This window comes from Nelumbo lutea, chromosome 3 (assembly GCF_056320005.1).
Source record: "Nelumbo lutea isolate HS-2025 chromosome 3, American lotus-T2T, whole genome shotgun sequence".
NCBI lineage: Eukaryota > Viridiplantae > Streptophyta > Magnoliopsida > Proteales > Nelumbonaceae > Nelumbo > Nelumbo lutea.
In genome coordinates, this window is record NC_142686.1 from 96,703,694 (window position 1) to 96,775,446 (window position 71,753).

General features: G+C 40.2%; 3 protein-coding genes, 1 non-coding gene and 1 pseudogene across 22 annotated transcripts in view; 1 reads left to right on the forward strand and 4 right to left on the reverse strand.

Moving 5' to 3' along the window:
- The window catches only part of LOC148867036 (protein SRG1-like), a 2,697-nt gene extending 2,257 nt beyond the window's left edge, over positions 1-440 (reverse strand). Inside the window, exons 1-3 of one of the 2 annotated variants that reach the window (XM_088974898.1) lie at positions 425-440; positions 239-296; positions 1-137 (exon numbers count right to left, since the gene is read on the reverse strand). The exon at positions 1-137 is cut by the window's left edge and continues 114 nt beyond it. In XM_088974898.1, the coding sequence (XP_088831024.1) occupies positions 1-135 (135 nt within the window). In that variant the 5' untranslated portion in view covers positions 136-137; positions 239-296; positions 425-440. The other variant, XM_088974897.1, reaches the window with a different exon arrangement.
- Positions 441-17,529: 17,089 nt separating this feature from the next.
- Positions 17,530-22,785, reverse strand: LOC148867037 (protein SRG1-like). The gene is made up of 4 exons (XM_088976584.1): positions 22,537-22,785; positions 19,948-20,195; positions 19,542-19,866; positions 17,530-18,007 (listed from the first exon to the last, which is right to left on the reverse strand). Exons 1-4 carry the CDS (start codon positions 22,783-22,785, stop codon positions 17,741-17,743), a joined length of 1,089 nt encoding a protein of 362 aa, XP_088832710.1. The 3' UTR covers positions 17,530-17,740.
- LOC148867038 (uncharacterized) lies at positions 22,698-38,244 on the forward strand. 17 transcript variants are annotated; one of them, XM_088976600.1, is made up of 9 exons: positions 22,698-22,836; positions 23,028-23,238; positions 23,320-23,392; positions 33,622-34,029; positions 34,097-34,200; positions 34,425-34,691; positions 34,841-34,981; positions 35,524-35,936; positions 37,627-38,244. In XM_088976600.1, exons 2-5 carry the CDS (start codon positions 23,207-23,209, stop codon positions 34,136-34,138), a joined length of 555 nt encoding a protein of 184 aa, XP_088832726.1. In that variant the 5' UTR covers positions 22,698-22,836; positions 23,028-23,206; the 3' UTR covers positions 34,139-34,200; positions 34,425-34,691; positions 34,841-34,981; positions 35,524-35,936; positions 37,627-38,244. The 17 variants fall into 17 exon arrangements, with proteins under 17 accessions (XP_088832726.1, XP_088832720.1, XP_088832722.1 ...); XM_088976594.1 differs by having other exon boundaries at positions 23,028-23,392; positions 33,509-34,029; XM_088976596.1 differs by having other exon boundaries at positions 23,028-23,392; positions 33,509-34,029; positions 34,097-34,191.
- On the reverse strand, positions 33,730-33,836 carry LOC148867039 (small nucleolar RNA R71). Its single transcript, XR_016112126.1, has one exon. It is a non-coding gene; the product is annotated as a small nucleolar RNA R71 (small nucleolar RNA).
- A 20,999-nt stretch (positions 38,245-59,243) lies between the features above and the next one.
- Positions 59,244-61,398, reverse strand: LOC148867040 (oxoglutarate-dependent flavonoid 7-O-demethylase 1-like; annotated as a pseudogene). The gene is made up of 4 exons (XR_016110575.1): positions 61,153-61,398; positions 60,450-60,697; positions 60,040-60,360; positions 59,244-59,658 (listed from the first exon to the last, which is right to left on the reverse strand). The product of XR_016110575.1 is annotated as an oxoglutarate-dependent flavonoid 7-O-demethylase 1-like (transcript).
- Positions 61,399-71,753: the final 10,355 nt, after the last annotated feature.

Genomic DNA, 71,753 nt, shown 5'->3' on the forward strand with positions numbered 1-71,753 from the left:
TGCGTTGGTGATGACAGGAGGGTCCTGATCGGGTCGCAGGTATCGAGGTGGGACTGTGACCATGGGCTCTTTGGCCAACTCTTGGACGTTAGGTACTGGGATGGAACTTCCCAGTCTCAGCAGCTCTGATGCCATGGCTGTGATTCAGCAAGGCAGTGTTGATCAGTTGATGGAACCTTTGTTTATAATGAACTCTGAGCCTTGGTTATATGTAAGGGTTTGGTAACGATGTCGTTACCTGAGATTCAGCAAGGCAGTGATTCAGCAAGGCAGCACCTCGATGCCATGGGCTTTACCTATTATTCAATGCCACATCGTAGTCATGTCATGTTAATTACTGATGTATTCAACATTTTCTCACACCACACTTTTCCAATTTTTAAATTACGATTATTTAAAAAAAAAATTAAAACCAAACATCTACCATTTTTCTCCACCAATGACATAACATCGCCATAACCAGTGAGATTATCTTGTATTCAACTAGCAGCGAGGCTATTTGGGTTGAACACAAATTGAGTCAGACTCTCTCTCTCTCTTTTTTTTTTCTTTTTTTTGGTAAAAGAATCAAACTACTCTACATAGATAAATAGTAGTTTCTTTTTTTTTGTACCATTGTTTATCCTTTGTTTTTACACAAAATGTCAAATTTGATGATTAACTCAGTGACCTCACATTGTCACTTCTCAATCACATTTGGGAAGTGATATTGACATGAAGCAACCAGTCAAAGTAGCTTTTGGAATTCAATATCAAATATTGTTTGTTTGGAAAAAAGCTGAAATTAAGATTGTTATGATTTGCGGCATCCATCTTAATCTTAATCTTGTTTCAATATAATTTTATTTTGGGTAAATTATAAAGATTCTTGTTAATACTTTTTTTTTTTTTTGTGACAAACACCTTTTGAACTTTGGCCGTGAGATAAGGATCTCCTCCCCATTAACTCGGTTAATGGAAGGTGATGCTAGACGATCTGAGCATTCCTAGCTGGCTGTGACCTGGCTTCTGGCTAGTACGAACGACACCTGAGAGGAAGGAGGAAGTGAAGGGTTCCTAGGGAAATATCTCGGTGGGAACACTCAGATGGCTAAGTTAGAACTGGAGAAGAATCTCAAAGAGAGAGTAGAGAGTAAGAGTGCTGAAAGTGCTTAAGCTTCAATACCTTTGCTTCGCGAGGGTGGTGGTCCTTTTATACCGGAGGTTGGTCACATCAGGTGTAACCGTCATTGCCCTAGCCGTTACTGCCAGGATTGAGGTGGCAAGTGCAGGCCGCCACTGCGGGCTACTGCTACAGGGTACAGACTCATCAAGCATGCTATGCTTTTCAGGGATAGCAGGCACGACACCGCTTGGCAAGAGATGTAGGCACTACCACCAGATCTGACAGGTACGGATGTCAGGCGGATCTCCCCTACAGGTTGCCGAACTACTTTGATCCGGCAGGTACGGATTCTGCAGGTGCTATCCTGAGGTACTTCTCCCAGGACACTTAGCCAAAAAGATAAGATGCCCCCTCCTCAAGAGAGGAGAGCTTGGGGCTCCCTAGGAGAGGAGAGCTCGGGGTTCCCTAGGAGAGGAGAGCTCAGGGTTCCCTAGGAGAGGAGAGCTCGGGGCTCAAGGGGAGCTCGGGTTTCCCTAGGAGAGGAGAGCTCGGGGCTCAAGGGGAGCTCGAGGCTCCCTAGGAGAGGAGAGCTTGGGGCTCAAGGGGAGCTCGGGCTCCTTCGCGGGGAGCCTAGGTCCCTTAGGGTAGCGGGAGCTCGGGGCACTTAGGCCTTGCGCTTGGGGCAAGCTGAGCCTTGCCTCCTAGCGAGTTGTTACTCCCGCTGAGTCGCTTGGTCGAGCTTCGTCGAGCTTGTTACGCCAGGTTGTGGCCAGGCTGTCATGCTGAGTTGTTGTTCATGCTAGGTCATGTCCACGTGTCTCCGTGCTACGAGGTCGTGCCAAATCACCCTACATCAATTGCCCCCCACTCCCCGTGCTAGGGGTGCTGACCCAGTGTGGGGAGTCCGAAGTCTGCCGGGTTGATTTGGCTCAAGGTTTAAGCCTTCTTGTCCGTTAGCTCATAGGTTGGACCCGTGCCCTGCTCGGTTTTGCCAGGCGCAGCTCAGGTTGTGTACAGTCTACGTGCGGACGTCACACGATTTATAGACTCCACGGACACCAAAAAATGTGCTAAATTGATTTTGTCTCGAAGGTCGTGCAACCGATTTTCTTGAGGGCCATCAGATTGCTTTATCTCAACCATTGATGTCCGTGGATAGTGGCTATAAATAGTGGGGGTCCTGGTCATTTTCCTTTGCCACAAATCTTCAGCTATAGTCTTGAGCTTGTGTCCAAAGCCTCCAGTGCAGGTCAGTTCCTTTCAATCCGGTCTTACTTCTTTTTGGTGAGTCACCCTAGCGCTTCCTTAGTTTCAATAATGTCTTCCTTTGATAGCCTTTTGGACGAGCCCGAGGTGGGTACCTCAGCTCAGGGTAACCCTCCCGAGGCACGGGAGGCCTCGGATCACCAGGCATCCACCTCTCATCGAGTTCGGATGCCAGATAGGTTTGGACCCTCCACCATGACCTTGGAGAGGCTCCGCGAGCTCATTCGACAATATAACTTACCAAGGGAGTATACCTATAGTTTACCTGCGGGGAACTTCCCATGGGAGCACGACCCTGATGAGGTCATGATCTTCCGAGAGCAGCTCATAGTCGGGTTGCGTCTTCCCTTCCATCCACTCTTAGTGGAGGTCTTGAAACACTTCAATGTTACAATAGACCAATTTCACCCGAACTCGGTCCGTAACGTGGTCGGGACCATCTCTCTTTGTTATGAGTATGTCATGCCCCTTGACTTGGACATACTCTGCTCCATCTTGACCATCAAGAAGAGCGCTTCATGTGTTCTTCCTGAGCACAGGAGGGCTTACTACTTGTCCCCCTGCCCGGGCTTTAAGCTAATGCACAAGCTTCTGAGCAAGATCCCGACCTGGAAGCAGGACTACTTCGTAGTTCGGAATTCCATAAGGTGGCCCTTTCCTACTCACTGGAGGGTGGCTATCCAAGACCCTGGCATCATACTCGACAAGAAGACCAAGGAGGCATTCCAATCATGGGCTAAGGTCGGCTGTGATTTCAGAGATTATATCAAAGAGGGTATGCTCTTCCAGGCCGGCTTGAGCCCGGGTAGGTAGTTAGTACCTTAGTTGTTTGGCCTACTCTTCTTTTCCTTCTTTTACTCATACTAACGCCGAACTCTTTTGTAGGTCCTATGAAGGCAGACAAACTCAAGGGAGACTGGCTCTTTAAGCATATGAAGGGGAGGAAGAAGCAGGCTGCCAAGAGAGCTCGTATCGAGTCGCCACCTGCCCTCACTCCCAAGCCCCAGCTTCCACAGGCTCTAATCTTTGAGCCCGAGCTCCCTAGGGCTCCTCCAATCATTGACTTGGAGGAGTCCCTACCAGTTAGGGAGCCTGGGGCCTCGGTTGAGGCGGTATTGAGGTTGGCAGTCGAGGCCAAGGTTGCCACCGGCGCTGCTAACATTGCAACCGAAGTCTCTGCTGAGCCCATTCACACAACTGAGACGGCTGTCTCCAGCTCGGGGAGCCCAAATGGGGGCCGAAGCATCTTGCTCCCCCAATGCGGTCTTCGGAAGAGCAAGGGGGCCACTTACTCTGAGGAGATTTCGGTTTGGGCTGACATGCTCAACCCTTCTCAGCTCGGAGCCCGGGCTGCCACCCACACTATGGTGGTAAGTTTTCTTCTCTCTTTTCTTTTTTGTATCTGTGCTTCTCCAGTACTAACTAGCTCCTTTGTCAGGCAAACTCTGTCGTTCACACCCTTACTCTTCAGACCGAGAGGTACCTGAAGCGGGCTTTGACTGCCAAGGAGTATTCCCGCGCTGTCCATACCGAATTGAGGATGGCTCGTGAGCAGATCCACCGGTTGGAGAGCGGTGCCATGGCCCAGAGGGGCATCATCACGGCGCTGACGGAGGAGAAGGATGGGCTAGCTCATGAGAACAATGAGCTGAGGGGCAAAATGAAGGCCCTTAGAGCAGAGCTGACACGCGAGAAAGGCATGTTGAAGGGCGAGCTGGACGCCCTTAAAACAGAGGCGGAAGGCCTTAAGGAAAAGGAGAAGGTTCTTCTGCACGAGGTGGAGTACCTCAAGGTGGACATCACAGAGAAGATCGAGATCTTTACCCGGGCGATAGAGGAGATGAAGGTCAAGGCCGTCTCTGAGTATATTCAGCCCGATAAGTTCAATGTTGTTCTAGGGGAGGCCTACCGCAAGGGGTTCAAGCTCAGTAGGTGGTTGATAAGGCATACGTACCTTGATGATAGTAGAATTTATCACATTTTTATTCCCAAATATTTTGTATTTCATACCTAATTAGTACTTAATTGAACTCATATCACTTGTATTTTGGTTCAGGGCATGAAAGAAGGCATTAGGGGCAAGAAAGGCAAATCAGATGATTTTTCATAGTTTCGACAGCATTCAACAGTTTGGGCCTAACTCACGTATCCGAACTCTGATTAGGATAATTCAAGACCCACTGGAAAGATAAGAGAAGAAGCCACAACTTTCATGTTTTGGGCTTTCGCAGATTCGGCCTGAATTGAAGACAAATCTGGGCCAGAATTTGGGGCAAATTCGTAAGAAGGCCCAATTCGCAGCTGAAGCCCAACTTGCAGAAAAGCCCGACTGAAGCCCAATTCACAAAGGAGGTCTAATATGAATCCAAGAACAAGAAACTGAGAAGAGTCCTTTCAGATCTAAATTCTTGATGTAATCTTAGAAAGATAAAGGAATTGAGTTCAATAAATAAAGAGATAAGAGTAGGATTAGAATAGGAATTTCTATTCTTGTAAGATAAACTTCAAGAGGAAGTAGGAGACCACCACCTCCCCTTTAAGCTATATAAAGGAGGGGGCAGACCAGCCTTGGATCACGAATTGCATTGATCTAAAAGTCGAGAGAGGAGAAAAGAAGTCAAGAAACAAAGGAAGGAGATTAAGAATTCAAGAAATCTCAAGAAGAAGGTGGCGGCAAGAAGAGGAGATCTCAGCACCAAGGGCGAATTCAAGAGTTCATTCTTTCCCTTTGTTTGCTTTAATTTTCTTATCATGAACTGATTTGTTTTTGCTAGGGCTGTGGAAAGCCTAACCATGTTAATGAATATATTTCTACCTTCATGATTTATCCAAGATTGTGATTTCCATATAGTTTATGAATTATTGTGCTTAATGCAATTAAGAGCTTGGCCACCTCTTAATTGATTTGTGTTATGTGAATGAATTGAGGGAGGAATTCACATAATCGATTGAATAATTCATAGTGTGAATTGGATGGTATATAGAGATATATATACACGATTCATCTGAATTTAATGGGTTTTCTTGGACTTACTGCATTTCCATCTTGAGAGCTCTACTCGAGAGATCGAAGGGTTACTTGATGGACATAGTTTTAATATATCTCAAAAGAGAATATTAAATAAATTTGGAAAGACCTCAGATTATGGGAATGGCAAATAATCTTGGTAAGTCGAATCCATTAATATTCATTACATTGGTTAGGTGGACCTAAAAGTCCTAGCGATTTCATCCATTGCATATTCGATTAGTGATCCTTGCTTCTATTTTCTTTTTCTAGTTTTTAATTTCAGTAGTTCTTGCTCAAATCTGAATTTCGTTTGTCCAGATAATTAGGGAAGACTGTGGTTTTAATACTTATTTTGTTAAATCCCTGTGGGAACGATATTATATACTACTTGATAACTAGTGCACTTGCTAGAGTTATATTCATAGCTATCATACCCTGAGCTCGACACAAGCGCCATCACCACCTCACGAATCATGGGTGAGATAGCTCGTCAAGCCGCGGAGGATCCGGACTCAAAGGAGGAGGGTGGTGACGAAGAAGCTGATACCCCTGACCAGCCCGAAGCTCTTGGGGGTGGAGAGCCCCCAAAGTAATTGCCCTTGTATTCCAAGCTTGAGAGCTCAGTCCTTGTATTTTGTTTTTTCTTTTTGTTGAGCTCGTTGTATAAAATTTTACATGTTAATGAAATTGACCTTTTTCTAAGTTATCTTTCTTTTCTAAGTATTGCCTTATCCGAGCTTGTCAAGGTTGTGTGCGGAGTGGTTTGTTGAAGTAGGGCATAGTAGGGTGCATGCCCGAACTGCCTTGTGGCGTACACCGAGGTGATTGACATAGTAAGGCATAGTAAGGCATGTGCCTGAACTGCCTCATGGCGTACACCGAGGTGGGCTTACCACTGTAGGGTCTGCTTGTGCCCTTGACGCAGTGTGCTATGGTGTCGAGCTCTTTGGTCAGCTCAGTGTTTTGCCCCTTTGAGCTCATTTGCGTCATAGGGGTGGCTAAGTTATCGTGCTAGAGTCCGTTAGTTCGGTCCTTTTGGCCCTTAAGCCCTGAGAGAGACTCATGATCTACTCGGTTACTCATAGGTAATACTGTCTTAGGTGGACGATATTCCACGCTCGAGGTACTTGTTTCCCTTCTAGGGTTTCGAGCTCGTATGTTCCTTCCCTGAGTTTTCGCTTTACTAGGTAGGGTCCTTCCCAGTTTGGGCCGAGCTTGCCAACGCCAGGCTCAGGCACCATAACCTTACGGAGAACCATGTCGCCAATGTGGAGAGTTCGCTTTTTGACCCTGGTGTTATAGTACCGAGCTACCCTTTAGTGGTAGGCTGCGGTCCTAATGTATGCGAGGTCCCGTACTTCATCAAGCAGGTCGAGGTTGGTATGTAGCTCGTCTTCATTTGCCCTGTCATCATATTCTTCTAATCTTAGTGAAGGAACATCAATCTTGGCTGGAATGACTGCTTCAATGCTGTATGTGAGGTTAAAGGGGGTTTCTCCTATGGCAATCTTTTTCGTGGTACGGTAGGCCCACAACACACTGGGCAGCTCGTCCATCCATAGTTCCTTAGCTCGGTCTAGGCGCGCTTTTAGCCCTCGAAGGATTGCCTTGTTTGTGACTTTCGTTTGTCCATTTTCCTGAGGGTGCGCCACTGAGGTGAAGTTCTGCTGAATCCCAATGTCTCAACACCAGTTTTGGAATTTGATGTCTTTGAACTGCTTACCATTGTCGGAGATCAGTACCCGAGGTAATCTGAAATGACACACTATGTTCTTCCAAAAGAAGTTATGCACATTCCGGGCCATGATTGTTGCGAGAGGTTCAGTTTCGACCCACTTTGTGAAATAGTCAACTACCACTATTAGGAACCTCCTTTGTCCTGTTGCCAGTGGGAATGGCCCGAGTAGGTCAATCCCCCATTACGCAAATGGCCATGGGCTAGTGAGGTATTTTAGGTCGGTAGTAGGCCAGTGGTGGATGTTGGCGTGCTTCTAACACTTGTCGCATTTTTTGACAAGTTCGGTCGCATCTGCCTTCATCGTTGACCAGTAATACCCCTGTCATAGTGCTTTCTGAGCGAGGGTGCGCCATTGAGGTGAAGTTCTGCTAAATCCCAATGTCTCAACACCAGTTTTGGAATTTGATGTCTTTGAACTGCTTACCATTGTCGGAGATCAGTACCCGAGGTAATCCGAAACGACACACTATGTTCTTCCAAAAGAAGTTCTGCACATTCCGGGCCATGATTGTTGCGAGAGGTTCAGCTTCGACCCACATTGTGAAATAGTCAACTACCACTACTAGGAACCTCCTTTGTCCTATTACTAGTGGGAATGGCCCGAGTAGGTCAATCCCCCATTGCGCAAATGGCCATGGGCTAGTGAGGTATTTTAGGTCGGCAGTAGGCCGGTGGTGGATGTTGGCGTGCTTCTGACACTTGTCGCATTTTTTGAAGAGTTCGGTCGCATCTGCCTTCATCGTTGGCCAGTAATACCCCTGTCATAGTGCTTTCTGAGCGAGGGCCCTACCCCCCAAGTGTCCACCGCATAGGCCCTCATGAGTATTGTAGAGGATGAGCTCGGCTTCAGAGGGTCGCAGGCAGTGCAGGTAGGGAAGCGTGTAGGATCTTCAGTACAGCCGTCCATCAATCATGACGTATTTGGCTACCTGACGCTCTACCTCCTAGCGGCATTACGATCTACAGGGAGGGTTCCATATAGCAGTAAGCTTGTGAGCGGATCAATCCAGCTCAGCTCTGCTTGAACGATGGGAGCGACCTCCTCTGCCCCCTGAGAATGCTAGGCTGAGGCAAGTTCTCTATATACACGGTTCTCATGGTGTTATCGCCAGTGCTAGCTAGACGGGATAGGGCATCGGCCTCGGCATTCTCTGATCTCGGGATTTGCTGGATGAAGTATGACCGGAAGTTGAGCAGAGCCCCTCTTTCTTTGGCTAAGTATGCTACCATGGTTGGCTTGCAGGCTTTGTGTTCACCCATAACCTGATTTACCATGAGCTGGGAATCACTACAGACGACGACATGCTTGGCTTTCACTTCCTTTGCTAGATCTAGCCCGGCTAGCAGCACCTCGTACTTTGCTTCATTGTCGGATGCCGCAAAATCAAAGCATAGTGTGTACTCCAGTTTCACACCGCTTGGTCCATACAAAACGATCCCAGCTCCGTTGCCCTACCGATTTACTAAGCCATCTATGTGAAGGATCCAGGGTTCTTCATCCCAGTTCGGGCTTGGCCTAACTAGGAGAAATACCGCACTGGTTGCTACTTCACAGGGCTCGAGTTCAACCGGCCTGGGAACTCCGGGCTCACCCGCATTGGGGGCCTTGTGTTCCACCGACCTAGAGACTTCAGAACTGAAGGTACACTCTCCGACGAAATCTGCTAAGGCTTGGGCCTTGATAGCAGTTCGTGGCTTATACTGGAGTTTGTATTCGCTGAGCTTGATGGTCCACTTCGTTAGCCTTCCTGAGACCTCTAGCTTATACGAGCGGAGCTTTCGGGCTGCCACAACCAGTGCATAAGCTAACTTCTCTATCTTGGGGTACCTCGTCTCTGCTTCCTACAATATTTTACTAACATAGTAGACGGGTCATTGGACCCGATCTACTTCTCTTATCAGTACCGAGCTGACCACCTCGTCACTCGCCGAGAGGTACAACTCTAAAACATCACCCTCTTCGGGTCGGGTTAAGACAGGGACGCTGGCTAGGTGCCTTTTGAGCTCGTCGAACGCGAGTTGGCACTCTTTAGTCCATTCAAAACCTTAGTTTTTTATAGCCTTAAAGAAGGGCAAGCAGCGATCTGCTGACTTGGACATGAAGCGGCTCAGGGCGGCTAGCCGGCTGTTCAACTTTTGAACCTCCTTTAATTTTCAGGGTGGTCTCATCTCTAGGATGGCTTTTATTTTGTCTGGGTTGGCCTCAATGCCTCTCCGGTTAACGATGTACCCTAGGAATTTTCCCGAGGTGACACCGAAGACGCACTTGTTTGGATTTAGCTTCATGTTAAATCTATGCAAATTTTAAAAAAATTGAATGTAAATCTTGCAATAGTTCATGTGAAAATTGGGTTTTGACGACCATGTCATCTACATAACACTCTACTTTTTTTCCAACTAGTGGCTCAAACAGTTTGTTTACAAATCTTTGAAAAGTGGCCCCAGCGTTTTTCAACCCGAAGGGCATGACCTTGTAACAGTACAGGCTGAACTCGGTTATGAAGACTGTTTTCTCTTCATCACTTGGGTCCATCTTGATTTGATTGTAGCCCGAATAGGCATCCAGGAAGCTCAGCAACTCGTGCCCCGAAATCGCGTCCACTAGACAGTCGATCCTGGGAAGTGGGAAGTAGTCGTTTGGGCAAGCTCGGTTCAGTTCAGTGTAGTTGACGCACATGCGCCACTTACCGTTAGCCTTTTTCACCAGAACGAGGTTGGCCACCCAGCTTGGGTAATGGACTTCCCTAATAAAATCGGTTGCAAGGAGTTTCCCGACCTCCTCGCTCCGGAACTAAGTTGCATTTCTTCTGTCTAATGGACCTAACTATAGGATCAGTGTTGAGTCTATAAGTGATTATGTTGGGGTCTATGCCAGGCATTTCTGTCGCTGACCATGCAAAAACATCTAATTTTTCAAGTAAGAAGCTTACTAGTTGAGACCACAGGGGATCCTTAACAGAAGCGCCGATCTGGAGTACCCGAGCTGGGTCTTCTGTCAAAGCCGGGATGGGAATGGTCTCCTTGGTAGGTGCGGCTCGCTCCGCGAACTACTCCACAGGACGTTCTAGCTCGAGGTCGTCAGCTACCTTAGCCTTTCCTTTGAGGGCGGCTACGTAGCACTTGCAGGACTCGAGCTATTCACCTCGTGTCACTCCGACTCCAAAGTCTGTAGGGAACTTCATCGCCAGGTGGTAGGTGGAAACTACCGCGCACAAGGTGTGGGTGATGGGCCGTCCTACTATTGCTTTGTACGGGGAGGGGGTTGTGACCACCAGGAACTCGTGAGTGAGCCTCACTACACTGGGCCAGGTACCAACCTCTACCGGTACAGTGACTCTCCCTAAAGGCTTGACCTCCTCGCCATTGAATCCTACCAGTGGAGTGCTTGCGGGCTTTAGGTCACTTTCTGGGAGCTGAAGCTGGTCGAAGGCTGCCTTGAAGAGGATGTCTACCGAGCTGCCCAAATCGACTAGGATGCACTTGACCTCGAAGTCGTTGATCTTGATCTTTATGACGAGCACATCATCATGGGGATAATGAACCCCTCGCGCATCGTCTTTAGTGAAGAAGATCGGTTCCTCCATCCTTGGCTGTTTTGGGGGGTTAAGCTCTTCTCTAGTGGCCTCGCGGGCTGATGATCAAGCTACTGCCAAAGTGCAGTCCGCAATAACCGATCCTCTGACGATTACATGGATGGTCCCCCTGACTAGTCTCTCGTCGGGAGGCTGCCTCTATGGCTGCTCCGCCTGTTTGCTGGACTCGGGAGCTTCTTTACTATGTTCCCTTTGCCGACTTGCTTTATTGTTATTGCCAAGATGTACAAAATTTCTCTATGGAAACTACAGTACAAGTTCTTGTTCCTAACATTAGGGTCGGCCTTGAGTAGAGGTGGCCACTTTACATATAGGGCATCCTTGATCGCCAAGAGGATCTCGGCCCGCTTCATGTTGAGGGGTGTAAACACCCTTTCTGCTGCTGGAGCTCGGAAAGGCTGAATCGGGTTTGTCCCCCGAGCTTGATCCTTCTTCTTCTTGTAGTCGTTAGGAGCCGGGGGTTTTTGGTTCCCTTCTTTTTTCGGGGGCGTGCTTGCCCTTCTGGTTGATCTCCTCCTCTATCCCTATGAACCGATCTGCCAGTTCGAGGAACTTGATCACGGTCTTGGGTTGGTTGACGACCACATGCCATCTAAACTCCTTGTGGGTGATGCCCCGCTTGGCCGCAGTGAGCCGAACTGCAGAGTCCAGGTCGGGTATCTGCAGGCAAGCGTCATTAAACTATTTGATATGTTCCGGATGGACTCCCCATCTCTCTGGACTACGCTGAGGAGGTTTTCCTGGGTCCTTGGGTATCTCTTGCTAGTGACGAAGTGGGAGGTGAAGACCTTCACGAACTGTGCCAAGCTCCTTATCGAGCCCGGTGAGAGGTTAAGGTACCAAGTGTAGGCCACTCCTTTGAATGTGGTAGATATGGTCACGCACATGCAAGATTCACTCGCCCTGGCCAGATGCATCTGGGACTAGAAAGTGTCGACGTGGTCGTTGGGGTCCAAGGACCCATCGTATTTGTCCAACGGGGGGAGCTTGAAATCCTTGGACATGGGGACCACGAGGAGTTCCGGGGACAGAGGAGAGGGGACCGAGAGAAGTGGTGTAGCTCTTACCTCTCCCAAGCTTATTTCTATTTTGCCCTTGAGCTCGGGTAGGTTGTGGATTGTGGTAGTTCGGCGAGACCGGCGACGTCTTCACTGCTTCTTGACCGGCTTGACGTTGGTGCTGCTGGCTTCTGTATTGTTGAGCTCGACGGGCCCAGGGGGAGGCAGGGATGGTTGCCGGTAGCTGCGGACAGAAGGACCTTGTTCTAGGTCACCGGCTAGCATCTCGAACCTGTAGGGGGGGAGTGAAGGGAGTTCACTGCGGCGCTGAGGCTTAGCTGGCTGCGCTGTAGGATGTCGGGGGGGAATGAAGGGAACTGTTGTTGATATTGGTACTGGGAAATTTGGTGCAACACTTGCTGCTGATGGGACTGGAGTTGCTGGAACTGTTGCATCTGAGCCTGCATGGCTTCCATGCACTGCATCAGATCCTCGAGCTGACCTTGGTTGGCCACCGGAGGGAAGATGGTGGGTTCAACGAAGGTTGTTCCGACTGTAGAGGGCAGTGGAACAGTAATGGGTGCCACCAGAGAGAGGATGGTCAGACTAGGGACCCCGTCTACAGAGAGAGGGACGGTGAAGGGGCCGATGTAGACGATGAGTAATTGGATTTGTTCCTTAGGGGTGTTCTGGCATTCGGTGTTGTTGGAGGAAGCCATAGGTGTTGATGATACTAAATAGTTCTTTGAAGAGAATTGTACAGAAGTTACAGGATGGCCTTTTGAAGCGATACCACAGACGGCGCCAAATGATGTTGCACGATTTGAGCACTCCTAGCTGGCTGTGACCTGGCTTCCGACTGGTACGAATGACACCTAAGAGGAAGGAGGAAGTGAAGGGTTCCCGAGGAGATATCCTGATGGGAACACTCTGACGGCTAAGTTAGAACTGGAGAAGAATCTCAAAGAGAGAGTAGAGAGTAAGAGTGCTGAAAGTGCTTAAGCTTCAACACCTTTGCTTCGCGAGGGTGGTGGTCCTTTTATACCGGAGGTCGGTCACATTAGGTGTAACCATCACTGCCCTAGCCGTTACTGCCAGGACTGAGGTGAAAGGTGCAGGCTGCCACTACGGGCTGTTGCTGCAGGGTACAGACTCGTCAGGCGTGCTATGCTTTTCAGGGACAGTAGACACGATGCCGCCTGGCAAGAGATGTGGGCACTGCCACCAGATCCGACTGGTACGGATGTCAGGCGGATCTCCCCTACATGCTTCCGAACTACTTTGATCTGGTAGGTACGGATTCTGCGGTTGCAGTTCCGAGGTACTTCTCCCTTGGGACACTTAGCCAAAAAGCTGATATACCCCCTCGTCAAGAGAGGAGAGCTCGGGGCTCAAGGGGAGCTCAGGGTTCCCTAGGAGAGGAGAGGTCGGATTTCCCTAGGAGAGAGAGCTCGGGGTTCAAGGGGAGCTCAGGGTTCCCTAGGAGAGGAGAGCTCGGGCTCCTTCGCGGGGTCCCCGGGTCCCTTAGGGCTGCGGGAGCTCGGGGCACTTATGCCTTACGCTTGGGGCAAGCTGAGCCTTGCCTCCTAGCGAGCTGTTACTCCCGCCAAGTCGCTTGGTTGAGCTTCGTCGAGCTTGTTACGCTAGGTTGTGGCCAAGCTGTCATATTGAGTTATTATTCATGTCAGGTCATGTTCACGTATCCCCGTGCTACGAGGTCGTGCCAAATCACCCTACATCATAATGTGTTATTTTACCAAAAATAAGTTGCACATAAGCAACGAGGCATTGTAAATTAAAAAAAGAAAGAAAGAAAGAAAGAAAAGATAATAAAAAGAGAGAGACGTCAAAGTCTTGATTCAATAAGTGACTACATATTTGGCCCATCATGGTGGGACCTAACCTAGTGTAGGGGCCATTAATTCTTCAGCCCAAGAAAGAGGTACTCCACCGGCCAATCAACAAGCGAATGGTATTCCTCACCACATGCTGAGCCCCCCATTAAATTGGACATTTTTCTCCCCTTCAGCTCCCCTTTAGCCACCCAATTCCTCTACTTCAGTTGCTTTTGACAAACAAGAAGTAGAGACGGATTGCACCAATATCAAGGGAAGAGAATCAGAATTTCGGCTCCTCAACAATTGAAGATCTGAAACCGTTATAGCTCTATGCAATGTAGGCTAAAGGATTCCGGCCTTTGAGTTGTTACAGTAAAAAATTTCCTCAAATTATTACAACAAAAAAAAGAAAGAAAGTTCTCATATCTTCTGCGCATACAATTGATCATTGCAAGTTCTTTCTACAACTACTAGTTATCAAGCTTTTCGGATCGTGTCTGTGACAAGCTACAAGTACAAATTTGGGTTGTGTTCATGACAAGAGAATCAGAGGTCTTTCTTTGCAAAAAAAAAAAAAAAGAAACAAAAGAGTTTGTATCCCACTTACATTTCTGCAAAAAAAAAAAAAAATTGAATTTGTTTGCAATTTTTGTGCTCTAAATTTACGCATGAAATTTTTGTTGACAATTTTCTAGTATGCCCAGTGGGACTTCTCTTTCCTCTCATCTCTCAAGTCTGCACTTCAAGTTTGTTTTTGAAAACAATTTGGATAGATGACTCCAAAGAAAATCGTTTCAAATGTCATTGAAACAAGAAAAATGCCACATATATAGCTCAAGCTCGTCCAGATCAAGTGTATTTTTAGCCTCCAACTACGAGAAGCCAACCACCCGCCTTATGACAAGGTTCGTTGATTCACAACTGGTTGCACCTCTCACCTTCTATGGAACTCAAGGGGTCCCTTCCAAAGTCTAAAATTCCAAAAAGAGACCTTCAAGGTTGTCAATAGAAAAGAACGCTAATACGGAGCGGGTAGCCCTAACGAAATAGTTTGTCATAACAAATCCACTTGAGCATCGAAGTGGGAGAATGCCCATGTCAGACGCAGAATCGAGTATCGGCTCAAGGTCTGGCTTCCATCCCAACTCTCCTAAGACTGGAGGGTCTAATTACATGCAGACTCGCTCCTACACTTTAGTAGCACCCGTCATGATGGCGGGAGCTACTACGATGGAAGAACAACTTGCTGAGATGGCTGCGGCCATCGCTAAATTAAAAAAGACATTGGAAGAGAAGGACCTTCAAATTACTTCTCTCAGGAATCGGATGGAACAAATGCAAACAACGGCATCCCGCCAGGGGCCTTCACACCCACTAGGGTTCACCCCACAAGTAGACCCTCCTCGAGAAGAGTTTCTAGAACGTACTAACATATGGGACACCCAACAGGCTTCGGTCACCTTACAATAACTCCAAAACATGATAGCTTACGCAATACATGCTCAATATGGGGGTGTTCCATTGTCATGCTAAGTGTATACTAAGCCATACACTAAGCACATTGATCATATGCCTATGTCGTTAGGGTACCAACCCCCGAAGTTTCAAGAATTTGATAGGAAAGGTAATCCTAGACAACACATTGCACACTTTGTGGAGACACGCAATAATGTTGGGACCTATGACGATCTGATGGTAAAATTGTTTGTGTGATCCTTATGAGGGAACACGTTCGATTGGTACACCGACTTGACTTCTAGGTCAATTGATAGGTGGAGAAATTTTTATCTTAACTATCGAGATATGCTCATTGAGGTGTCAGCCATAGATACTTATATTCAGGGTATGCATTGGGGGTTACATTACATCCTAATGGGAATAAAACCCCAGATGTTTGAAGAACTAGCCACCCGTGCCCATGATGTGGAGCTTAGCTTAGCCACCTTTGGAGAACAATGGCCACAAGGCTTTCAATAGGTAGAAAAGAAGAAAGACGAAAAAAGGGAGGTAAAGGCATCTAAACCAAAGGAAGTTTTGCTAACTTCAACGGCCCTTCTTAGGGTTTCTAGGAGCAAAAGGGGAAAGGAAGAGATGAAGTCAATCACTCGCTAAGAAATGGAAAGACCGAAGATCACTCTTAAGGAGTTGGAAGTAAAGGTGTACTCGTTCCTAGACTCTGATGTGCCAAGGATGCTAGATGCTCTTCTAGCCTAGAAATTAATAGAGTTACCTGACTGCAAGCGCCCAGAAGAAGAGGGGCAAACTGACCACCCTAAGTATTGCCATTACTATCGGGTAACCAATCACTTAGTCAAATGTGTTTTGTTCTCAAAGACAAAATAATGCCTTTGGATAAATTAGGGGTGATTGAGTTGGATGTAAAAGGGGATAAGTGACTACCAACAAGACAACTGTCATGTTTCAGTCCCCTAATAATAAGTCCTCCCTATCCAACTACTTTACATAGATAAATAGTAGACGCTTGGATTAGCATTAGATGTAGCTGATTAAGGGTTGCTTTTGGTACCATTGTTATCTTTTTGTTTTTTTACTCAAATTGTCAAATTTGATGATTCAACTATGTCGACGATCACTGTCACATATCAATCACATTCGAGAAGTGATATTGACATGAAGCAGCCAGTCAAAGTAGCTTTTGGAATTCAATACAAAATGATAATTAAGTATGCTTCTTTTGAAAAATCTGGTGTGTTGGTCAGGTTTGGCCAAGAAACTAAAACATGTTTTGTCCATACAAGTAACTTGATTAATTATTTATTAAATCACGAATTCTGGTTTGCCTTTGAAATTTGTATGGTAGAGTAGTTGTCAAATGTTTACGCAAATTATTGTCGCATGGGCCCAGTTTAGAAAGAGTACAGATACAAATATATACAGCGTAGAGAACTGTTTTGACGACATACCTATCATGGGCCGGGCTTAGACTTAACTTATACCGAAATTTAAATGTCCAAAGAAATGTAATGTATTCATGGGCCAAGCCCAAAACCTAGCCTTCGAACAGGTCTGATGACTGGTTTACGGGCTGAATGGTTTAATCATTGTAGTTGCAAGTAGGCATTTCTGTTAATGTCCTCTAACAAGAGGCATGGAAATGTCTCAAATATATATATATATCCATGCAGTTATTTTTGACAAAAATGTTTATTTTTTTTTTAATTTTTACTGCAGACCATTCTAATCTCTTTTCTGAAATTGATTTATTTTTCAAATTTACCCTTCCTATAATTTCTCTAAGGTAAAACTGCAACTTTAAATGGTTTTTTTTTTTGTTCTTTATAAGGTTGTAGTGTTTTTTCTATAAAAACCAGCCTTAATATTAACTGCATGGGTATTTTGGATATTTTTGTGCTTCTTGTTAGAATATTCTTACATAGGGAGTCTCCTTGTAGTTGTATCAGAAAATTCGGGGGGAAGTGATTGCAATTGTCAAACTTTAGGGAGATTTCAGCTAGGATTTTTCAGCTTTTTTAACATATTTTGTGTTATATCAAAGTTTTTGTCAAGCCAGTTATGTACAATAGAGATAACATGTTCTCCTGAATCTGAGAACCACGAATTACCTAGTGACCTAGTCCTTAGATGGGGCAACAATGAGTGCTATTCATGGGTCAGGTTTCCGGTTTGCCTTTACACTGTTTTGGGCTCAAACTTGAGGCTGGGTTCATTCAATATTTGGCAATATTTTCGAACTACCATTGACCCTGACAATTGAACCGTTTGGCTCGGGAACTGTCCAGGAAACTGGTTCTGTTTTACCCCAAATCCGGTTCCTGACCAAAAAACATGAATCTGGTTAATGACCCATTGACCCGGGCAGTCTAACCATTGACCCATTTGATCCATTCAATGGTTTTGGCCATTTTTTATTTTAATTATTGTTTTTTAATTTTTAAAATTTTTTGTTAAAATGAGCCATCCGTTCGAACTGGATGGTTGAATTGTTGACCCAAGAACAAATGGTCAGAATGGTTCTGATTCTTAATTGTTTTTAAAGATACAGAGAAGGGGAAATCATGCATATATGTTGTTTGAGAAAATTACTGACAGAAATTCTTTTAAACTGCACTAGTGACCAACAGTAGAGGACCAGATCCCTTCATTGAGGGTATCTATCTTATTTTCATTTATTCATCTAAATCCCTAGATTTATAGGCAAAACTTAACTCAGCTATATATTGTCGTCTGCCCCATTTTGAATCCTCATGACATCAATGTATGACTTACCATCGAGCTTTCGAGCAAGAAAGCCTTGGACGTACTCCTCAGCCGTGACTCTTCTGAACAATGCTGGATTTTCTGGGCTGATCAGGCTTGGTGCTGGCCCTACTTCTCCATCAACGTTCTGACTGTAGAATGTGGCGATTGAGAGCCTCTCTTTCACCGGATTAACGGTTGCCCGATGTTCAATGCTACGGTATGCCCCATTTGTAAAAATCTGTCACAAGAGCCCAAATAACAATGTTCAAAGAAACTCAGAGCAATGGAAAAGACATTGTGGAACAAGCAGTTATAGGGGGAAGTTATTCAGACCCATGAAAAGATGGTTTTCTCGATTAAATTTAGGCCCTGTTTGGCAATGTCCCCACTATTCATCGTCTTTTAGAAATTTCTGTTCCAGAACAGGAACTTTATTTCTTGTTCTTCAGGAATAATAAACATATTTGGTATAAGAAATCCCACCCATTTGGCATAATATATAACAAATGCAAATAAAATAATATAAGAAAAACGATTTCAGATCGCATCGGTTAGAGATTGTTTAAAACTCATCTTTGCAATGGGAGCAAAAACTATTTCAGATGAATCTGGTCGGAGAAAAGGTGAATTTAAAACAAAGCACATAATAAAAACCAGGAACGGTGACAAGACAACTTACCTTTTGACGTCCTCCTAGCCGAAAATGTCACCGGTGCTTTCTAATATTCGCTCATTGTCCAGTTGGAGCCAATGGAGTCTTTCCTTCCTCTAAGGTTTGCAGTGGCAAGTTGGAGAAGTCCATTGTCGAATGAAAATGTTTGGTAGGGCTTCTTTCTATCATTTAGTGCAAAATACCCAAAATATCCCTTCTCTTATTTGGGAGTCATTTAACACGTGTTCATCAATAGGGGTTAACATCGTGGGAACTGCATGTTCCTTGGGAACACGATCTTTGGCAGCGCCGATTTTTCACTCCCAAAGAATGTGTTTGGGTGTTGTAACACGTTTTTTTTTTTTTTTTTTTTTTGTACCAAACGCATTTATGCTCCATGAGAACACCAGGAATGCGCAAAACATTAGTTTCTCGCGGAACGTTGCCAAATAGGGCCTTAGGCTCCGCTTAATTTGTAGTCGAAATTGGAATCAAAGTCAGAATCGTAACTTTTTGGAATTGGAATTCGAATGACCTATTTTCATAGTCTGGTTTGTTCAAATAGGAATCAGAATGGGAATTAGAATCAACTGGAATGATATTAAATTCCCAAAGAAAGGGGAAGGAATGGCCATTCCCTCAAATGGGGGAATGCCATTCCATCAAGAATGAGAATGAGATTCTGATTCCACCTAACCAGGCCCATTCCAATTCCGATTCCAGACCTTTATTCCCACGAACCAAGTGGGCTCTTAGGTCTTGTTTAGTATCATTGCCATTTTCTCAATAAAAAATCATACCTTGAAAATTGATAAAGTACTCTGAATTTGTGCATATTTTATAATATTATTTGATGCCAATTAAGCAGCATGTAGGCAAAAAAGGGAATGTTTTCTCCATTGCAAGGAATGTCAAAATGACGTTTTTTTCTCCAAAAGGTACTATCATGAAAGCCAGGGTATGAGTGTTGTTTGAAATGGTTTCAAAATAACTCAGCAAAACAAGAAAAAGCAAAAGAGAGGATAAAATGCTTAGATGGCATGGAGAAATGGCAATGATATCAAAGACATACTTAATTGCCCTATCACTAATTTTCACAAGATAAACATATAGGTATTACCTCCAAAACGTCACCGATGTTGATTATGAAAGCATTTGGAAGGGGTTTAACTGGAACCCACATCCCATCTTTCCTTACTTGGAGGCCTTCCATTTCATTAACTTGAAGCAGAATGGTTAGGCCCGAGGCATCTGAGTGAGGTGTAAGACCAATGGTTTTTTCTGGTTCTGGACATGGAGGGTAGTAATTCATCCTCATTGATTGCATCCCATCTTCAAACAATTCTCTCATCTCTCCGGCCTCCACCTTTAGAGCTTTTGCCATTAGCTCTAGAATATTCATGGCCAGCCTTTTCATTTCTTGTGAGTAAGAATCCAATGTGTCTCTGTGCAAAAAAGTATTTTGATTGTTGAAGATATTCTAGATGGATGAAGTACAACAGATAAAAATTGAGAGAGAGAGAGACCTGAGAGGGAGGGGGAGTTTGGGAAATAAGTGTGGCTTCCTCCGATGGGTTGGAAGAGTCGACATGAAAAAAATGTCTGCCCAATCAAGTTTCTGGTCCTCTGATACGACGAAGGCCTGCCCAAATCCTTCTACTTCACCAGGGAATTGCCAAAATTTCTTTTTCTCTTCCATTGGGAGGTTGAACAACTCTTGAATCTCCAACTTGATTTTCTCCACCAGCGAAGGGTTTACTCCATGGTTTACCGACTGCAATACATTTAATCAGTTCAAGATAATCACAATATAATTAATACATGCATAGTTTAATTTCAATAGTTAGAGGCCATGTTCTCTATTGTAATCTTTTTTCTGTGGGTGTGATCAGTCATTGTTGGAAATGAACTTTCACAACGAAGTGTAGAAACTGTTTGTCATTGTGGTCTTTGATTTCAAACTTGGAAATTTAGAAACAAATTGCTATCTTAGAGGTGTTTGTCAATATGTATGATTTCGATTTTCAAAACAAACAGTTTCTACCGGTTCTAGAAACTGTTTGTCACAATTTTGCTTTGCATTCTACATCTATGTATTTGCACTCCTTCCAAACTGAGCCTAAATAAACCCTAAAATGAGAATGAGAGAGGGAGACCAGACCAGAACCGACCCAGAGAGAGAGAGAGAGAGAGAGAAGGAAATTAAAGGAGAGGTCAGGTCGAGACCAGACTTGGAGCTAGAAAAGGTAGGGAATGACACTAGATGAAGCAGAAGAAGCCTTTAATATGTTGGGGGGAGGGGGGGCTACTTAGGAGCCAAAAACTGAGAAGGCTTTCGGAATTTTACGGCGGTTGAGGTGGACAAAGAAATTAGAGGCAAGAGCTCCTCCTGGGGCAGGGGCAGAAAAGGAAGAGGTGGAGTCAAGTTTGGCTCTAGACCTTAGGTAAGGTATCTCTGAGAGAAGTTGGGGTGAGGTTTGTTTTTAGGTCGCTTGAGCTTACGAGGGAGGTTTTTCTTTCATTTGGAGATAGGGCAGTAGTTTGGTTCGTTTTGGAGTTTTGATGTATATAGGTTTTGGATGAGTTTTTTGCATGTTTTTCAAAATCGGACTGGACCAGACCAGACGGTCAGACTGGAAAAACTAAGAACCAGTCGCCGGTTCCGTTTTTCCCCAAACCTGCTTTTCCCACAAAACCGTTGATTTTGGTCAGAAAACCGCTGAACTGACCGGTTAATTGTTTGAACTGTTCAAACGGTTTTGATCGTTTTTCAAAATTTTTTATTTTATTTTATTTTTTTTGTCAGAATGGGCTGGCAGTTTGGGTCGAATAGTCGAACCGTTCGAACTGATAACCGGATCTCTGACTGGTTCGGTTTTAAAAACCATGATTTTTTGTTTTTGTTTTGGGCCCTGAGATCTGGGCCTAATTTTATTTTCTTTCCAAATCTTTTTTCTTATATCCACCCCACAAATCTTAGTTCTATCGTACAGTTGGGGTAAGTGCTAACTCGGAATTGATGCCAATACATGAGCGGGTATTAGTGTTTAGGTTGAGGTTCTTGAAATTTTGAATTATTGTAGATCTGCAGTGGAATTCAGAATTCTGAGGTGGAGTGCAACTTAGTTATCCCTAAATTTTACTATATTTATCAACAAAAAATGAGAGTGAGGGAGACCTAAATTTAGATAAGAAAATGACAATTAGGTTGTGTTTGATTTGAAGGAAAAAGTAGGGAAATGAAGGGAAAAGTAAAGAAACTCATACAAGATTTGTAAAGGTTTCCTTATCTTTCCCTTCCTTTCCCTACCTTTTCCTTCAAACCAAACATAACTTTAATGTCTTCTCAGCCTTTGTTGATATTCTCTTCTATATGTTTATTTTTTTTTCATGGAATGAAGCAGGCAGATAGAAGTTGGGGTAAAAGAAGGTCTAGAAGGGATGGATCAAAGAAAAAGAAAAGGATAATAGCATATAAGGGCAACTTTTGGGCTATAATATCAGTAAAAGTAATAGTTAAAAAAAATTCAAAAATTGGGTAACTTTTAAAAAATAATATTAATAAAGGGCAGAATCACTGTTTGTCTTCTTCCTCTTGCAGTTTATTCACCAGTGTCGTCGCCTCTGACAACACTACCGGAGGCAGAGGCGGAGGTGGCGGCATTTGACAAAGAAATAACCACCAGCGTTGCCTCCGCCCACCTCTGGCAGCGTTGCCAGAGGCGGACACGGAGATGGGCGGAGATAGGCGGAGGCAACGGCGGGCAACGACACTGGTGAATAGACTGCAAGAGGAAGAAGATGAACAGTAATCCTACCCTTTGTTGATATTATTTTTCAAAAATTACCCTATTTTTAATTTTTTTTAAATATTACTTTTAGTGATATTAGGGCCCAAAAGTTGCTCTATGCTATTATCTCAAAAAGAAAGTAATAAAGTTGCTTTTGAGATTCCTTATTTTTAGGAATTATCTCCTTTAATGCCCTTGTGAATACTGAGTTTTAACTGAAAAGGGAGAAGTTCATAGGCTGTATATGGTAAGTTCTTGGGTGCTGGTTGTATCCTGAAATAGATGAAACTTATCAGAGAAATTAAATATGGCCTCTATCCATACCTGAAAGAAACCCCAACCTTTACATGCAGCATGCAGATTAGCTAGTTCAGAGTCCATGGATTCACCAGAAAGTAAGCTTTGCAAATCGATAACCGGAATTGTGGAAATCAGATCGGTGTTGGAGATGTTTGGAGAGTCTTGATCAGGATGTAGATACCGGGGTGGGACTGTGGTAGGGTGTTGCTTGGCCAGTTCTTGGACGCAAGGTACCAAGAGAGAACTTCCCAGTGACTGCTGTTGTGGTGCCATGAATTCGCTCCAAGGCGAGCAGCAGCAGAGAGAGAGTGAGAGAGAATTTTGGTAATTACAGTATTAACAGTGCTCCTTTATATGCATTATATATCCATTAGCTCAGCATCTCAGTTTTTCTCTGAGTCTCCCCAAGGTTTAAATTCGGGGTTTGGTAAGTTGTCTTTTTCGTTCTTTGGGGTTTTTTTTGGCTATTTGCTCAGTTGCGTGTTGCGTTTGGTTTGGGGTTGCTTTCATGACAGAACTCTTTGTATCAAGGGAGGAAGAGTAGGGTGCAGGTGAGGTCATCACCACGATGGTTTGATCCATGTGGATCGAGAAATCTGATACAATTGTGAAAATGGAGTTCGCATCACCGCCCCACCGCGCCTCGCCCACGATCGTCCCACACGACGTGCGATTGACACTTGTAACGTGACGGATGTCAGCACCGGCGATCGCTCCTGTCACTAGATAAGCTCTGACCCTCATTTTTTGTCTAGGGTTTTGATTTTTTCATTAAACTCTCATTTGATGTTTTGTTTTTCTTTTCAAATCAGAGACTTTTTTTTTACCTTCTTCCGCCTCCCTCTCCGGCACCGGCAATCACTCCGGCTACCGTCACCAGGTACGTTCCAACCCTCGTTTTTTGTGTGAATGTTTTTCATTTCAAGAAATCAGTGCTCTATGAAGGAAAAACTAAGGAGTCTACTACATCCAATCTCAAACGCTCTATCATTTTTCTGAAAAAAATGGAGCCACACTTACCTCCTCCACTCCGACGTGTTTTGCATCACCGGGTTACATTGTAAGTCGTCCTTTGAGTGTTATTTCTCTACAGATGACAGGTGAGTAGGACCTGGTAGGGTTTGCCTGTGACGGAGGGGATTTTGTTTTCGATACTCTGCTTTAGCTTCCTTACAAGCAAATGGGGTCTTAACTATCTACTGTTGTCACATGGTCACTCAGTTTCCTTGATTGGTCCTTGTACAGGAAAAAAATTAACTTCAATCAGTGTTACTGTTTCCGGCGCCCCTTCTCTGTTCTGTTGTTCTCCCCTCCCTTGTTTGTCATTTACAATTTGGAATTTTAATTTGGATTATTAGGATTTTGAGGACAAAAGCTTAATTGTTTGGGGAAAAAAATAAGCCTGGGATGTTTGACAAATAAGGCTTTGCATCTCCTTAAGCATTGGCTTCTGGAACGGTAGCAACTTGGTGTGAATTTTTTGCAAGTTACAGTCATGCTGGTACCGGAAATGGGGGCGGAGATCCGACTTCGGGCAGAGAATGGAGGTCAGAGCCTCCGATTTGAGCTTAAGGCGTGGGAATATGGGAAAAATCTCGCAGAGTCGCAGAGTAAAGGTCTTTTGAGTTCGTTTTGGGGCTAACGGACAGGGTTAATGTCCGTCCCGTTAATGTCAATGCGGTACCATCCCACCGCGTGCGGCTGGGCAGGTGTCAGTCGCACATCATGTGGGAAGATTGTGGGGCCAGGAGCAGTGGGGCGGTGATGCGAACTCGTGAAAATGGTCATGATACTCCTGCCGGCAGACCTAACCGAGGGCACGTGCAAATGTAAGTGCATATCAGGTTTAAAAACGAGTGAAAATAAAATATAAATATGAAAGATATTATTGAAAATAATATCAAATATATTGTGTATCCTTTTCTTATAAATGATTATATTCCTTGTAAACAATATCAAATATATTGTAATTTTATTTTGGGTAAATTACAAAATTCTTTTAGTGGCAAAGACTTTTCGGTATTTTTTCTTTTAGTGGCAAAGACTTTTCGGTAATTTTATCAGGTTTAAAAACGTCAAAGTCTTGATTCAATAAGTGGCTACATATTTGGGCCATCATGGTGGGACCTAGTGTAGGGGCCCATTAGTTCTTCAGCCCAAGAAAGAGGTACTCCACCGGCCCATCAACAAGCGAATGGTATTCCTCTCCACATGCTGAGCCCCCATTAAATTGGCATATTACATGTTATTTATTTGATTTCTAGGTGTATTTTAAAAATATAAAATTTCATTTTCTTAATAATTAGGGTTAATTACTTATATGTAATTATATACCCTATATATTTAAGAAACTACTTATACATACCCTAGTTTTTAAAAACAACCATATATACTTTTCTAGGGTTAAGTTTAACAGATTAAGTGTAAAAGAGAGAATTTTCAAAATATGTCATTTTCATTATTTTTTTTTTCTTTTCTTTCTCTCTCTCTCTCCCCTCCATCTTCTTCTTCTTCAACGTTGCAAACACCACTGCTAGAACTAAGTTAGGTAAATAAAGAAAAATAGATTATTTGTGGGTTTTCGTTGTAGTGACCAGATAAGCCAAACCAATCTACCCTTTGTTTTATGCTTCTTTGGTGCCTCGTTGTCTTGATGTGCAATGTCACTTGAAACTTGGAACCACTAAAATATTATAGAAAAGTGGAATCTATAGGAACATTACCCATAGAACTTTTTTCTCTTTATGGGGATTTTGACAATGTATAGATGGTTCTCCCACTTGTTGCACAACCAGTCAACCACCACTGCAATTTCTAATTGACATGATAATGTTGAAAGCAAGTTAGCCTAGAAAAAGGGGCTACCAATGTCTTTTATTAATCTTTAGAAAATGCTCCAATTCATCTAAGACTCCACAATTAGAGGTACAAATTGTACAAAAAACTTCAAATGAGCGAAATCAGCAAGGATCTCATGCAAGCAGTTCTGGTTGTAAGTCTTTATGTGGGAACAAAATGGTACAACTTCAACTCTCACTATAATCCACCTTTGAAGTTACCAATAAAATTGGTTCTTTATTAGTTTTATTTGTTAAAACTAGTTTGGGTTGGAGAAGGTTTTCATTAAAGGCAAAAGGAGTTTATTAACTGGTATGGATGTTAGAATAGTCATATTTCCTAGGAGGTGTTTAAGAAAAGAATTAAGCAATGGGATTTGATCATATAATCGCCATTCTATGCCAGAGCAGAATCAAAGGTATTAGAGATTTGGTTCCCTTATCTTTTCAAATACCTTCTTTAGTGTTGATGCTTTTCTTATTTTTCTTCGGATAGCATTTCCTTGATGAATGAATAGTATTTTCAACATTCCATCTACTTTTTTTTTTGTTGCAAGTTCATATTGTTCTAAGTCTATGATTGTCTTTTCCGGAAGGGTTAGAATTCATCTTATAGATGGCCGAACCATGTTATTTCTAACCCTTTTAGGAACTGATTTCACAGTGTTTTGAAAAACTATATTTTTCTGGATTGATCTTGCACTGCACAAGTGCAGATCCCAAGGTGGAAGTTCACGTCCAAATCAGTCCTATAATCAGCCTTCACTGAAGATAGTGTAATGTATAGGTGAAGCCAGTTCAGCAACACTGTTTTCTCCAAAATTGCTATCCAACTTGCTTGGATTGAAGGGGGTGAGTGAGCTTGATCTTCCATAATATTTTTCTTACAAAAACTAGAAGAAAAACTAATAAAAAGACCAGTTCTTAAAAGCATAGGTTGAATTAGGGTTTTTTCAAAGACAAGGGAGAAGAAGAGAGAGCACAAGTGTGAAGACTCCTAGCCTGTTTTTCCCTCTTCTCTTTTATCTCCTTATGGAGCACTCTCATAATCTAATTATGAGATTATCAAAATCTGATTTGGATCTAGATTCTATTAAGAGATAAACCTTATCCTCTTAAGAAGATAGGTGCTCCATACTGAATATTAAACCTAGATTCGACCCAAAGCACATTGCTTAATTAATCTTATTAATTTTGGGCCTTAGGCCCATTTACTTCATAGGCTTACGACCCAAGGTGTTGTATGGCCACTTTAGGCCTAATATTGTATGGCATATGACCCCACAATGATCTTACACAAGCACATATGGGCTCGGCCCAACCTCTAAAAGAGGCTCGGCCAAATTCACTACTTAAGGTAGTGAACCCCTAACCCAATCACCATTGGTCTAGTTTGGGCCCAATATTTACATCTAAATAATCATTGGTTTCAACCACCCATGAAAACCCAAGAACGGACTCATATAAGACAAAGCCCATTAAGTAATCAGCCTTGTAATGGTATCTTACACTTAACCTCTCGGCCCATAATGATCAAAACACTACCCGATAGGGAATGACCTCTCCCCTAGTTATGAGGTGTAGTGCCACATTCTCTGCTCAGATAGATTATGGGACTAAAACTTTTTTCAATCATTTTTTATAAAGTAGTAGTAGATAGCATATAAATACATTTTACAAAATCAAATTTCAAATACAGGTGAAATCCATTATTGACAGTTTAAGTTTTCATCAGTGAGAGTGTAATAATTATTGTGTATGAATTTATTATCAGAATTTAATGATGACAAAGAAAAGTATAAATGTTGGATTCAATGGGAGAATGTGATTATCTAATGACTTAAATGTAAACTTAATGAGAAGTACTTAAATGTATTGAATAGTATTATTTTAATTACATTTTTTGCCCTCTCAGTGGAGATGAACCAAATTCAAGAGGAGGGGTAGTTTAGTGAAGAAAAATTCCAAAAGCCTAATATATATATATATATTAATTTAAAACAAGGGCAAGTAAAATAGTGCCCCATTTATAATAATTTTAGGATTGGAGCACCCTTATTTTCTTCTAAAAGTAGGAGAGTACCTTGCCTCCCAAGACTTAACATAAATCAATTCTTTGAACATTCCCCATCAAGATGCTGTGTATATGTCATATAGACCCAATTTACTTAAGATGAAGTCAATCTATGGGCAATGTAAAGATTTAGTCCAAAAATCTATTAGTTGGTCTCCCATTTTCCAAATGGAGTATCAATATCACCATCTTGAGCCTTTTCCCTTGCAAAATGGCAATCTACTTCAATGTGCTTTGTTCTCTCATGAAATACCGGGTTCTAGGCAATATAAATGGCTGATTGATTATCACAATGCAGATACATGGGAAGTTTTATAGGAACCCCTATTTCTTGAATAAAATTTTTGAGCCACACTAACTTCTATGTTGCTAACTTAAAGCTTGTTATTCAACTTCAACATTAGACTTTTGCCATCACATTTTTTCTCTTACTTCTCCAATAAATCAGATTTCCACCTAAGAAGGTACAATATCCTATTGTAGATCTTTTGTTCTTTAGGTGATCCAGTCGAATCTACGTATGTAAAACCCAATATACTTAAATGTTCATGATCTCTATAGATTATTCCCATTCTCAATGATGCCTTAAGATACTATAGAATTTTGAAAGCTGCCTCAAAGTGAGGAATATGAGGAGAGCTCATAAGCAAAATAGCTATAATAGGAAAAGAGATATTTGGGCAATTATGGTCAAATAGCTGAGTTTTGCAACTAGCCTTCTATATTGGCCAGGATCATCAACAAATTCCCCTTGATCTGAGAATGGTTTAGAGTTGGGATCCATTGGTGTAGGATTTTGTTTGCATCCCAACATACTTTTCTCCTCAAGCAAATTTGGAGTATAGTTATGTTGTGACATTGAGATTTTTGTAGTTATTTTTATAACCTCTATTCCAAGGAAATACCAAAGTTTGCCCAAATCTTTAGTGTCAAATCTTTCCTATAGAAACATCTACTTGCTAATCCCTTGTGAGTCACTCCCTACTATCACAATATCATCCATATAGACCACAAGAATAATATAAACTACATCTAAAGTCTTATTAAACATTGAATAATTAGTCTGATATCTTCAATAACTATATCACTAAACTTACCGAACCAAGTTTGAAATGATTGTTTCAATCCACATAGTGCCTTCTTTAGCATACAAACCATTCCCCAACACTCCCCTAAGCAATAGAACCAGGTGGTTGCTCCATATTCAACGAAGTCACCATGAAGGAAGGACCTTTTAACATCAAGTTGACACAATGTCCAATAATAAATAGCAATCAAGGATATAATTACCCACATTGATGTAATCTTAGCAACCAATGAAAATGTTTCATTAAAATCAATGACATAGATATGAGTAAAACCTTGACAACAAGATGGGCCTTGATCCTTTTAACTATCCCATGAAGTTGAAAGTTCATAGTATTGACCCACCTACAACCAACAATTTTCTTAGTAGTTGGAGGTGGAATTAATTCCATAGTACAATGGATCATGTACACCGTACGTGGCTGGAAATATAAATATAACCACAGATTTGGCCATTGCTAATTGCGAAAGCTATTGCAATGGTACAATATGCGCTATCGTTGTAGGTTTATATTGCCACGGTATAAACCGTAGATAAAAATCACATGGAGCAACTGATTAATTAACAATAGCAACGGTTTCAAATAAAACCATTGCTAAATGTTTTTGCATTGCCACGTTTTTCTGGCAAACTGTGGCCAAAAGTTGTTTGCTCCTCAAATAGCAATAACTTCGTCATGGTTTTAACAATGGTTGAAACAAAAAACTGTTGCTATTTTGACTGTTATGGCAATGATTGGAATAAACAAACGTGGTTATATGGCTTTTATAGCAATGGTTTTACTATGAAGTCGCTAAAAGCTTATTGTTCAAAAGTATTTCTATTTTGTGCCTTTTAGTAATGATTATTTTGGAAATAAACCATTGAAATCATAAAAATAGCTTTCCCCTTCATGTGGGGTGACCCAACTCAGCCCATTTGAGGTTGGGAGGCCCAGCCCATGAGCGCCAGATTCGGGAACGAGATCTGCTACAGCAGGGGTTACCCTGCTCCCCTTGTATGAAGCTAATTGCAGGGCGCCCACGCTTCCTTGCAGTGTTCTTTGACTGCCCCCATATGGCACCCATCTCAAGCGTTCATCTCCACCTACCTCCAGGCAGTTCAAGTATAAATAGGGGTGCCCCTCCGGGTAAAGGGATCGAATACAATCTTCAGCCTAAATTTGGAACTGGACTCACTAACTATATCCTAGTTCCCCTCTTCGTACCTCGTACTAACTTGATTGTCGGAGACTCTGCGTCGAGTTCTCACCCGGGGCCTTTGATGTATTCTGCTTTGCAGCACCTCAGCCACTTACCTTCGGCTTCTACAACAAGCTCTCCGAATCCTCGAAACCTTCAACCAGCTTTCAAAGTCTAGGGGTGAAATTACTTTGTTGTCCTCGGCCAACCCGAGCACCAACAATTGGTGCCATCTATGGGAAGCGTTGCTAAGACGTTCCCTAAGAAGAACTTTAACAAGCTATCAGGTCCCTAAGCTCTAACCAACCAACATGGTATGAAGAATAAGAAATACACAAAATCTTGTAACCAATGAAGAGTTCTAGGCAATGCTCAACCGCTTGGAGCACTTGACACAGTGAGTTGAGCAGAACTACCCCCAGGTAGGAGGTCTCCCCCAAGGTGACCGCCCTACCGGGACTCCATACAGCCAGGACAGCATGGATCCACCAGCCAATCGGTCCCCAATCTTGGCCATGCACATCGGACTGAGCCTTCCGAGTCTGGTAGCAGTCGTCCAACTGACCCACTCTCCTAGACCTTCGGACCTCCCAGCCGAAGGGAGGACAACTCTAGACCTCCTAGCCGAAGGGAGGAAGAACTGGAACAATTGAAGGATAGCTGCCAGCCCTCTGAGCAGCATCACCGACGCCAAAAGGCCAAGCCGAGGGACGAAGGCAAACGCTGCGGTCGCTCCAACGCCCACTCCAGGGCCGAGGGCCAGTGTCGAGCCTCTTCTCCTCACGTCTCGAACCTCTGGGATGTCCTGAACTATCGCCACGCTAAGTGCAAAGCACACGATCTCAACTCCAAGCACTCCAGAGTCTGCGCTGATAGCCATCATGCCCATGAAGACCGGGATGGGGCATAGGCCATGCTCAACCCCATGTTCATCAAACTCTGAGTTGAGCTTAAAACTATCAAATTTGAGTGAACATGGGGTTGATAACTAGAAGCAAGAACCCCTCTCCTTCAAGAATGAGGACCTGAAGGGGGTAGCAATCCCCCATGATGATGCATTGGTGGTGTCACCCGTCATTGCAAATTTCGTAGTAAAAATGATCCTTGTTGATAGTGGCTCCTCAGCCAATATCCTTTTCTACAAAGCTTTTGAGAAAATGAAGATAGCTTCAGACCGCCTCCAACCAGTAGATGCCTCAAAAGTCGGCTTCTCCAGCAACATCGTCAAACCAGAGGGCAAGATCTCCCTACCAGTCATAGTAGAGATGGAGACGCAACAGGTGACAAGGATGACAGAGTTCCTAGTCATGAAGATTGGCTCACCCTACAACACCATCATGGGGAGACCAACTCTTCATGCACTCCAAGCAGCCATCTCCTCCTATCACCTCACCTTGAAGTTCCCCACTGGGCACAGCATCAGAGTTGTTCATAGGGACCAGCATGCCGCCCATCAGTGCTATGTGTTAGCGCTGAAGGGAAAGAATAAAGAAGCTCTACCACTACAGGGGCTTGACCTCAAGGAAGAGTCAGCGAGCCGAGGACAGCCAACCAAGGACCTCGTCTTAGTCCCCTTGGATGAGGACGAGCCCGACAAGATAGTCTGTGTCGGGTCCAACCTTTCCCCTGAGAGCCTATCTGAATTGGTAAGTTTCCTTAGACTCAATGTTGACGTCTTTGCTTGGTCTGCTACTGACATAACTAGAATTGATCCCTCAGTCATTATGCACAGGCTGAGCGTGGACCCGAGCTCTAGGCTAGTTTGGCAAAATAAGAGGAACTTTGCACTGGAATGTTGGAAGGCCATAAAGGAGGAAGTTGAAAAGTTTCTCGATGTCAGCTTCATCCGAGAGGTACATGATGAAAATGCAAAATATCATATTTTTCTCCCATAATATTTAGTATTTTATACTTAATTGATGCCTAAATGCATTCATTATTCTTATATTTTGATTTAGGGCACAAATGGAGGCGTTAAGTGAAAAACAGAGTTAATTGGACAATTCTGGACAGTTTCGTCAATGCATCGTAATTTCAGCATAACTCTTCCATCCGAGCTCCGATTGAGATGATTCACGATTATTTGGAATGATAAGGAATATCTCTACAACTTTCATATTTGAGTTTTGATAGATATTAACTTAATCGAGGTCAAAATTGGGCCCAAAGTAGTTGAAACTGTACTGTTGACGTGCTGGAAACATTCCTTAGCCTTCAAGTTTTCATATGCGGAAATCACCACTCTCTCACTTGCATCAGAACTTTGTTTTATCTTATTTTTAATATTTTGTTCAAACTTGGAGATGGTTATCTAGAGAGAAATTTTAGGAGATTTTAAAGGCTTCTCTTGGGGAAGGGAAAGATAGAGAAAAAGAAAAGAGAGAAGAGGAAAAAAGATAATCAGACCTAGGCTGCCACACCTCTCTTCTCTTCTCTTCACTCTTCTTTGATTTTTCTTGACTATTCACCATGACCATGCGTGGTTGAATTTTGATACTTGGTCGAAGGAAATAGAAGCCTCAGAATCAACAATACTGTGAGATCTAATTTGATTTTTACTGTTTGAGTTATGCTTTGAATATTGAATGTTCTTCTATGTTTATGTTCATGATTGTTTCGTCTGATTGCTAGGAGGCCTACTAGTTTATTATTCATTGCAATCTACGGCTAGGTTAGATATCAGATCCATAATTGTTTGATCCCTCTAATCTACAAAGCAACTAGGGTTTAATGATTTGCTGCGTTAGAAATTGTTAGATCTTAGGAAGAACACTCGACCGAATTAAATGCAACCGCTTGTGCTTGTGTTGTTTATCTTTATCGATTTCTAATGCTTAAGGCTACTGCTGAATTATAGCTTTAACGCTTGTTTAGGGATTATTTAGTAGTAAGGGTTAAGATGATTGCTTGTTTTCTGATTAACCGTGATTAGGGAGATACAAGAAAATAATTCCTACGATGAATATTCAAAGTCTGAATTGATATATCTTTGCATTGATGAACAATAGTGAAATTTTGATGGTGGATGTTGACTTAGACCAAGATTTGTTCTTTTGATTAATTTCAGTACTATGATTTTCATTGCTTCTCATTTAGTTTTCTTTTTCTTTTTTTTTTTAAATTCTGGTTTTCATTATACTCAAACCCCCCCTCCATCTTTGTTAACGCAGCACAAAAAAAAAGTAGGCTAGATACTGTCTGTGGGAATGATCCTTACTCGCACTACTGCATTTTTTTAGGAGTATATGTTTTATTTTTTGGTGCCTATGACAGCACACCAAATTTTGGCGTCGTTGCTGAGGAGTTTTTCTAATTGATTTTTGTTCTTTTTGTGACCATTATTTCATTTTTTGAAATTTTTGAAAAAAAAAGAGAGAGATCACTTTAATTGTTTGTGTTTTAGCATAGGAAACTTTCTATTTTATTTATTTAATTATTTTCATCACTCTAGATTTTTTTTTTATGATATGTCATTCATAGTTTATTAGGGTTTCCTTGATCTATGCTTGTAACTCAATTTTATAAGCAAGGTGATTTGCAGTATGATCCAGAAATAGAGGGAACTTTGCACAGGTTAAGGAGGGAAGCTCAGAGTCATTCTGAAGAGAACAATCCAGCTCTTGATTCCCTATTTATTAGCGGTTCTGATTTGAGAGAGGAGAAAATCATGGCTGGAAATCAAACTTTGAAAGAGCTTACAACCCCTGATTTGAATCAACAACCCTTATGCATAGCGTTTCCTACTTTAGATGCTACTGCTACTTTGAATTAAAATCTGGACTAATACATCTCTTGCCAACTTTTCATGGTCTTGTAGGTGAGGATCCTCATAAGCATTTGAAGGAGCTTCATGTGGTATGCACGAGTATGAAATCCATGGGGGTGATTGAAAAGCAAATCAAATTAAGAGCCTTTCTGTTTTCTTTGAAGGATTCGGTTAAGGATTGGCTCTATTATCTACCCTCTAAGAGTATCACCACATGGAACGAGATGAAGATGTTACTTTTAGAAAAGTACTTCCCAGCTTCAAGGACAACCAACATTAGAAAAGAAATTTGTGGTGTAAGACAGTACAACAGAGAGTCCCTACATGAATACTGGGAACGTTTTAAGAAATCATGTGCAAGCTGCCCCCATCATCAAGTCCGCGAGCAACTACTTATCCAGTATTTCTATGAAGGTCTTCAACTCACTGATAAAAGCATGATTGATGCTACTAGTGGAGGAGCTTTAGTGGATAAAACTCCCAAGACCGCGAGAAACTTGATTGCAAACATGGTGGTCAATTCTCAACAATTTGGCACTGGGCTCGACCCTCCATCAAAGCATCTTAATGAGGTAAATATTTCATCTCTTAAACAACAAATTGCAAGTATAACTTCCCTTGTTCACCAAATGGTTGTAGGTAATATGCAAATGGAGAAAGCTTGTGGGATTTGTTCGGTAGTAGGGTGTCCAACTGATATGTGCCCAACTCTTCAAGAGGAGCCCATTGAGCAGGTGAATGCGGTAGGTGATTTTCTGGGGAAACCCCTGATTCCTATTCAAGCACATATAATCCGAGATGGAGGGATCACCTCAATCTCAATTGTGGGAATCCACAAAACCACCCAAGTTTCTCGCAATATCAGCCATACCCCCCTAGACAACAGTTGGGCCAAACTTCTAATGTTGGTATGTCTTTAGAAGATATTGTTAAATCTCTTGCCGCTGATACTTTGCTATTTCAACAGGAGACAAAACAATTTCAGCAAGAGACGATGGCCAGTATCCAACGTTTGGATAATTAGATGGTCCAGACGGCAACCACAATTACTTGGTTAGAGACGCAGAGTTTGGAGAAATTACCCTCTCAAACGGTTGTGAATCCAAGAGAAAATGTAAATGCAATCGTTTTGAGAAGTGGTAAAGAGGTTGAGATTCCAGCAAAGGTAGCCCTTGCATCGTCAAAGCAAGAAAAGGAGAAAAATGTCATTCCCAATGATGATAACATACCCAACGTAAGTTTCCATCTCTTTCCAATTATAAACTGATACCTCATTTTCCTCAAGCTTTAGTAGAATCTAGAAAATATGAGCAAACTAAAGAATTTTATGAGACTTTTTGTAGATGCGAGGTAAATATTCCCCTTTTTTATGCTATTAAACAGGTACCTCATTATGCTAAATTCCTGAAAGAACTGTATACACATAAGAGGAAACAAAAACTGAAAGGATGTGAGAAGGTGAGAGTAGGGGAGAATGTTTTTGCAGTCATTCAAAAAAACTCCCTGCAAAGTGCAAAGATCTAGGTATGTTTACTATCCCTTGCATGATAGGTAACACTAGAATTGAAAAGGCCATGTTAGACTTAGGAGCTTCTATCAATGTCATGCCATATTCTTTATATGCTTCTTTGAAACTTGGACTTTTGAATAAAACTGGTGTTGTAATTCAATTGGTTAATAGATCTAATGCCTATTCTAAGGGTGTAATTGAGGATGTTCTTGTGCAAGTTAATGATTTGGTCTTTCCTACTGATTTTTATGTGCTTGATATAGATAATGGTGATCAAACCACTCCTATTTTGCTAGGAAGACCATTCTTAAAAACATCACAGACTAAGATAGATGTTTATAGTGGCACACTCACCATGAAATTCGATGGTAAAATTATTAAGTTTAATATTTATGATGCCATGAAATATCCTACTAATGATAATCCTGTTCATTCTATTGATGTGATTGATTTTTTAGTACAGGAAGTCTTTGAACTTGATGGAAAGGATGGATTGGAAATTTCCATTAGTAAGCATCATGAGAAAGATGAGTTAACATTGAGTCCTAATTTGCAGGAAACTATTGCAGTATTGAATGATTCTCCGGAGATACAACAGTCAGGTAACATTCCTTATATTACGTTACCAATTTCTAATGGGAGACCTTTACCCTCTGTTTTGCAGGCCCCTATTCTAGATTTGAACCCACCCATGATGGATAAAAGGGGAGAACACAGAAAGTTGCAACTACAAGAGTTAGAGGAGATTTGAAATGATGCCTATGAGAGTGCAAGAATTTACAAGGAAAAGATGAAGGCTTTTCATGACAAGTTGATCTCTAGGAAGGAGTTTAAAGTTGGTCAAAAAGTCATTTACCATTCACGGCTTCGTCTTTGCATTCTCGTTAGATTGGACCCTTTGTTGTTACTAATATTTTTCCTCATGGTGTAGTTGGAATCCAAAGCTAAGCAACTTCCAAAGCGTTCAAGGTAAATAGCCATAGACTCAAGCATTTCTATTAACGCTTCCAAGTAGAGAATGTGGAACAATTGGACCTTGAGGATTCGATCTATGCTAATTAGAAAAAAAAGGGAAGTTTGTTTTTTCATTTTCTTCTTATTTTCGCATTTATGTTTTAGTTATTTATGCATTTTCTTTGCATTTCACCTTACATTGGGGACAACGTAAGTTTTAAGTATGGGGGAGGGAATTTAGGTTGTGTTTTAAATTTAATTTAGGTTGTTCTTTAATTCTGTATTTTTTTTTGAAAAAGAAAACAAAAAATAGTTTTGCTCTTTGTTTTTGTGGTTTTCAACGATTTTTTTATGTATGCCACGAGCAAGATTCAATTAATCCTGAAAAGCTCATAACATGATTGGATAAGTAATCTTCCAACTTAGAATTAATTAGTCTAGTTATTTTCCTTCAGAATGGTAGTGACTAAATTTAGTAGACAAAAGCTGGTGAGATTTTGAACCTTTGGACTGAAACATCCATATCAGTCTCACTATATTCTTTCATGTGAGATATTTTTTCATGGATTTTTTTCTCTAGAACTTGCCTTGATTCTCTTCAAGATCACATTGACACAAGCATGCATGAACATGATTAAGGCCCTTTTTGTTATAAACTACATAGCCAAGTAGCCTACTCTTGTGATAAATTATCCCCTTTGTTGAACCCCTTTTAGCTTTATTGACCCTTATCGTTCATTGTAAACCCATGTCGCAAGTTTTAAACCCGAGAAAAAAATAATACCCTTACCCAAGCCGTAGAACTAGTGGAGCATTACTCATCATTATGATATGTATGGATGTGCAAGTTTTGAGTGTGGGGGTGTTTGGATTCATGGTATGGTTATGAATGGTGAAATGGAACATGTTTTCATTATCAATTCGTTAGTTCTAGTGATTGATGTTTTTGAAGAAAAAAAAAGAGAAAAAAAGAAAGAAAAAAAAAGTAAAGATGAAAGGAAGCTATTGTGAAGGATTGTTCCCTGCTACAAACAAAAAGTGTTCATTTGAATGACCTCTTTTCCAATGTATGAGTTTTACATGCTTTAAACGCATTAAAGCGAAAAACAAGTTGCTAAATGGAGCGATTGGTTTGACATGTCTTGTGCATTCAAGCTTTAGATGACTTGGTTTTGCTCCACTAGTTTCGATGGCTTTTAAGCTACATACCCAAATATTTTCCACCTTGATCCAAAGCCCCATTACAACCCTTGAGAATTCCTTTTGATTCGTGTTATGCATGTGATCCCAGTGGTGGAGAATGAGAAGATATGCAAGCCTATGGTAGATCATTTCCATTGGAATGAATTTGAGCGAAACACATAGCCTTCAAACATGAGAGTTGAGTGTTTATTTCCGTGAGGCTATACGTATTTAGTTTATTCCATCTTCAAGTGAAAATGCTTGCTAAGTAATTGAAAGTTGTTAAGAATGTTTGTTCATGATGTGTTATGAGTATTGAAGAGCTTGGCTGTTCTGTGTTAATGGCATTGTAACCTTGGTGTTTTTGGGAAAGAGAATTTGAGTTTTGCCCGAGGACAAGCAAAAGCTAAGTGTGGGGGGATTTGATGAGAATGCAAAATATCATATTTTTCTCCCTTAATATTTAGTATTTTATACTTATTTGATGCCTAAATGCACTCATTATTCTTATATTTTGATTTAGGGCACAAATGGATGTGTTAAGTGAAAAAACGGAGCTAATTGGACAATTCTGGACAGTTTTGTCACTGCGTCGTAATTTTAGTATAACTCTCCCATCCGAGCTCCGATTGAGATGATTCAAGATGCTTTGGAATGATACAAAAAGCTCTACAACTTTCATGTTTTGCGTTTTGATAGATACTAACTGCATCATGGTCGAAATCGGGTCCGAAGTAGCTGCAACCACACTACTGATGTGCTGGAAATGTTTGTTAGCCTTCAAGTTTTCATATGTGGAAATCACCACTCTCCCACTTGCATTGGAACTTTGTTTTATCTTATTTTTAATATTTTCTTGATAAGTCAGACTTGGAGAATGTTACGTAGAGAGAAATTTTAGGAGATTTTGTAGGTTTCTCTTGGGGAAGGGAAAGATAGAAAAAAAGAAAAGAGATAAGAGGAAAAAAAGACAATTAAACCTAGGCTGCCGCACCTCTCTTCTCTGATTTTTCTTGACTATTCACCATGACCATGCATGGCTAAATTCTGATACTTGGTCAAAGGAAATAGAAGCCTTAAAATCAACAAAACTATGAGATCTAATTTGATTTTTACTATTTGATTTATGCTTTGAATATTGAATGTTCTTCTATGTTTATGTTCATGATTGTTTCATCTGATTGCTAGGAGGCCTACTAGTTTATTATTCATTGCAATCCACGACTAGGTTAGATATCAAATCCATAATTGTTTGATCCCTCTAATCTATGAAGAAACTAGGGTTTAATGATTTATTGCGTCAGAAATTATTAGATCTTAGGAAGAACACTCAATTGAATTAAATGCAACCGCTTGTGCTTGTGTTGTTTAGCTTCATCGATCTTTAATTCTTAAGGCTACTACTGGATTAAATCTTGAACGCTTGTTTAAAGAGTGTTCAGTAGTGAGGGTTAAGAGGATCACTTGTTTTCTGATTAACTATGATTAGGGAGATATAGGAAAATAATTCCTACAATGAATGTTCAAAGGCTGAATTGATATATCTTTGCATCGATGAGCAGTAGTGAAATTATGATGGTGCATGTTGACTTAAACCCCCCCATCTTTGTTCTTTTGATTAATTTCAGTACTTTGATTTGCATTGCTTCTCATTTGGTTTTCTTTTTTTTTTTTTTTTTAATTCTGGTTTCCATTATACTCAAATCCCCCCATCTTTGTTCACGCATAACAAAAAAAACTAGGCTAGATACTCTCTGTGGGAACAATCCTTACTCGCACTACTGCATTTGTTTTTAGGAGTATAGGTTTTATTTTTGGGTGCCTACGACAGCACGCCAGTACACTACCCTAACTAGTTATCAAATGTGGTTATGGTAAAGAAAGTTAACGGGAAATGACAGATTTGTATTCATTTCATAGACTTTAACCGAGTCTACTCCAAGGACAGTTTTCCTTTGCTGAGGATAGACCACCTCATTGATGCCACTACAGTGTGCGATTTACTTAGCTTTATGAATGGCTTCTTTGGATACAATCAGATAAAGATGCACCCATATGATGAAGAGAAGACCTCGTTCATCACTAAACATGGCACACACTGCTACCCTGTGATGTTCTTTGGCCTCAAGAATGCTGAGGCCACCTTCCAATGCATTATTAACAAGGTGTTCAAAGAGCAGATGGGGAGGAACGTCGAAGCCTATGTGGATGACATGGTAGTGAAGAGCCTAAAGGCCGAGACCCACATCTCGGACCTAGCCGAGAGCTTTGACACCTTGCGGAAGTACAATATGAAGCTCAACCCCAGCAAGTGTGCCTTCGGCATCACATCAGGAAAATTCCTAGGTTTCATCAGTGAGGCATTGAGGTTAATCTTGAGAAGATACAAGCCTCCTTACCCGGGCGAGTGACACATCCCCAAAGTGACAGGCACGCCTCTGCCTACTGAGAGACATGGGCGCAGACTGTCGAAAGGATAGGGACTGTGCCGTTAGTAAGGGATATGGCGCAGTCTGATTGGTACGGCCTGTCAGATAGAAGCTTCCTGTGGAATTCTCATGCAGCCCACTCGCGAGCTACTTTGCAGCGAGCTCGGAATATTTCAGGAGTACCCTTGGTAGAATTAGTCCTCGGGATGACTTGTTTGCTTGGGAGCTCGGGCGAGCTGGTTTTCTTAGCTTCCGAGCTGAAGTTGCATTGGAATATCCCTTTGAGGGTAGCTCGGGGAACCCGGATCTTGCGTCGTGGCGAGCTCCTCCTTTTGTGTGATATGATGTGGCGAGCTGCTTTATGGGCTCGTTACTTAGCTGTACTGGGCCGCAATGCTGAGCTGTCGCTTACGTCGGGTCAGTGTCCACGTGTCACCATTTAATAGATTGGGTCAAGTCATCCTTCATCAGATATGATAGATAAATCCATATATCTAAAACACATTTAGTCTTTATAGGCAAAGAAAAAACTTACATTTTCAAATATTTTGTTAATTTATATTTTCCCCAAATATCTTCATGAAATTTTCATAAATCTACTAATAGCACAAACAAAATTGTGATTTTCAATGTAAGTTATGTAGATCGACATAAATTTAAACATTCAAGAAAAAAAAAAGAAATCACAAGATATTATAAAAGATTGAAAAATTTTACCCATTTTTGCCATATTTTTCAAAATTTGAAAAATCTTTAAAAATAATTAACGATTCACACTTGTTTCTTGTAAAATTTTCCAAATCTAATGCTCTAGGAATGAAGTTTGGAGTTTTAAAGTCATTTAGGGGTGAAAGAAGGCTTATTTTGGGGAAACGAAGCTTGTTTCCCCCTTTAAATTTTTTTAGCTTTTGGTCATATCTTTTTCGTCGATACACTATCGATATGCCCCGATACACCCCCGGTACGCATGAAAAAAGATGAAGTGTCTAATTTCCATGTGTATCCTATATCGATTTTTAAAAGATACAATACGATACACCCTATATCGAGCATATCATTGGTGTGTCTGGAAGCACCTTGTTAAACACTCTAGAACACCATTTTAAACATTTATAACTTTTATCGTTTTTCAAACAACTACTAATGTAGTAAATGGGTGGAATGGAATGTATCCACAAGGAAGCAAGTGAAAAATTAATATATACTTAGATCCGAACAAGAGAGTGCAATCGGAATGGTAGAAAATACGAAAATAAAATATATTATTGCTAAAATTAAATATTTCAAATTTAAATAAGACAATAAATAAAAATCAGAATTTAATAAAGTATGGGAATCAACGAAGGAAATAAAAGAAATAAATAAAAAGAATGATCTAGAATCTGGATCCGGTGGCGATAGCTTTAGATCGGCCAAACAACTTGTAGAAACCCCTCCTAACAAGAACTGAGCATGCATCATTTCTACAACCCTCGAACCCCTCAAGACATCTTAGCCTTGAACCGTACGAATTTAGATATGCAAAATAGAGAAACAAAAAAGAATTAAATCTAAAAGATTGCAAAAATAAAAATAACAGAATAAAATAAAGAAAATAGAAGAGTGGTTGATCAGATCCAGTGGCGGTAGTTGTAGAATAGTTGAACAATTTGCAAGAACCCCTCCTGACAAGATTTGGGTGTCTCCTCCTTCTACAACCCTTGAATTCCTCAGAAAACCTTAGCCTTGTTAACTAGGTGAATTGACCAACCCCTTCTCTAGAGCCCTTAGGGTCCTTTTTATAGAGAAGGGTGGACACAACTGGGAATAGAGAGAAAGAGGGGGCGACAACTAGGTTTTAGCAAAGTTATGGGTGCCCTAGGGTTTCTAATGGAGGGTTAGGATGATTCAAGGGGGATCATAGGGCTGAGAAGAAAAGAAGAGGGCACCCAATGTTATGTAGGGCTGAGATTTGGGCGCCTAGAAATGAATGGAGGAGATTAAGGCACCTAGAGTTGAAATGTGGAGATTAGAAGAAGTAGGTGGAGCCCTAGAGTGGATGGCTTAGATATAAGGAGTGGAGGGCTAAGATCAAGTAGTTAAGGGCTGAATGGTGAGGATTGTCTGTTAGGTGTCGCCCTAGGGTTTAAAAGCTACGAAAAGAGTGCCCTAGAATGAATAGTGAATATTAAAAGGAGTGGAGGCTGGAGATTAAACAGCTAGGGGCAGCTAGGGTATTTTTAAAATGAAAAGAATGGGTTAAGAGGCGCCCTAGGGTTTGTTAAGGAGAGGGGAGCATGCTAGTACAGTAGAAAGGGCGTCATTTTGGGTTTAGCAGATAGGAGGGACCCTCTTATTTGTAGTTTTTCACAATAACACTCCCTCTCTCAGCTAGACTTCACACCAACTTTCCAAAAGCTGCATTTCAGCCATGTAGCTTCCCCAGTTTTTCACAGAATTTGCACAAAGACCCTCGGAGGTCACAATATTGATTTTAACTAGGAAATATGGCATATTTTGATTACTCTAATATCGAAAATACCCCTGAAATGATGCTCTTACATTATCAAAATGCAGAGTTAATGAAAAAAATATAAACACAACCTTGGTTTTACCAAAGTCAAAATAGGGAACTTCATAGTGAAATTTGGCAAGCAAGGGATTTTGGGGGATTTGGAATTTAATGGTAAGGTTTGATTGGCTAGGTGATGATGCGTTAGGGCAATAAATATGAAACTTGAGTATGCCAATCAATGGGAGGGTTTAAAATGAAATCTTGGCTTGATTAAGGGAGACACGATAATGTTTTGGAATGAAATGTGATGTGTATGGGGTTTGAGGTATGGGTGCAATTTTGGGGGGCCCAACCGGAGTCCGAACCAATTCAGTCCAAAATTTTATATGGGCTGGGCTTGGATTTTCGGTCATCGGGTTGGGCTTAGGCCCAAGAAGTTGAACTATTTTATTTTTTGGGCCAAACCTGGTTTATCCCTTAGGTATCTTGAAACCAGCCCAAGCTCATCCCAACTATACATATTTATGCATACATATATACATACATACATATATACATACATACATATATATATATATGTAAATTTATCATGCATATTTGCACACACACACATAGATATATATATATATATATATATATATATATATATATATATATATATATATATATTTTGCATACATATTTACATATGTACATAAATATTTGTATAATTTTAGAGTTGGTTTATTTTCCAACCCAAGCGTAAGCCCAACCTGAATAGATCAAATTACAATACGGACTGGCTCAGATTAAGAAGATCAGGCTTGACCTGGGGCTCGAGCCTTAAACTCAAATTTTAAGGTTGGGCTTCAATTGATTAGAAACCCAACCCAACCTGTCCAACTTGCAACCCTAATTCGAGGTATCTAAAACTTAAAGGTAGGGTTTGGTGGATCGGAGAAGGGTCAAACTGTCTTTATGGGTACTTAAGTGATTTCCAAATAGTGATTATCAAAATGACAATAGGACAAGTTCAAAGGTGGGGACCATACTCCATCTCCAACCTCAGACTTCACTGACTCCATTACCGCCAAGGATAAAAGTGACCCTCCATCCCAAATAGGGATTGGTTCCATCCCCGAATATTTTAATTTAAATTATTTTAAAAAATAGATTTAGTTAAAATAAAGGATTTTTTTTTAAATAAAAATATTTTAAAAGTCATTTTAAATTGAAACGTACGCAATTAAAAGTCATTTATGTTGAAAGACAAATAAAACCACTAATTGACACGTACGATGCAAGATTGCAAAGTACACATAATAATTATAAAATGTGTATGGTTCATCCGCCTTTAGCCATCGGCCCATTTTTATTTATACGATTCACTCATCTCAAAATTCATAATTTCATCATACAGTTTAGGTCAGCGTGAAGGGAAAAGAAGCCAAATTTACGGCTATAGTGTTTATAGGTGGATTGAATCATAATACATTTGTAAAAATAATTTGGGATCCATTTGGTTTATAATCGGAATTAGAATCGAAATCTTCCGGAATCGAAATTAAAATGGCCTATTTTCATAATCTGGTTGGTTCAGATAAAAAAGGAAATAAGAATTAAAATCAGAAAGAGCAAGATTTCAATCCCAAGAGAGGGACAGAGAATGACCATTCCCTCAAATGGGAAAATGTCATTTGAACAAGAATAGGAATAGGATTCCAATTCCGATTCTAAACACCTATTCCAAACAAACCAAATGGACCCTTAATAATTTCCCATTTGCAAGGTAAATTGAGCCCTAAAAATCCCTTGTATTTACAATTGAAAACTATGTGATGTGACTGAATTTAAGGATATGTCTTGTTTTTATGTGATTTTTATGACATATCTATGCTAATTTATATCAACCACAAAGAAACCCTATTTTTTTCAACTTTTGGCACACTACCCAACCATTTGAAATCATGAAAGCGACCGAATTTAATATCATTAATTACCATTGTATTTTGGTAGATAATATGATCCAATATTAGAGGGGAAAGTTCTTAGACCACCGATGTGGAGAAATAGCTATAGCTTATGTGCTTCGCATATCCACAAAGATATAGTCGCAGAGTCAGGAATTTTCTTTTGGGATCAAATTAAAATATTAAACAATAAAATGAAATTGGGAGCAGAATAAATAGGATTCGAGGGAAAATGGCTGAGAAGGTTCGGATCTGTTATAATTTTTTTAAGGTTTTTCTTTTCTTTTTTTAATTTTGAGAGTTGGATGAGTGTTAAAGAGTAATCATTTACATTTTAGTTGATGCTTTCGTTTTTTATTTTTTTCTTCTTTTCTTCTTTGTTTGCTTCTTTTTCGTTTACCTCTCTCTCTTTTTCTCTCCTCTTTAAACCCTAATCTATGGCTGAAGATTTCAATGAAGGATAAGACTTATCTCCTTATCTTATCTACTGATCCAAACCTAGATCCATATCCACGTTCACCCCATGTCATACGACTACTTAATCTATCATGTGACACCCTGATTAATCACATTAATCTTGGGCTCTAGGCCCATTAAGTAAGTGGGCTCACCTACCCTTTTAATTGCTGGTCAATTTGTTTCTCTTTGTTTGGCGTGAGACCCTAACATTGATCTTCACAAAAGCCATATGGGTTCAGTCTAGCCTCTGTTACAAGACCTGATTGAATTCATTATTATACACAGTGAACCCTTGAATCCATCAGTATGGGCTTTTAATGGGCCCAACATTTATACTAAATGGTCTTCGAGTCCAGCCACCTTATGAAGGCCCAAAGACTATGGTTCTTAAGTGAGATTAACCCATCAGGTATAATAGCCCTAAATGGCCTTATAGTTAACCTCTTAGCCCATAATGATCAAACACTGCTTGACAAGAGATGACCTTTCCCTCAAGTACAAGGTACAGTGTTGCAATCTTTACTCAGATGGATCATGGGAATTAAAACCTTTTGCAAACCTTTACATAAAACATGTATAATATATATACATATAAATATATTTTGCAAAACAAATCTCAAACACAATTGAAATATACTGCCAGCAGTTTCCGTTTCCATTAGATAGAGTGCAATCCCCGACCATTCACTTTGTCTAACAAAGGGGTTGATCTTGTCACTATGATCACCAACTCGAGTGAATTCTTAGACTGCCCCAACATACCCAGGTTTTGACCCCCGCTAAGGATCTCATTGATTGACATATCAAATACAGTTCAATCCAACACCTAGTGCATTACCATAATCGAGTCTAGGGGTTAGGTGTAACTTTATAGTTTTGCTCACCAATCTCCAAGGTACAGGGCATAACTGGGAAATGGTCTGGGTTCAGTGTTTCAAGTAAACACACACTACATGTACTTCGGGTCTAACCTTGACAACTAAGACAGGCTATCCCAGCCGACTTGGCAGCACATTAGTGTTAGCCTTGGCAGGATAAACCTCCCCGGGTCTATCCAATGACTGTGAACATTCTAAACTAACACGAGTCTCATAAGTGTTCAGTTTAAAGGTAATTACACAGAAACACACCAAATATAACATGAATCAATTATGTACTTTTATTCATTTACAATAAATGTCTATGTACATCAATCTGATTGGAGCTAAGGGGTCCATTATAGACTCGACTACAGACTTCACGAGTTGGGAGTAGTTCCATCTAACATATCACCCATCCCATTGTTGTGTGACAACAATGAAGCCATTGCTCAGGCTAAGGAGCCACGAGCCCACTCAAAGTCAAAGCACATCGAGAGGAAGTACCACGTACTGTGGGAGATTGTTGGTAGAGGGGGCATCCTGATTCAGAAGGTAGCATCAACAGAAAATCTAGTAGACCCATTGACGAAGCCACTATCACAGAAAGTGTTTGAGAAACAGATGAAAGCATGGGACTCTGGCTTATATCTGATTGGACCTAAGTGCAAGTGGGAGCTGTTGGACAGTTTTGTATGCCCTTAGCTTTAATCAGAATAATGTACTTTATGAGTTTATTGTAATTGAATAAAAGTGCTTATTTGATTCATGTTTCCTTGGTATGTTTCTATGAAATACCCTTAAACTGAACACTTAATGAGACTCGTGTTAGTTTAGAATGTTCACAGCCAGTGGGTCAATTTGGGGAGACCTATCTTGTTAATGCTGACACTGTTGTGCCACCAAGTCGGTTGGGGTGGTCTGTCTCAACTGCCAGGGTGAGACCCTAGGCACATACAGTGTAGTATTAATCGAATCTTTGAAATAGACTAGATTTCCAGTATTGCCCTAGACCTTGGAGATTAATGGGCAAAACTGAAAAGTTACACCCGACCCTAGACTTGATTATGATACTACAGTAGATGTCGGATTGGGCTGTCTTTGATGTACCAATCAGTGAGATCCTTAGCGGGGGTCAAAACCTGGGTATGTTGGGATAGTCTGAGAATTCATCTGAGTGGGTGATCATAGTGATAGGATCAGCTACTTTGTTAGACAAAGGTAATGATCGGGGATGCACTCTCTCTAATGGAAACCAAGACTGTCGGCAGCCAATTTCAATCATTGAGGTTTGTTTCGCAAAGTATATTTTATATGAGATATAAAAGTATACATATTATGGTTTCTAAAATGTTTGCAAAATGTTTTAATTCCTGGGATCCATATAAGCAGAGAGTGCAACATTGTTCCTTTCAGCCAAGGGAGAGGTCCTCTCTTGTTGGGTAGTGTTTGATCATTATTGGCTGAGAAGTTATGTCTAAGACCATTGAGGATAATACCTAATGGGCTAATCTGGCATCTGCCCACAATCCCTGGGTGTTACAAGGTGGCTTGGCCTAGGGACCACATAGGGTAAGTGTTGGGCCCATAGAGCCCATTTGATGGGTTTCAGGGGGTGCACTGTCCATAGTAGTGTATTCGGCCAGGCCTTGTAACAAAGGCTGGGCTGAACCCATGTGGCTGATGTGTAGATCAATGCTTGGGTCCCTCGCCACACAAGGAAGCCCAGCTGGGCAGCAGTTACAAAGGCTAAGTGAGCCCATAAGCTTAATGGGCCTAAAGCCCATTTCGATATGGACTTATTTAATATGTTAAATATGGGCGAATTCTGAGATGGATCAACAGATAGGATAGGGTTGCCTTAACCCTATCCACTCAGAGAGTCCAGATCTAAGTATGATTTGGATCTGAAAACCTCCTAATAAGATTAGGATAAGGTTGATCCAATCTGCAGATAAGATAAGGGTTTATCCTTATCACCTAAAGAGATGTTTTGATCCAAATAAGATTTGGATCAACAACTCCTAATTGGATTAGGAGCTGATCCTTTGGGGTTACAAAGAAGGAGGGGGTGGGCGGTATCCTTTAGAGAAGATAGATAATCAGATCCTCTTCAGAGTTGAAATAATAAGAAGAAAGATTTCTGCAATCCCTACAAAGATCTTTCTTGCCGCCTCCTTCCTGCAGCCGCCAGACATCCAGTTCAATCTCCAGTTGTGGGAGAAGTCAAGATTCGATCTTGACATCAGTTCTTTGAGAAAGAATTGATAGGAAGCTATCTCACGTGCCATCCTGTTGTTTCTTGCGAAGGACAGAATTCTTGGAGAAGAATACTGCTGATTCTGCTCCATCCTGCACTGCGCCATCTTCAGTGGAAGTAGTCTTTGGATCTTTCCTTGATCGTGAACACCTTCGTTGGGAGATATTATTTCTTCATATTGGGTATAATCATCTCCTATTCCTTTCGGTTCACATCTGGTTTAGTTTATGGTTCAAGATTGATCATTGAAAATATGATTTTCTAAATAGGAAATGCGTTTCCCTGTTGAAGGGAGAGAAACATTTTTGAAATTCGCCCCCTTTTTCCGCAAGATTTGGGCGTCCATATGATGGATCTCTCATTCCTTCAGTTCGGCCATCCATATGATGGATCTCTCATCCCTTTAGTGGTTTCAGAGCCCAGGTTGAAATCTTGAACCAAAATTGATCAGATCTGAAACTTCGCAAATGGGCAGAAGGCGTTCTACCCAATTTGCCCAGATAAGAGTTTTTTTGGGAAATTGGTTCCCAGATTAAGGGCTATTGATCTGAAATTAAATCTTTATAAATCTGACTTATATTTAGAATGTTTTTTTATATATATATTTTTTGATTTATGGGTTGTTCGTACAGTGGAGATCGAAGTCTTGAATGGCACAAGAAATCTATGCTTTTCGGTTCTTTTACATTCAGGTCTATAATTAATTTTTTTTTTAATTTTTAGACTGAATGTATGGGAATTTGATTTGATGTAATATTAATAGAAAATTATGGTATTACTATTTTATTTCAATCAAGACCGACGCAGATTGTGCAGAAGGAAGGATTTTCGCATATTAGGGTTTGGCTATCTGCGATTTGCAGTTTGGAAAACTGCAAGCTGTCAACTAACCTCTGTTTTGTAGGGTAGCAGATCGAGGAACAACTCTTATATTGATTCTTGAATGTCTTTTATCAGTAATTTAATTTCATATCATAATATTGAATTAATTCGGAGCAGATTGAACCAAACTAGTTGGACCGAATCTGTGGCTCGATGGGGCTGTTCTCAGCCCTAATTTTTCACTCTTGGGTCTAGGGGTTGATATTTAATTACAAGACGTAATTCGGCCCACACCTATAAAATCCGGTTTTAATGTGTTAAAACTGCTTTAGCCCATTAACTGCACAAAAGCTATATGGGCTGAACTGCTCTCTGCTATTCAGCCCATATACCTAGGTAATATTAATCAGTAATATTTTGGATTATTATGGGATTTAATAATGGGTTTTACAGATATTAATTGATTGGATCAATTTTATTCCTGCATGTGATGTATAGACGTGTGATGTGCAACGTTCATGGGCCATAAGTACTTGGCCCATTGCCATTGTGTCCTTAAGATCATTGGATGATCTCCCTTCATGATGGGCCCCACACCCCCAAGAAGAATCGTGTAGAACCTTAGCCATTCAGGGCCCACCGAAATCTGGCTTTGTGAAAGTCAGTAGGAGCTGCTTTGGTTTGACCTAAATCAAACTAGGGCATAATACTTTGTTCCCTCCTGAAGTATGGGTGCATGTGATAGGGAGATTCATATGATGAACTCTCTAAAGGCCTTCTATCATTAGCATGAAGATGGGTCCTTTAGTAATGAGGAAACACACCATAAAATTGGGCTATCCATTTGTTGTTGGATATGTTGGATCTATTGAAATGTTTCATAAGGTGATAGGGGCGTCATAGACCGATGTGGGATGGACCTATCCTAAAATGGAAGACTCTCTCATGGTACCTTGGTGTTCACGAATATGATGGGTGAGCACTCACTGAACAAAAAGGTTTAACCTAAAATGGCAATGAACCTTGTTTGACAGAGGCCAAAGGGAAAGCTCATACGATGAGTGGATATGATCATTCATAGAAAGGTGGTGGGGTTATGCAGCTGAAACAGTTGGCTCCATGCACTCTATGTAATTTCCCACATTTTCAGAGACATAATTCGTAGTCTCCATCACTGAGATGGGAGGGAAATCTTGGAGATGAATAAATGAAAATAGAACTTAGATTAAAAGCCATATCTATGTAGATAACATGAATCAAATTAGGTTGTGGACTAATATTTGCTTTTTATCAGAAATGACAAATGAACAATTTGCTAAACTATTGGACGACAACAAACTTAATGGCCCAAGCTATGCTGATTGGTACCGTAACTTTATGTTGGTCCTCACTTTAGAAAAGCTGGACAAAGTAGCTAAAAATCCTGCCTCAGAACGTCCGGGTGATAGGGCTTCTGAAGCTCGTAGGAGGGACTACCAAGAATGGGAAGAGAAAAATTCCTTTGCCCGCTGCTACATCATAGCCTCCTTGGATAATCCGATACAACGATACTTCGATCAGATCAAATTGTCCAAGTATATCTTGGATAGTCTAAGCACGATGTACAAAGAGTAGAATCATTCTAGTCGGCAAAAGGTCTTGAAATAGTTCATGACCGCGCATATGTCCAAGAACCAGCAGGTTCCTGACCATTATCTCAAGATGATGGGTTATATTAATGAACTTGAGGCTCTTGGATCCGGGCTTGACCATGTCAATGAATAAAGTACATATTTGGTTCATGTTATTGTGGTGTGTTTGTGTGTAACACCCTTAAACTGGACACATATGAGACTTGTGTTAATTTAGAATCTTCATAGCCATTGGATAGATCTGGGGAGATTTATCCTGTCGAGGTTGACACTAGAGTACTGCCAAGTTGGTTGGGGTGACTTGTCTCAGCTACTAGGGTGAGAACTGAGGTACATGTAGTGTGGGTTTTCTTGAAACCTTGAATCAAACCAAAATTCCAGTATTGCCCTGGACCTTGGAGATAGATGGGCAAAACTGAAATGTTACACTTAACCTAGACTCAATTTTGATACTGCATTAGATGTCAGATTGGGTTGTTTTTGATATGCCAATCAGTGAGATCTTTAGAGGCAGTCAAAACGTGGGTATGTTGGGATAGTCCAAGAATTCATTTGAGTGGGTGATAATAGTGACAAGATCAACCCTTTGTTGTACAAAGTGAATGATCGAGAAAATGCACGCTCTCTGATTGAAACCTAAACTACTGGCAGTGGATTTCAAATGTTTTTGAAATTTGGTTTTGGAAAATATATTTATATAGAGATATACTTACATATATTATGGTTTCAAAATGTTTACAAAATGTTTTAATTCATGGGATCCATGTGAGTAGAGAGTGCACAACTGTATCTTGCAGCCGAGGGAGAGATCCTCTCTTATCGGGTAGTGTTTGATCATCAAAGGCTGAGAGATTAAGTTTAAGACCATTGAGAGTAGTAAGCAGATTCCTAGCCAATCCAAGGCAGGAGCATTGGATTGCTGTGAAAAACATACTCAAGTACCATTGAAGGTCAAAAGAGTTTTGTCTGGTTTCGATGGTAGTTCACTACAGATCTAGGGATATACTAATGCCGATTTCCAATCAGATCTAGATGATAGAAAGTCTACATCTGGGTACATTTTCATGAAAGGATTGTGTGTTGTTTGCTAGAGAAGCAACAAACATGAGTCCACGGCAGATTCCACAATCGAAGCCGAATACATTGTTGCAAGTGAAGCTGCCAAAGAAGCCGTATGGATGAAGAAGTTAATTCATGAATTGGAATTAGTTCCATCCAGCACATCACCCATTCCACTGTTGTGTGACAACACTAGAGCTATCGCTATGGCTAAGGAGCCACAACCCCATCGAAGACAAACCACATCGAGAGGAAGTACCACGTACTGTTGGAGATAGTTGGAAGAGGGGACATCCTAATTCAAAATGTAGCATCAGCGGAGAATGTAGCAGACCCATTGACTAAGCCACTGACACAGAAAGTGTTTGAGAAACACGTGGAAAGTATGAGACTCCGACATATACCAGATTGGACCTAGGTGCAAGTGGGAGTTTTTAGACAGTGTATGCCCTTAGCTCCAATCAGAATGATGTACATTATGACATTTATTGTAAATGAATAAAGTACATATTTGATTCATGTTATTGTGGTGTGTTTCTGTGTAATCCCCTTAAACTAGACACATATGAGACTCGTGTTATTTTAGAATCTTCACAGCCATAGGATAGATCTGGGGAGATTTATCCTACCAAGGCTGACATGATGTGCCGCCAAGTTGGTTGGGGTGGCTTGTTTCAGCTGCTAGGATGAGACCTGAGGTACATGTAGTGTGGGTTTTCTTGAAACCCTAAAATTGACCAGAATTCTAGTATTACCCTGGACCTTGTAGATTTATGGGAAAAATTGGAAAGTTACACCTGACCCCTAGACTCGATTATGATATTGCTCTAGGTGTCGGATTGGGCTGTCTTTGATATGCCAACCAGTGAGATCCTTAGAGGGGGTCAAAACCTGGGTATGTTGGGACAGTCCGAGAATTCATATGAGTGGGTGATCATAGTGATAGGTATATCTCTCTCCTACCTTTTGGTATGTTGGGAGTTACTGTTACTCTATATTAGGTATATCTCTCTCCTACCTTTTGGTTTCAGATCTGGTCTGGTTTAGGTTAAAGATTGATCCTTGAAAATGCAGATTTTCTAAAACAGGGAATGCGATTCCCACATTGGAGAGAGAAATTTATGAAATTTCACCCTACCTACCTACTGGGTTTGGCTATCCATATGATGGATCTCTCATCCCTTCATATCCTTATCTCTTAAAGAGAGTCTAAATCCAAATACAAGATTTGGATTATGAAACTCCTAATGGGATAAGAAAAACATCTCTTTAAGGCTATAAATAGAGGAGAAGGGCAAACCTTAGATCATCCTTCAAGATTACTGACTCAAGAGAGAAGACAATTGCAATTGGACTGACGCCATCTTCTGCTCTTGCCTTCTCCTACTATTGCCGCCATTGCCAGTTTGATCTTCACCTGTAGGAGCGATCAAGAAAGGTTCTTGAAATCATTTTTTTGGGAGAAAAACTGATCTAAAGTCATGCTCACTCACCCTCCATCAGATTCTTAGTGAAGAAAAAGGTTCTTGCTGAAGAGCCATCTTGTTCATTCTGCTCCACCCTACAATGTGTCATCTTCAGTGGGAGCAGTCTTTGGTGATCTCCTTGGGCATGAACACCTTCATTGGGAGTTATTACTACTCTATATCAGGTATATCCCTCTCCTACCTTTTGGTTTCATATCTAGTCTGGTTTAGGGCTCAAGATTGATCCTTGAAAATGTAGTTTTCTAAAATAGGGAATGTGATTCCCATATGGGAGAGAAAGAAATTTTTAAAATTTTGCCCAACCTACCTACAGGGTTCGGCCATACATAATGGATCTCTCATCCCTTCAACCTTTTGCTATGGCTGGCCCCCTACGACCTCCTTGGCCAGCCTCTTCCTCCCTGCCTTGAACCCGTCTTCCTCCAACAGCCGACTGATCTATCTATTGAGATAGATCGAAAAGGATAATAGGATTATCCCAGCCTACTTACATTGACAAGATAGTCAAAAGATACAGTATGGAGAACTCCAAGAAAGGAAATGTTCCTTTTAGGCATGGAGTCACTCTCTCCAAGGGTATGTCTCCCAAGACACTTAAGGAGATTGAGGGCATGAAAAAAGTTCCCTATGCCTCTGCCATAGGGAGCATCATGTATGTCATGTTGTGCACTCATCCAGACATTGCTCAGGCCGTAAGTGTGGTAAGTAGGTACCGGTCTAACCCATGACAAGAGCATTGGATTGCTATGAAAGACATACTAAATTACCTTCGACGGACAAAAGATTTTTGTCTGGTATTTGATGGTACTTCACTACAGATCCATGTATATATTGATGCCAATTTCCAGTTAGACCAAGTTGATAGAAAGTCTACATCTAGATACATCTTTACGATGGGGTCCTGTATAGTAAGAAAAATACTCCACAACCCAAGTCGAGCACATTGTTGTAAGTGAGGCTGTCTAATGAATGAAGGTGTTCATTTTAGAATTTAGAATTCAGCACATCACCCATTCCACTGTTGTGTGACAAAAATAGATCTACGGGAGATTGATGTTAAAAGGTAGCATCAGCGGAGAATGTGGCAAACCCATTAACTAAGCCACTGGCACAGAAAGTGTTTAAGAAACACGTGAAAAGTATGGGACTCCAACTATACCTGATTGGACCTAAGTACAAGTAGGAGTTGTTAGATAGTGTATGCCCTTAGATCCAACCAACATGATGTACATTATGACATTTATTGTCAATGAATAAAGTACATATTTGATTCATGTTATTGTGGTGTGTTTGTGTGTAACACCCTTAAACTGGACACATATGAGACTCGTGTTAGTTTAGAATCTTCATAGCCATTGGATAGATCTGGGGAGATTTATCCTGTCAAGGCTGACACTGGAGTACTGCCAAGTTGGTTGGAGTGGTTTGTCTCAACTACCAGGGTGAGAATTGAGGTACATGTAATATGGGTTTTCTTGAAACACTGAATCAGACCAAAATTCCAGTATTGCCCTGGACCTTGGAGATAGATGGGCAAAACTAAAATGTTACACTCAACCCCTAGACTCAATTTTAATACTGCATTAGGTGTCAGATTGGGCTATTTTTGATATGCCAATCAGTGAGATCCTTAGAGGGGGTCAAAACCTGGGTATGTTGGGATAGTCCGAGAATTCATTTGAGTGGGTGATAATAGTGACAAAATCAGCCCCTTTTTTGGACAAAGTGAATGATCGAGAAAATGCACGCTCTTTGATGGAAACCTAAAATACTGGCAGTGGATTTCAAATGTGTTTGAAATTTGGTTTCGGGAAATATATTTATATAGAGATATACTTATATATATTATGGTTTTAAAATGTTTGCAAAATGTTTTAATTCATGGGATCCATGTGAGTAGAGAGTGCACAACTGTACCTTGTAGCCGAGGGAGAGATCCTCTCTTATCGGGTAGTGTTTGATCATCAAAGGCTGAGAGATTAAGTTTAAGACCATTGAGAGTTATATCAGATGGGATAATCTTGCATCTGTCCATAGTTCTTGGGCCTTCATAAGATGGTTGGACCCAATGACCATTTAGTGTAAATGTTGGGCCCATTAAGAGCCCATGGTGATGGACTCAGTGGTTCACTATATTTAGCAGTGAATTCAGATAGGCCTTGTAACAGATGTTAGGCTGAACCCACGTGGCTGATGTGTAGATCAATTATAGGATCCCACGCCATACAAAGAGATCCAAGATAGCCAGCATTAAAAGGAAATGAGCTAGAAAGCTTAATGGGCCTAAAAGCCCATTTCAAACTGGGTTAATTGGATGAATTAAATAAGGGCAGATCTGGGTTTGGATCAGCTGATAAGGATAAGAGGATAACTATTATCCACTTAAAGAGTCCAGATCCAAATAAGTATTTGGATCAGGAAACTCCTAATTTGATTAGGAATAAGCTGATTTTGAACTGTAGATAAGATAAGGGATTATCCCTATCACTTAAAGAGTCCAGATCCAAAATAAAGATTTGGATCAGGAAACTCATAACCACTTTAGGAGGTTGTATCTTTAAGGTTATAAATGGAGAGCATGGCATACCTGAAAAAGGCACCAAAAACAACACAAAGAGAAGACAACTCAATTAGATTGATCTTGCCTTCAGTTCATTTTCTTCCTACTCTTGTCGCCCTACCCCATTCGATTCTTGCTAAAGAATCACAAGTTCTTGGTGAAGAACTACCTATTGATCCTACATCATCCTAAGCTGTGTAATATTCAGTGGAGGGAGGATTTGTTACAGTCTTTGGGTGTGAACACCTAGGTTGAGAGGAGCTTTTTGCGTGGATTCCGTATCATGTATATCCCTCCCTAATCTTGGTTTTAGATTTGGTCTATTTTGGTTACAAGAACAAACCTTGAAAGTGCAGTTTTTTAAATTGGGAATAGGATTCCCGGATGGGAGTAATGAAATTTTTGAAAACTTTTCCAACCTTCCTGCCATGTTCGGATGTCCATATGATGGATCTCCCATCCCTTCAGGTTCTTTTCCCTTTGCAAGTTCCATTCAAGCTCTTGTTGAACTCTACCAGGTTATTTTCCCTTGGTAGAGATTCTATTATGTTGTTGTGGTTCATACTACCATTTTCTTTGGTAGTTTCCTAATAGACATTTGCGTTAGATGTTTTCCTTCGGCTTTGATGCTAGTTCACCATTTCAACTAGTTTTATCTTATGTATCCTTATGACCTCCACAATGAAATCCACAAGACAAGATATTACAAATAATAAGTTGGATTCATATAGTTTATAACTCAAAAACTCAAGGAACACATTCTTTGCAAATTAAAATTATTTAGAAACCATCACAATCATAGGTCAGTAATGTTATAGCCTTTCAGGAGCTTACTAACCAAAGAACAAATCAACCTCGTACATATGTATAAAGAAAAAGCTTTCAACTTCCTAGACAAAAATTTATTTTCCATTCATTTTATTTTCAACAAGTAAATGATAACTGTATTGGTTAGTTTAATATCCATAGGAATGGGTATATAGCAATGAATTTTATGTATAAAATTTCTAGGATTTATAATTTCAGCAAAGAAGAAATGGCATAACACATCAATTATTTTCCCATAAAATTTCTTTTCAGGAGTTTAACCATTGTACAATTTTTTTACATTAAGTGGATGGATTTTAAACTTTTGAACTCCCACTATTAACTAAAATGAGTAATTTTTTTTAATTTAATGGATCAACTAAAAGTCCTTGGATCTTCCTACATAAGCTCAATACTTAAGAAAGAATGGGCCAAGTTAAACTTAACAAATAAAAGCACCATAAGTTTTAATTCTCCCAAATCATGAAGAGTTACAAGAGCTCATTAACATAATTAAATGACATGAAAGAAAGTATTTAACATGGAGATAGCTCTTGGGTTTGCTTCTGGTATGAAGTACATTATGGTGATATGGCTTTGATGGTTGTTTCCCCATCCTTGTATCAGCTAGTCATGTACAACAAAGCAATACTAAGCACTAGAGGTGCTGAAGGAGATTGTGTGAATCCACCATATTTACTAGCATCTTAATTAATGGAGACATATTTATTAGGCATACTTAAATAAATCCACCACTAGAACAGGTTAGACTCCTTACTTTGGAAGTTCCAAAAGAACTTTCTTAGTCAAGAGATTTTGGAAACAATTAGAGAAATTTCTACGTGAAATCAATTTAGACAACTCTCCTTGGGAGAGAACAATTCTCTGTTGGATGGAATCCATCCTCGCCTACCTACAACATGAGCAGCTGTCGTCCAACAAGAATGAAGCAAGGAAGGTTTGATGACAGTTAGCCCATTATGCGTTGCTTGAAGACAAGCTATACAAAAGATCATTCACTTTTCCTTACCTTAGATGCCTACGATGAGAGGAGGGCGAGTACGTGCTCCGAGAAATCCACAAAGGCATCTACGACGTCCACTTGGGGGGTAGAGCTCTAGCACAAAAGGCACTCAACTAGTGATACTTTTGGTCGACCATTCAGACGGATGCTATCGAGTTAGTACAAAAGTGTGACCGATTCTAGAGGCACTCTAACATCCTCCATTGACCTGCAGTGACCCTCTTGTCTCTTAGCAGCCCTTGGCCCTTTGCAAAATGAGGAATGTTAGAGTGCCTCATAGTTGTAATATATTACTTCACCAAGTGGGTCAAATATGAGCCCTTAGAAACCATCACGACTAAGACAATCCAAAATTTCTTCTAAAAGAATATCATTTGTTATTTTTATTTCTTTGCTAAGTAAAATTAAAATATTTAACTTTCCTTTGGGAACTATTTGAAAAATAAGGAATCAAACAAAGAAATGAAAAACAAATACTTAACAAAATAAGAAGTCAAAGAGACAAAGACTCGAAGTGAATAACAAATTGGAAGAAAATAAGAATTTTATTTCATTTAAATTTGAATGATACAAAGCATACAATATTGGTAGGTGATATAATTACGAATTGAAAATAAAAATTACATTTAATTTAAATAAAATTAAAAAATGCAATAATTTGAAAAAACGCTATACAACTATTGGTAGATGATATAATTACAATAATAATAAAATACTAGCATATTAATTATTAAATTAACAATAGATTAATTTTAAAATAATAAAACAAAAAATAGAATATTACTAAACTAAAAATAATAATAAAATAATAAATAATTCATAAAATTTAATAAAAAGTATTTTTAAATTAATAATAATAATAATAATAATAATAATAATAATACCAACAATAATAATGTACTAATAAAACAATAATTATATATTAATGAAATATTAGAAAAGTAATAATAAATTAAAAATAGACTAGTGCAAAATTGAAAACTATCAATTGATTCCATTTCCATCACCAAATGAATCAAAGAACATCAACCAAAATCTGACTTCGATTCCTGATTAAACCAAACAAGTATCAGGAATAAGTGATTTCGATTCTAATTCCTAAGGTTTCCGATTCAAATCTTATATGCGAACCAAATGCACCCTTAGACTAGAAATCAGAAGCCTTAAAAACTCTATGGCTCCATTTGGAAGGAATACAAAAACAAATATGTAGCGTGCAAAATCCTTGTAATATATATTATTTCATATGCATTTGTACTGTAGATATTTGCATTTGTACCCCTCCAAACTAAGCCTATACAACAAATGACAATTTCTCAATGTGGGTCCCACGTATTGTACCATTGACATGCAGAACTTTCATTGGTTCCATAGCCTGCTGAACAACCATCTCATTCAGATAGTCCTAATTCAATTCCATTTGGGTCGAGTATTTGTGCAAGTTATTCAAGACCATGAAGAAATAGTACCATTAATTCTAATAAGAATAAATTTCTAGTTGTTACCTCCAATATGTCAACAATGTTCAATATGAATGCAAAATGGTTAAGCCCACAGAATTTGAGTGAGGTGTAATAGCGATGGCTTTATCTGGTTGGGGACATGGAGGATAGTAATTCATCCTCATTGATCGCATACCATCTTCAAACAATTCTCTCATCTCTCCAGCCTCCATCTTTAGAGCTTTTTTCATCAGCTCTAGGACTTTTTATTGTCATTCAAGGGAAGATGTTCTTAATGTGATAACAAAGATGTGGTCAGCAGATCCATGCTCATTTGTCACAATCTATTGCAAAGATGTTACATATTTGTAAAACGAGTTAATTCGGATTCAATCCTCACAAAATTTATACTCACACCGTATTAACAACACTTGCAGCCCTGTATTAGGAACATCTTCCCATGGACGAAAAATATAAGTACTGAGATATTCCAAATGCATGGATGTAAGTGTTGTGAGGATGTTGTGGATACAAATTTTGTGAGTACTGAATCTGGTCTCAAAACGAGTCTTCATCTGCTACCACATGCTACCCAAAGATTCTACAGTTGGGTATCATGTGGGTATAAAATCAGGCCTCGTAAAAATGGCTGAAAATGGACTAAGAGAAAGAGAGTCTGGAATCGGAATGAGCTATTCTGATTCTAACTTTTGATTGGGTGGAATTGGAATCCCATTCCTATTCCTGCTGGAATGACATTTCCCTATTTGAGGGAATGGCCATTCTCTATCCCTCCCTTGAGAATGAAATCTCATTCCTGCTAATTCAAATTTCAATTCCTTGATACTATAATTTTGAAATTACACAAAAATTGCAATAGTTTACTGAAATACTGTTACATGACATCAATATATGTAATTGTTTACTGAAATAACTAGATTTATTACATTTATTTAATTACATCCTTTCTACTCAATCCTCAGAGATTAATTTATAGGCAAATTAACCCAGCTGTTGTTTGCTTTCTCCATTTTGAATCCTCATGACATCAATGTGTGACTTCCCATCTAGTTTTCGAGCAAAGAAACCTTTGAAGTATTCCTCATATGCAACTCTTCTGAACAATGATGGGTTTCCTGAGCTGATCAGACTTGGTGAAGGTCCTATTTCTTTGTCAAGGTTCGGATTGCAGAATGTGGCAATTGAGAGCCTCTCTTTTATCGAGTTAACTGTTGCCTGATGTTCAATACTACGGTATGTTCCATTTGTAAAAATCTGTCACAAGAGACCACATAATAATTTAGCAAATTAAGCTAAAAAAATAAGATACTGTGCAACAAGTAGTAATTGGCAATTTCATCTGGGCCAAATAGTTGTGGCAAGCCCACTCAATAGGGGAAGAAATTCATCTTGTATAGGTTTTCTTAACTTTCTCTTCCTTTCTAGCTCTACTTTTTCTTTCAAACCAAACATAGCCTTAGGAGGTGTTGGCAATTTTTTAAAACAAAAACAACTGCTACATCAGTAAGATTATATTGTTTTTGCTAATGGCATCTGTTTAATTTCATTTACAAAAACAAAACCAACTATATTGTCGAACACCCCCCTTAATTGTCGTACCATTAATTCTAACAAGAATAAACATATAGTTATTACCTCCAAAATGTCACCGATGTTGATTATGAAAGCATTTGGAAGAGGTTTAACTGGAACCCACATCCCATCTTTCCTTACTTGGAGGCCTTCCATTTCGTTAACTTGAAGCAAAATGGTTAGACCCGAGACGTCTGAATGAGGTGTAAGACCAATGGTTTTCTCTGGTTCTGGACATGGAGGATAGTAATTCATCCTCATTGATTGCATCCCATCTTCAAACAATTCTCTTATCTCTCCAACCTCCATCTTTAGAGCTTTTGCCATCAGCTCTAGAATATTCATGGCCAGCCTTTTCATTTCTTGTAAGAATCCAATGTGTCTCTGTGCAAAAAAGTATTTTGGTTGTTGAAGATAATCTAGATGGATGAAGTACAACAAATAAAAATCGATAGAGAGAGAGAGAGAGAGACCTGAGAGGAAGGGGGAGTTTGGGAAATAAGTGTGGCTTCCTCCGATGGGTTGGAAGAGTCAACATGAGAAAAAGGTCTCCCCAATCAAGTTTTTGGTCCTCTGATACAACAAAAGCCTGCCCAAATCCCTCTATTTCGTTTTGGAGTTGCCAAAACTTCTTTTTCTCTTCTACAGGGAGGTTGAAGAACTCTTGAATCTCCAACTTGGTTTTCTCCACCAGTGATGAACTTACTCCATGGTTTACCAACTGCAATATATTTAAATATCAGTCCCCTAGAATCACAGCATAATTAGTACATGGTTTATTTACATAAGGATATTTTGTTAGTTAAGAGATTAGAGACCCTCATCAAAACCAGCCTATTTGCCATCATTCCCTAAAAGTGCAAATTTTGCATCAGATAAGGAGTACAAACCATAGTTATAAACAAATTAAACATAGCTGCAAAGATAAAAGCCTAGTTTTCTTCTCCTCAAATATCTTTGGAGGTGTCCCAATTTGTTTTTCAAAAGGGGTAGCTAGATTCTAGTACCAAATCTGTCCTCAATTAGTGCTGCTACCTCTTAGGCTTCACAGCAGCTATGTTTCTTGTGGGACTTTTGTTGCAAAATCAACATTTTTTTCCTTTTTCAGTAAAAGAGAATAGGAAGAAGATGATGATGAAGGTAAAACAGAAGCTTAGAGGTGAAGGGGAGACATACTTGGAAGAAACCCCAGTCTTTGCAAGCAGCATGTAGCCTAGATAGCTCAGAATCCATGGACTCTTCAGAAAGTAAGGTTTGCATATCGATGACTGGAATCTTTGGAATTGAATCAGGATTAGAGATGATTGGAGGGTGTTGTGAACGTACATACTGAGGTGGAACTTTGACAAGATGTTGTTTGGCCAACTCCTGGACTCAAGGTACCATGATAGAGCTTCCCAATGTCCACTGTTTTGTTGCCATGAACATCAATTTGCTCATACGCAGAGAGAAACTGTTTTAGCCAACCAATAGATCTATTCCAATAATGAAAGAAATAGAAATCATAAATGAAGATTGTGATTTATAGGGGGAGAGGGATAACTGTAGGGGGGCGGTTGGAATTCAGAATTTTGCATCGTGTGTTTCAGTACTTTTCCCAATTAATAATTATATATTTTAGAAAAAGCTAACAAGCCGTAGTTTAGATGTAACAAACGATTAAGACAGTAATCATAAAAGAACACTCAAGTCTATTAAGATGGGTAAAACGTCATCTTCGTAAAATTACACTAATCACGTTTTACACTGAACATTAGACTGAGCAATGAAAAATGACGGTTGCTTTTCTGACAATAGTGACAGGTAGAAGAGTGTAAAGTTTTACATCAATTATGGATGTAAAACTACACTCCATCCAAATGCAACCTTATACTTTTGTGATTTTCAGGGGTATGCTGCCCCACATGACCACTCCTTGTGCCCTACATTTTAGGACTGCAACTAGGAATGCCAACGTGATGGGTTCGGGGCAGGGATCATATTTCTTATCCCTGACCTTGATTATAAAAGTAACCCCTATCCTTATTCTCAATCCCTGTCAGGAATAAAATTTGTCCTCCATCCCCGATCCTCAACGGGGACGGGATTCCCATGGGACCCGAATCCCCGAAATTTTTTTAGATAACAGTATTGTTTTGAAAAATAAATATACTTAAAATAAATAAAAATTTTAAATTATAAATAATTTTTTAAATATATTTTGATATTATATAATATAAATAATATAATAATATATATTTAATATATATAATATAAATAATATATATACATAATTGGGGTCAGGGCAGGGCGGGGACCTCAATCACAATCCCCAAACCCAACCCCGATCTAGGATTTCTATTAATCCTCGTCCATGTCCCCGCCCTGCCAAAACAATCCTCATCCCCGCCCCCATCGGGTCGACGAAGTCAGGTCCTTGTCAGGGATGGGAAAATTGCCATCCCTAGCTGCAACTTGGGTGCATCGGCGCTCAACTGGAGTTCTACCCAATCTAATCTGAGTTGTAGGGCTGTGGGTGGGTTTGGGGTGTGGGGCCAAAAGCTCAAACCCCCACTTAAATTTGGGTTGAGATAGCTTGGGTAGCCTAAAGCTGGATCAACCCACCAAGCCTGCTTAAACAAATTCATACAGACATAGATTTATTTATATATAATGTCTTTTTTGTGATACAAGAAAGATATGATACGGGAAGAATTTTGACCAATCAAAACTCACCCATGAATTTTGAGAAATAAATCCTAATTGATTATCACGTTTATGATAGGCCAAAAAAATTTCAGATATCATATCTTTCCCATATCATAGTATATAAGGCCCTCTGGAGAATCAATTCTGGTGATTCTCTTGATTCTTTGGATGAGGTTGCCGTTTGGGAGTGAGATTTCCAAAAGTTTCCATTTTTAGATGGAAAATCTCATCAGGATAGCGATTTCTTAGAAGTTAAAAAATCTCGCTTCTGAGAATTGAGAATGCCATTCTCTTAATTCTCGCTATGTTGTTTTTTAATTAATGAATATGTGTTCACATTACACACGAGAGTGGGGGCAAAGTTGTAAAGCCGATCAGATTTGAAAACCACATATTCAAATTTGGATCCAAGCAAACTTGAATCATATTCGTATTTAATATGATTCTGCTTTAATCATTTAACATATAAAAGAATTTAAAAAGTTAAATAATTTTCAACTTTTTTGTAATAAATTAATGTAAATATAACATACTAAATTTAATATATATAAAAAATATAAAAAATATATATTTTATAATTTTAAATATAATTATTTTATATAAAATCTAGATATTAAAATCAATAAATGTTATAATATAACATTTATTGTTTGAGTTGTAGAAAAACAATGAAGAAGAAGTTTGTGGTGACCAAATTTCATTTTGAGCTTGAAAATAAGAACCAAAATTATATGTCAAATGCCTCTACTATTTCTTAGAATCTAGAAAATTCTCAGAATTATATATATATATATATATACATACATACTAGTAAGGGTTCACGTGCTTTGCATGTGATAATTTTTTATTATGCTGATAGCAAATAATATTTTCCCAAATATTTTCTTTATTTTTTGTATATTTTATACTTTTATGTGTTCTCTCATTTTTCAATTTTATTATTTAATTATGACATCAAGGCTAAACACATTTGAGCCAAAAGGTTGAATTGTTAACTTGACACTAAACATGAAAGAACTCCACTTTTGGTTTGGTTTTAAATTTATAATTCATTTCTATTGTCTATAAAAATGATTATTCTTTGTGACACCCTTTTTAATATTAATATTAATTAGTATGACCAATCAATATAAGATTCAATGAAAAATGGGTTAATACCACAAATGTAAGACTTAAATGAGAGTGATTTGAATGAGGAGAAATGTAGTAGTTTAAATTGCATTTGATGTCCCCCACAATTAGAGAGGGACCAAATACTAAAATAGGGGTATTCTAGTCAAGAATAGGAATCAATGAATGTTAATGAGAGTTAATACCTTAAATCTAAGACTTAAATGAGAGTGATTTGAATAAAAAGTAAATGGTTATTGAAATTATATTTCTATTCTTACAATGAGAGAGGGACCAAATTCAAAAAATGGGTATGTTTATCAAACAAAAGTTTCACACTTTTAATAGTAGTAAAGATATAGATACAGATTTGTATTTGTTTTCTCAGTCATTTCCTATTAGGTTTAAGTTGCATGTTCCATGCTCATCAACAAATATATAATAAGAGAAATATGTCCAAATTTTTCAAAATTTCTTTATTTTCTTTATTTTTTGTTTTCTTTATATTTCTAAATTTGTATTATTTATTTATGACATTATAAAATCAATCCTCCTCACTATTTGTTCTTTTAACGTGTGTCGGAGAACCCCAAATATTCAAGTGTCTTACACTTGGTTTCTTACCGGTCCAAAGCTCATAGGGAGTCTTCGGAACTGATTTGGTTGGAACCCGATTTAGCACGTAAATCGTAGTATCTAATGCATAACCCCAAAAGAATGTGGGTAACTCTGAGTGTACGAGAAGTGATCAGACCATATCCAATAAAGTCCGGTTCCTCCTCTCTAACACACCATTTAGGTGTGGTGTAGCAGGAGGAGTTAGCTATGATACTATCCCGTTGATATTCAAGTAGTCCCTTAATTCGTTAGAGAGATACTCGCCACCTCGATCCGATCGGAGGGTCTTAATTCTCTCCCCAACTGCTTCTCGACCTCTTGTCTTTGAACTTTTCAAAAGATTCAGACTTGTGTCTCATTAGGTACATGTAACCATACCGAGAATAATCATTGGTAAATGTTATAAAGTAATGTGTTGGTTATTTGTCCTGACACTCATGGGACCACATACATTAGTATGTATAAGATCAAGCATGTCTGTACATCTTTCAGGCTCACCGTTAAATTATCATTTCGTCATCTTACCCTGAAGACAAGGTTCACAGGTTGGAAAATCTTCTACAGTTAGAAAATCCAAAGGACCATTCTTTACCAATCTTGTGATACGATCGATGTTGATATGGCCAAGTCGGTAATACCACATGCACGTGGGATTAACTGTATCACATGTTCTTTTTTTGGCGATGTCGCTCGACGTAGTTTTGGTTATGTTAGTTTCTAGAGAAGGATGGAGAACATAGAGACCATTCTCAAGTTCTCCATATGCGATGAATTTGTTATTTCTTTTAATAGTCATCGTATTACTAAAGAAGACAGAGTATCCATTCGCACACAGTTTTGAAACAAAAATCAAATTTCTTTTCAAATTCTGTACATAAAGACAATCTTTCAGTACAATGATTCCTTCTCTAAAAATTAACTCTACAATTCCTATGGTTGTAGTTGCAACAGTTGCAGAAGTCCCCAAGTAAAGAATCGCCTCTCCGTCACTCAATCTTCTGCTTATCCTGAACCCCTGCAGTGAGTTACACGCATGAGTCGATTCCCCGAAGTCAATACACCAGGAAGCAAAAGTTACCAACAAATTGGTTTCTATGATACAAGATTCGAAATTACCTTACTTTTTGGATTCCAGGTACTGAGGACAGTTCCTCTTCCAGTGGCCAGCCTATCTGTAGAAGTGACAAGCATCTGAGGCTTTGTCCTTCCTCTGCTTTTTGGACTTTGTAGCTTTCTTCTGAGGCTTTCTCTTTGCCTTCCTCTTCTTCTTGCCCAATTTACCGGCTTTAACAAGAATGGCAATGGGCTCATCCTTCTTAATCAATTCCTCAACCCTCTGCATGTTGCAGTTCATGATGAACTGATTGAAGGAATGAGGCAAAGAATTTAGGATGGCATCTACCTTGGTCACATGGTCCAACCCGGATCCAAGAGCACCAAGTTCATTAATATAACCCATCATCTTGAGACAATGGTCATGAACCTGCTAGTTCTTGGACATATGTGCGGTCATGAACTGTTTCAAGACCTTCTGTCGAGTAGAACAATTCTCCTCTCCATACATCGTCCTTAAACTATCCAAGATATCCTTGGACAATTCGATCTGATCGAACTATCACTGTATCGGATTATCCAAGAATGCTATGATGTAGCAACAGGCAAGGGAATTTTTCTCTTCCCATTCTTGGTAGTCCCTCCTACGGGCCTCAAAAGCCCTATCACTCGAACGCTCCGAGGTAGGAATTTTAGCTACTTTGTCCAGTTTTTTGGATGTCAGGACCAACATAAGGTTATGGTACCAGTCAACATAGTTTGGGCCCTTAAGTTTGTTGTCGTCCAACAATTTTGCGAATTGTCCATTTGCCATTTTTGATAAAAAACAAATATTAGTCCACAACCTAATTTGATTCATGTTATCTACATAGATATGGCTTTTAATCTATGTTCCATTTCCATTTATTCATCTTTAAGATTTCCCTCCTATCTCAGTGATGGTGACTATGAATTATGTCTTTGGAAATGTGGGAAATCACATAGGGTACATGGAGCCAACTGATTCAGTTGCATAACCCCACCACCTTTCTGTGAAGGATCATATCCACTCATCGTATGAGTTTTTCCTTTGGCCTCTATTAGACAAGGTTCATGCCATTTTAGGTTAAACCTTTCTGTTCAGTGAGTGCTCACCCATCATATTCGTGAACACCAAGGTACCGTGAGAGAGTCTTCCATTTTAGGATAGGCCCCTCCCACATCGGCCTATGACACCCCTATCATCTTATGAAACATTCCAACAAATCCAGCAGCAAATGGATAGCCCAATTTTATGGTATGTTTCCTCATTACTGAAGGACCCATCTTCACGCTAATGATGAAAGGCCTTTAGAGAGTTCATCATATGAATCTCCCTATCACATGCACCCATATTTCAGGAGGGAACAAAGTTGTTATGCCCTAATTTAATTTAGGTCAAACCAAAGTGGCTCCCACTGACTTTCATAAAGCCAGATTTCGATGGGCCCTAAATGACTAGGGTTCTACATAGTTTCTCTTGAGGAGGTGTGGGGCCCACCATGAAGGGAGGTCATCTAATGACCTTAATGACACCATGGCAATGGTGTGCATTTAGCCATGGTATGTGCAAGAGCCACTATTGTATCGGCATGGGCCAAGTACTTATGGCCCATGAACGTTGCACATCACACATTCATACATCACATGCAGGGATAAAATTGATCCAATCAATTAATATCTGTAAAACCCATTATTAAAGCCTATAGTAGTTCATAATATTACTGATTAATATTATCTAGGTATGTCGGTTGAATAGCAGCAGTTCGGCCCATATAGCTTTTATGCAGTTAATAGGCTAAAGCAGTTTTAACACATTAAAATTAGGTTTTACAAGTGTGGGAAGAATTACACCTTACAATTAACCATCAACTCATGGACCCACGAATGAAAAAATAGGGTTGAGAACAACCCCTATCGATCGATAGATTTGGTCCAACCAGTTTGGTCCAATCTGGATCGAATGGGTCTATGGTTTGATTTTTAATTCAAGAACTAATTCAATATTATGATCTGAAATTAAATTACTGATAAAAGACATTCAAGAATTAGTATAAGGGTTGTTCGTAGATCTGCTACCCTGCAAAACAGAGGTTAGTTCGTAGCTTACAGTTTCTCAAACTGTAAATCGCAGATAGTCAAACCCTAATATGCGAAAATCCTTCCTTCTGCGTAATCAACTTCAATCTTGATTGAAATAAAATAGAAAAACCCTAATTTTCTATTAATATTACATGAAATCGAATTCCTATACATTTAGTCTAAAATTAAAAAAAAAAATTAATTACAGGTTAGAATGTAAAAGAACTATAAAGTGTAGATTTCTTGCACCATTAAAGACTTCGATCTCCACCGTACGAACAAACATTTTGTACATAATGAAAATCGGTGGCATTTTTTATCTTTGCCTCAAATGTTGCAGTTGTGCTTTGCTCTGTTGTTTCTCGCATTTTTTGTACTATTTTTGCACTTATGCTTTTGTTGTCGAAGGGTCCTTGCCCCTCCAAGAGAAAATCACAGCGTGAGACAAGTATAGTTTTCTTTGGTTTACTTCACTTTGCACGTCAGAAGCATGGTAGAGGGGTGGCCGAGTGACTGGGCCAGGGCTTGCCTAGCCTACCACCCTTCTTAGAAGTTCACTTAGGCAAGGCCAAATTGGCATGTGATGGGGGGAGGCCAAAGTGGAGCATGAGGCTCACTTGGCTCTCCTCCCTTCGAATAACTAACAAGATGACCTGTTAACGTGAGAGTGGGGCCATGGCTGAGCTAGGGCTTGCCTATCTCCTAATCTTCTAAGTATTGGTTTCAGTGAGGCTGAAGTGGCTTGCCTTATTTAGGGGTGGTCGAGATAGAGCCTGCCTTATTAGGGGGTGGCCAAGACAGAGCTGAGGCTTGTCTGGCTTCATGGGGCCTAGATAGAGCCGAGGCTCACCTGGCTCCCATATCCCCGCATACTTGTTTCGACAAGGTCGAGCACAACGCTTCGAGGTGGCTGACTTCCTTTGTTGGTAGTGCTAAGTGTGAAAGTTTAGGAGACTAACTGCCACTGAGGTGGGGCGCTGAGGCACATGAGGCCCTTGACCATCCTGGTGTATTCTGATGCATTAAGTCATAGATACGGTGTTTTCTACTTATTTGCTAGGTCTTGGTGTCAATCTAGCGAGGGGGTACAGTCCTTGGAGGAGGCCGTGCACCCCTGCCAGTCGCGAGGCTGAGGAGGAACTTAGTAGGTACACGCACTGAGCATTGAGCTGAAGAGGAATTTTGCTTCATTCCTCAATAATTTCAAAAAGATATTACAATCATTTGTAGTATATCCAGAGATTCTCTGAGTTCCATGTCCAAGGTACAAGTTTTCCATCTAGGTATTTCAAGTGAAAAGTGTCGAGACCGATAACTTGCTTGATTTTGTAGGGGCCTTTCTAGTTGTGGCCCAGCTTCCCTACTCTGGGTTTGGGGACCATGACTTTTCTAAGGACAAGGTCTCCTACTTGATAATGTCTTTCTTTGACCCTGGAATTGTAGTAGCAGGCCACTCGCTGCTGGTAAGCGGCTAGCCTTATCTATGCTTGCCCTCGGGCTTCTTCTAGCAAGTCTAAATTTGGTCTGAGGGCTTCATCATTTTTAGTTTCATTGTACATCTCAATATGGAGTGTCGGTTGGCCGATCTCTACTATGATTACTACTTTTGTGCCATAGGTTAAGCCAAAGGGAGTTTCTTCCATGGCTGTCCAAGGCATAGTTTGAAAAGCCTAGAGTACAATGTTCAGTTCTTCAGCCCAAAGGCCCTTAACTCGGTCCAATCTAGTCTTCAACCCTTCCAGTATTGTCCTGTTGGTGACCTCAGCTAGGCTATTGGTTTGAGGATAGCCTACCAAGGTGTACTATTGCCTGATACTGAAGGAGGCACACCACTCCCAAAACTTGGTGTCATCAAATTGCTTCCTATTGTCAATGACCAATATGTAGGGTAGGCCAAAGTGGCAGATAATGTTTTTCCAAAAGAAATTTTGGATGGCTAGTGCCGTGATGGCAGCCAAAGGTGGCTTCTACCCACTTGGGGAAGTAGTCTACTGCAACAATGAGGTACTTTCTACCCCCCGTGGCTAGAGGAAAGGGGCCAAGGAGGTCCACTTTTGCACCATTCTAGTTGGTGTGGTGTCATAAGTTGGTGTCATAAGTTGGTCTCAAGAGTCATGGGTTATTGAGGGTTGAGAGAGTGGTGGCCAACCGGTGTCATAAGTTGGTGTGCCTCTAACATGGATCACATTTTTGCACCAATCTATTTGCGTCCTTGTGGAGGGTAGGCCAAAATTAGCCCTACCTTAGGGCTTTTTGGGCTAGGGCTCACCTATCGAGGTGGTTACCGTAGATGCCTTCGTGAATTTCTTATAGTACATAGTTGCCCTCCTCTAGACAAAGGCATCGGAGGTAAGGCAAGGTGAAGGATCTTCGGTACAACTTCCCTTCTAGTGAGGTATAGTGGGTTGCTAGTTGTCTGAGTCATTTTTCCTCATTTCTGTTTTTAGGCAACTGTCCAATTGATAGGAAGTTGATGATGGGATCCATCCATGAAGGTTCAGCCTCTATGGGGAGTACTAGGACTTCTTCAATGGAAGGCCAAAGTGGCTCCTCGACATGTATGGCCTGGGAGTTCTGCTCAAGGTGCTTGCCAAATTAGAAAGGGCGTTGGCTCATGTGCTCTCCACTCGCAGGATCCATTGCAAGGAGAAGTGTTGGAAGTGGTGGGCTAAATCTTGGACTTTTGTGAAGTACTTGGACATTCTTTGTTCTTTGGCCTCGTACTTGCCGTTCACTTGATTCACTTGTGTGTCCAAAAATGTATCGTTAACCACTTTGGAACACCAGTTTAAGCACTTATAAATTTTTCTGATTCTCAAAAAACTACTAACACAGTTAAGGGATGAGAATGGGTCATATACACAGGGAAGCGAGGAAAAATTAATATGTACATAGATCTGGACAAGAGAATATAATCGAGAATTGCAGAAAATAAGAAAGTAAAATCTATAAGTGCTGAAATTAAATGATTCAAAATTAAATAAAAACAATAACTAAAATTCAAAATTTAACAAAGTGTAGAAATCAACAAAAGAACTAAAAGACATAAACAAAGTTGATGTAGAATTCGAATCCAATGGCGGTAGCTACAAATTGGTCGGACAGCTTGTAGGAACCCCTCCTCACAAGAATCAGGGATCCTTCCTTTCTATAATTGTCGAACCCCTCGAGACACCTTAACCTTGAACTGGATGAAATCAAATCTGCAAAATAGAGAAACAAACAAGAATCAAATCTAAAAGAATACTGAAATAAAAATAACAGAAAAGAAAATGAAGAAAATAAAAGAGTGGTTGATCAGATCCAATGGTGATAGTTGCAGATTGGTTGAATAGCTTGTAGGAACCCCTCTTGACAAGAACTGAGTGTCCTCCCCTTCTACAACCCTTGAACTCCTCAAGAATCCTTAGCCTTGTAACTGGGTGAATTGACCAACCCCTTATACAAGGCCCCTGGGGTCCTTTTTATAGTGAAGGGTGGACATAACTGGGGATAGAGAGAAAGAGGGGGTGGCAGCTGAGTTTTAGCAAAGTTATGGGGCGTTAAAATGATTCTGGGGTGATCCTAGGGCAGAGAATAAAAGAAGAGGGAGCCCAATATTATGTAGGACTGAGATTTGGGTGCCCTGAAATGAATGGAGGAGATTGAGGCACTTAGGGTTGAAAGGTGGAGATTAAAAGAGGTAGGTGGTGCCGTAGAGTGGATGGCTTAGATAGAAGATGGAATGTAGGGCTGAGATCTAGTGGCTTGGGGCTGAATGGTGAGGATTAGCAGTTAGGTGGTGCCCTAGGTTTTAAAAACTACAAAAAGAGTGCCCTAGAATGAGTGGTGGAGATTAGAAAGAGTGTAGGGTGGAGATTAAACAGTTGGGGGCAGCTAGGATTTGCTAAGGAGGAAAAGAAAAGTTTAAAAGGCACCTATGATTTGCTTAGGAGAGGGAGCATGCTAATACAATAGAAGGGGCGCCATTCTGGGATTAGCAAAGAAGAGGCGCCCTCTTGCTCTCAGTTTTTTATGAAAATACCCCCTCTCTCAACTGGACTTCACACCAACTTCCCAAAAGCTACATTTCAGCCATGAAACTTTCTCAGTTTTCCACAGAATTTGCACAGAGACCCTTAGAGGTCACAACATTGAATTCAACAAGGAAAATGGCATACTTTGACAATTCTAAGGCCAAAAATACCCCTAAAATGTTGCTCTTAAGG

Bases quoted from the DNA above. Each gene is read 5' to 3' on its own strand.
- LOC148867037 (XM_088976584.1), bottom strand. From the start codon at position 22,785: ATGGCACCACAACAGCAGTCACTGGGAAGTTCTCTCTTGGTACCTTGC. The intron at 19,867-19,947 runs GTCTCTCTCTCT...TTTTTTGCACAG, and splicing joins AAACTCCCCCTCCCTCTCAG to AGACACATTGGATTCTTACT. The intron at 18,008-19,541 runs GTAATACCTATA...CTCTTGTGACAG, and splicing joins ACATCGGTGACGTTTTGGAG to ATTTTTACAAATGGGGCATA.
- LOC148867038 (XM_088976585.1), top strand. From the start codon at position 23,299: ATGTTTTGTTTTTCTTTTCAAATCAGAGACTTTTTTTTTACCTTCTTC. The intron at 23,393-33,508 runs GTACGTTCCAAC...ATGGTCTTGTAG, and splicing joins ACTCCGGCTACCGTCACCAG to GTGAGGATCCTCATAAGCAT. The intron at 34,201-34,424 runs GTAGGTGATTTT...CTATTTCAACAG, and splicing joins CCATTGAGCAGGTGAATGCG to GAGACAAAACAATTTCAGCA.